This window comes from Hirundo rustica, chromosome Z (genome assembly GCF_015227805.2).
Source record: "Hirundo rustica isolate bHirRus1 chromosome Z, bHirRus1.pri.v3, whole genome shotgun sequence".
NCBI lineage: Eukaryota > Metazoa > Chordata > Aves > Passeriformes > Hirundinidae > Hirundo > Hirundo rustica.
In genome coordinates, this window is record NC_053488.1 from 76,830,761 (window position 1) to 76,902,358 (window position 71,598).

The following is a 71,598-nucleotide window of genomic DNA, read 5'->3' on the forward strand; positions in this document are numbered from 1 at the left end:
TTATATTTATACATTTTCAAATATTTGCAATAAAATTCAAGCATGTCCTGGTTGAGAAGAATGGCATGTAATCTTTGTATACTTTTATATACAAACCTTGGAGAAACATTTTTTTAAACTCCATGAAGGAACTAATTCTCAGTCACGTCAAGGTGATGCGTTCTGAGTGGAAGCATTGCCAGACACTGTGCATGGTCCACAAAACGCCTGTCAGCTCTAAAAAGAAAATTTTATGTCCTCCTCTTTAATTTTTTTAAACCAAATGGGGATATAACCAGTGTTCCTAGCTTTTTATTATTTCCTTTTACTGAGCCATATTACACATCCAGCACTGTTTCCATATGCTGTTAAATTTCAGGTAGGAATGAGGAGTAGTGGTGGATAAAGTGTGAGACCCCTGGCACAATGCTTAACACCTGCTTGAATAAAACCAACAGCGCCCCGAGATGCACATACACATTTATCAGCCACGAGATTTGGAAACTGGTCTTGATCCAGCTGGAGAGGCCTCATTTGGAAGACTGCTTGCAGTTCTTCACACTCAGCTCTGGAATAGGTCACACAGCAAAGGGGAGAATAGAGCATATGGCTGTGAGAGAGATAAAGGGACCAAGAGATAATGGATCTTAGGACAAGCAGGAGAAAGTGTAGGGCCTTGACGTCTCCTGAGAAAGTGGGACATGCAGCAGAATCTCAATGAGATGACACGAGGTGTGCAGAAGCCTGAGTGAGTGGCTGTAGAGCTGGAATGAGACAGTGCTAAATGAGGAAGCAAAGAATTCTGGCAGCATCTCCTTACAAGGTAGTGAATATAGTGTGAGAGACTAAGCTGTTAACATCAGCAGCAGAAAGACAACTCAGAAAGTCTGACAGCACTGACTGTTGGCAGGAGGGCATAGACATTAGTAAAGAAATAGAACAAAAGCAGGAAAATCAATGGGTGTGTTGTGTTTTCCCCTGCTTCACTAAAATTCCCTTACTGACAGGGCAGCATTCAGCCTCTGAGAGGGCAAGACATGTGGGATGCCACAGCAAAGCCAACTGCAGAGCCACCAAGACAATTACCAGATCCAGAATTTGAATTACAGAAGCCTTTAATACTTCAGTCTCCAGTTCAGCATCAAAGCTGCTTCCATGTAGCTCAGGACTGATATCACTCCATGGGTCAGGTGAGGAATACAGAAGCCTCTTCCTCCAGCACTGGTCCTCAGCAGTGAGAACTTTCACCCTCAGGGCATGGACACCCCTCAGTACACTCCACTGTGTGCCACAACGTGTCCCCTGGGGAGGGAAATTCTGCTGGAGCCAGGAAACAAACAAGCATATGGATGGAGGGATGGATGGAGGGAGGGATGGATGGATGGATGGATGGATGGATGGATGGATGGATGGATGGATGGATGGATGGATGGATGGATGGATGGACAGCAGTTCAGATCTGGATATGCAAAAGGGAGTTGCTAAGGGAATCCACAAAATCTCCCATCTCAGCCTTGGGATACTATTTTGTTCCCACAGCAATTCCCATGGTAATGGCTGCTGAAAAGACAATTTACTTCTGTAAACACCCTCTTTAAAATGAGAGTGTAGTGTCATGCAACGTGTCTGAAAGGGAATCAATACAGACTTTCCCTCAGACCTCCTGGATAAAAAGCATGAATCTAACAAGAGGGAGTGGTGTTAAGGATTTTATCCAAATTCTGATGCCAGCTGTTCTTTTCCTTACGCAGTTGTCTGTGCAGCCATTTTCCCATCTCCTTGTTTTTAAAAGAATGTCTTCTGACTGAAATGTCTCGTGTGGGCACCCAGCAGGATTCAGATTAAGGATTAAGCAGCTCCCTGGGTTTATGCAGAGACAGAGAAGCACTTGTTGTCTCTGCTTGGGCCCAATAAACAGATGGAATCTCATTGTCCCTGGGGGCACAGCTCCAGTTTAACACAGTGATCGCAAACAGCTTTCTGTTCCTAAAGCACTGTGCAAATAAAAGAAATCCCATCCCAGCTATGCTACAGCACAAACTGAAGTGAGGATCTTGTTTCTGCCACATGATCAGCTGGATGAAGTGGATGTGAGATCAGAATGGATTCATGGGACATAGGTAAATGATCATCAGGCAAGTGAATCTCATAGTTTGTGAGAGAAGGAACGGCTAGAAAACATTATATCATCTTCTCATATGTGATCCATCCTGTTCCTCATCTCTCCAGGAAAAGAAAATAATTTAGTCCTTGTGGTTTTGTTCAGACAGACACACAGAGACAGGATTTGCCACACTGTACCTGTCTGTCAATTACTTTTCCTGACACAGTCTGGTTAATATAAAAACATTATTATGTAAAAGGATCATTTCTTCAGTAGTGGCCCTGGATTCAGCCTTTTCTTGCACCCTAGGAGGGACTATTATGCATTATTTTTTTAAAATATTCCCTGTTAGAAAACCTGCAGTCTGAGCTGACTCAAAGTAATGACAAGGCAGAGTGGGAGAATGGTTCAGCTGCAATTCCCATTTAAAATTACCATAAATAAGTTAGTTGCAAGGTCAACTTCCTAAAACTTCCTTCTGCTTCCTTAGAAGAGTCTAATTAGGAATCAGACACAGAGTAATTTTCTCTCTGGGGGGTTTTGAGCCTCCAATACCACTTTAGCCAATTTTTCACAGGTTCTTGTTTAATAAGTGCATTTGTATGGAATGTGCTATTATCACAGCGACTCAGAAAAAAGCCAAGGTTTTCCAGTGTTGGACTGTGAGGGTTGGGGTTTTTTGGTTGTTTTTAAATACACATTTTTTTAGTAATATTTTCTCTCTATTCTATCTCCAAACCCTCCAATGAATTCTCAGCGAAATTTTTTACAGACATTGCAACATCACAGTAAAATTAGTAATGAGATTATTTGGGTATTTTTCTGAGATAGAAGGTGACTTAAAAAAAAGAAAAGTTTTATTAAGTTTTGATTTGGTTAGGTTTTTGGGTTTTGTTTTGTTTTTTGGGGTGGGGGGTTTATATATTTTTTTCCATAGTCATCATTTAATTCTTTTTCAGACAGACCTGAGTAGGGGTAGGAGGGCTCAGTTCTGTGCCCCTTCCCAGTGATGTGTTTAAAACCTTGGTCTTGGAACATTTTTTGGTATCTTCACGGAAGTTTATGGGATAGAGAAAAGAAACCTTGTGTGGACAAGCAAAATATTTTCAGGGAGAGTGTAACTGTGGAAGTTGTGAGCTGCCTTGTCACTCTTTAAAAATGGGCAAGACTGGATCCAAAGGTTGTTTTTGACTTTAGAGGTTGACTTTTGACTTTAGAGGAAAAGAGAATTTCAAATGCTCTTGGAGGCTGAGATTGTGATCTGTCCCATCACAGACCTCTTCGATCACCATCAACCTAGGGGCATCCTGTAGCTAAGGTTCAGGATGAGGAAAACATGGGGACGTGCTGATCTAGGAGTTTCCTACAGATCCTGGGGTATATCCTTCAGAATGCATCATCCTCATCCGTAGCATAGTGCTCTCTGGGTAGTTTTCTGTGTCCCTGACAACTCTTTTCAAACCTTGAACAGAAATAAAAATGCCCAGTGATGAGATCAGATATTTACTTACTTATTATTTACTATATTACTACAGTAACTAAAGCCTCTTGCAGCATGAAGTGGTGCAATAGTTGAAGTACTGATGTGAAACTAAGGCAGGGGAAAAAAAAAATGCAGCCTACATTCTTTAAATCCAGGCGCCTCTCACTTCTTTGGAGACTTGCAAAATGATCCATCAACCTCAAATTATCACCTCTTTTTCTAAATTGATTTAGTGCTATCAAGTATCTGAAAAGCACATCCATCATTGGTGTTTCTGGGAACATCTCATCCTAATTTTTTCTTAGCTTTTGCAATTAGTTAAGCAGACACATGTTATTACTTGGTTTCGGATCAGAACAATAATCAGCATGTGAGAAGGGAGAGCAGTTCCTAAACTCTCCTCCAAACATCTCTCCAACAGAGATATTGAGGTGCAATGAAGCTGACCTGAAGTGCAAACCCTGAACCCACACACCAACCCCAAATTTAGTAGCTTTTTCTCTGGTATTCATGGCAATGTCTGTATTTCATGGCAGTACCTGTCTTTTAGGCCACCTTCCAAACACAACAATAATGTGTCAGAAGCTAACACAATTATTGAATTTCGAAGGAGTCACAAAAGTTTCATCACCTAATCTCCCCAGGACTGTTTGACACCAAGGTATGAAAATTGCAGGAAGCAACCCACAGGTTATAAATCTTTGCAGTGCCCAGCACAGTCTGCAAATGGGAGCTCAGTCTCTCTGTTCATAAAATTAGACAGAGACAGCAAAGTACTTGGGTCTTATCAATCCCAGGACATGAATCAGTCTACAGTAAAGTTCCCAAAGAAATGAAACTGTTGTCACCAAAATTGTTACGTTTTTTTCCCATTTAAGAATTTGAGTGGGAGATGTAGGCCGTGAGGCACAAAGATAACTGGTTGGATAAGGGGGTTCTCTCTAAAGTCTGGTTAAAATGGTAGGTAAAATTTGAGGAAATGTTCTGTCTCTCCCATTTACCCAGTGGGCAGGGGGAGAATGGCCTACAGGGTCTACAATTCTGCATCACTAAACTCTTAATTCTCTAAATTTTTGTTGAGTTCTGGCTTAAAGACCCCTACCACTCACTGTTTCAAAATTCACCATGATTGAAAAGAAAAAAATTCTATGGGATTGCTCTATTTTTGTTAAAGTGTGGCAAGAAGAAACCAATGATGAATCAGGATGAAAAAATGGAGGAGTATTTTATCCAGAAAGTGTTAGCAGAGGTGTTTTAGGGACCACTGAAGCATCTCAAATCTGCCCTTCAAAAAGAGCAAGAAATCCAGCACAGGTTTTGCTTTGGGTCAGAGTTTGCTGGGAACTCTGAGGAGCAAGAACCCCTGGGTCCCCATCCTGGCCTCCCACTGAGGAGTAAAAAATCCTGAAGCAGAAAATTCCAATCAGTTTACACTGATACAAAGCCTGACTCTAATTTCTGTAAAGACCTGGGGAGACAGAATGATCTTTTTTTAAAAAAATCTCCCTGTGATTAAACTCTTCAAAGGATATTTGCCAGGAAACTGTAAACAGGCTCATCCAAAAGTCCCGATTTTGAAATGCTCATTGCTTTCCTACACTGATTGTGCAGAACTATGAAGAATCAAGTTTGTATAGAAGCCAACAAGGAATAATTTCAAACACTTTTCCAGTGTTTTTTTGGACTAAGAAACACTTCTTTGGTTGTTTTTACAAGGATATAATGCAGAACGTGGGAAGACGACGTAAAGAAGCAAGGTTTTATATACATGTGTCCTGTGCATGAAGGAAGTGGATAAGAGACGAGTCTTGTGTTTCCCTGGGAGTGAGCATTAATGGAACGTTTCATCTCTGCCTGACCTGCTGTCACAACATTTTGGGGAGCTGAATCCATGTAAGAGCTGGATCTTCTACCCACATCTGACTTTACAAGTTCCTGGGTCACCAGGAAGAAAAGGGACAAACACAAAAACATGAAGGGAGACCCCAAAGTGCCACAGCCCAGGCTCCTGCGCTCCTGCAGGCTGGCAGTGCACATGCCTTGGGAATTTGTATTGCTACTAATACATGAGTGCCAAAGGTCTCTGAGGAGACATGGAACAGCAACAAAGATTCACTGTCACGGTCAGTCCTTTGCATGACAAGCCCTACAAACAAACAGATCTTTTTTGCTCACTCCAAAGCTGAGTCTTTTCTGAGACAGGTTTGGGAGGCCAAGAATGTCTCCCCATGTCTCTGGCAGGAAACCCCAAACAGGAGCTGCAGGTGGGGATTCATCCTTCTTGGCAGTTCAGGGAAACCATGGAAACTGTGCCGGGCAGCTGGTAAGTTTTCAGAGGCAGCACTCTGCCTTCTGAAGGGATATAACCACACCCTTTGGTCAATTCTCCCACCTGCCACACGCATGAGACACACCAAATTTTTTGTGTACGTTTCTACAAGGACATGCAGGCAGTGCAACTGGTGTCTGGTTTTGTTTTGTGGCTGAGGTTTTTTTGTGTGTTTTGTAGGAAGACATAAATAGCTTTTAGGCTCCCTTGCTCATCTGGTTTGATATTGTCATACATGAGCATTCTGTTGTTCTGTGCTGGCAGCAGCAGAAACTTGTGGAGTTACAAAGCAGTTTTATCTCCAGTGTGTGAATCCTCCTCATCTGATCTTCATTCAGATGAAATATTTGCCTTATGTAAAAGGCAGCCAGACAGGACCAAATGGCCTCTGACAAATTTAAAACGGTTGATTTCCTGTGCGCTGCCCCCCTCCCCCCCAGTACATCTTAGCTGGTTTTCACATTGAAAATGTCATTTTGCGTGACCCAAGCAGAAAGCTAAATGCCAGCTCTGGGATTATGGGTTAGGCACTGTGGCCCCAGAGACCCATTCCTGTGGCATTAGAAACCTAAAATTTTAGGTAAGATAGAATATTGCATAAAACCAGAATATTTTTTAGAACGTTAAATATTGGTGAGTAAATGTTATTTTTCCTGTCCTGAGGCCAAATGGTGCAACCAGAGATTTGACATAGAGGAAAGGAGCCTCTGTCACAAGTTTGTCTGTTGGCTTCTCTTCCACTTGTTCATTGGCAGGAGTGTGTTTGATTTATTTTTATTTGTTTAGGGTTCTTTGTAAAATTTGTTTAGGTTTTTGTTTTTCTGTTTTTCTTGGTAATACATGAGGGATTTTCAACAAGAGCCAAGATAGCCCCAGATGTCTGTAAAAGGGCTCTGTGATTTCTTCTGCAGAGCGCAAGGAGGACCATGATGACTCTGTCATTTGCAGGGATGGGAAGGGGGATCTAAAACACACCAAAAAGACATGAAGGGGAAACCAAACCAGAGACATTTAATTCAGATATGTCTTAGTAACGGGGAGAGGAATAAAATGTGTCAGCAAGAAAATGCCCACAGACGTCTGCTCCCTGCAACTGTGGAGCTCAGCTTGGTCTACTCAGAGGAGGGATGGCTCTACCACAGCTCTTATCCATGAGAAATCCTGTGGTGTTTAGTCCATTCTGCTCCAATTATAATGATGCTTTTTCATGAATCTGCTTTATGTACCAGTCAACGGTTTTTTGAGCGATTTTTGTTTAATTTGCTCCTTCTCAATTAGCTACAGCAACCCAAAGAACAACTGAGATTTGGGTTTCTCTGACTTGGCTTCTCTCTTCTATTATTTTTTTTTTTTTTCCTTCACCTAGGTGATGTGATATTACTGAAAGCCAAGAAATTTTAGGGACAGCATTGTGGAAAACTTATATTCAGTTTTGAGATAATAACTTTGTGAGGAGGAGAGCATAAACCGTTTTAGGCAGATAGTAGCAACTTGACCTAGCTGTAGGGACATGAAAGAGCAAAGAAACAAACGTGTTTATTGTTTTTCAGAAAGAAAAAAAAATTATCTCCAGTATAAAAAGTACTCTGTCAAATATAACAATTCTCAACTTAGTTTAATTTAATTACGTTTTCCACTACAGTAAATACAGTATAATATCTTACGATAAGAGGAAGAAACAGAATTATCTTTAAAGTAAATGAATACTGTTCTAGTCTACAGTAAATTGGGGGGGTGTTATTAATTAATTGATTAATTGAGCAGGATTGTAATATTCCTACTATTTTTTATCCTGTTTGTCAGCCTGGGCAGACATAAGAACTGCCAACCACTATGTTCCAGGATGTTTGGGCAGAATTCTACTCAAGGGGACAAGAAAATAAACGAGCTTGTGAGTTTAGGATCTCTCCCATGTGGGTCTCTTTCAACAGATATTAAAGATAGATAAAAACCCAAAAAAAGCTCAGCATTTCAGCGTGAGAACACTTTGGATTACATTTACAACCCCTTAGATTAAATCTTACAACCTCAGAGAAAGTGAATTGCAGTAAGACGATAAGTGCTGACCTATTAAGCTGAGATTGACATTGTTTGGGGCTGAGTTTTGGGGGGTTTCTTTTTGGTTTGTTTTGTTTGGTTGGTTTGGTTTGTTTTCTTTTTTCAAATAAGATGTTGAAAAGTCTCTCAAGCAAACAATAAAAGTACTTGGAGAAACCATCAGCTTTGACAACACTGACTGTAAATGACCCTGTTTAAAATCCTGACTCTGTATCTAAGGAGAACCCCTTTTCCCTCTATGCTCCTTCTTCATCCAAAGCCTTCTCAGGCAAAGGAAAATTTTGCCAGATGTAATGTCATGGGCTTAGGCCTTTCATGAAGCACCAAAGTGTGTCAATATTTTTCTGGGTCTACCAGTAATTTCACAGTGATTCTTCCATGTGTAAGGACATGTGAATAAAAAAAGCAGGTGTGAGAAGGGCAAAATATTTTCCCTTGTGACAACAGAAATATGTTTAAGATTTTTTATTCCCCTCCCTTCAAAATCCAAAGCCTGGCAAAAGCCAGAGCCACTTTCACAGAGAAGAGACAGCCCAGTGTGAGTGCGGAGGAGTGAACTGGCTGCCGATGTCATTTTTGTTTGTGCTGTTGAGAAATGGGCTTTCCCGAGAAATCAGGTGGAGGGTGTTGTTTCAATACTTACCAGAACTGTTAATCCTTTTCCCTTGCTCATGACTGTGTGAGATCTGTGCTCACAGCTGATAAAGAACACACAGTCTGTGGTCAGACTTAACTCCTCTCAGCTGGTTCTCCTCCACAGAAGATCTTTCTGCACTGAGAGGAGCCATCTCCATTTCCCATCTGAGCAAGTTTGACACATTATGCTTTTGGCAAAAGCAAAATCTCCTCCCAGTACAGAAATTTCTTTTCTAGCCCTCCCCTCATGATCACTGACTTTTTTTTTCTACATGAAAACAGTTTTCTTGTTTCAAGTCTGACAGGATTTTGGAAGTTATTTTTGAGGAATTAGTCATTTGATTAGGATGCCTTTTTTTTTTTTTTTTTTTTTTTTTTTTTTTTTTTTTTTTCTTTTTCTTTTTCTTTTTTTTTTCCTTTTTTCTCTTTTTTTTTCTTTCTTTCCCTCATCCCAGTTTCTAGAGCTTTTTGCCAGAAATCCCCTTTTTGGGGGTATCTTCAGCATCCATTTCAACTCCCAGACTGAATCAGGAGGATAAGGCAAGCACAGCTTCCTCTCACCCTGGGTACTTTAGAGTTCTGGTCAGCTCAGGGGAAGTCTCCTCTAGGAAATGATGAAGTGACGGTCTCTCTTTTATCGGTCTCTTTCTGTGACAATGTGTGGACTTGAACTGTTGAATGCAGTATCTGACAGACATGAGGCTGCTGCAGCCACCTCTCTCCAGGTCCCACTAGCAGCGAGGCTGAAGGTGTACCCCCAACAATTTATTTTCTTTTCAACTTTATATATTCAAAATAATTTCTTGACTAATTCAAAACATGAAAAAAAATGATGGTGATATGTATTTGCTTGATTCCTCTGTGAATTACAAAAAGAGGAAACATAGAAAGCCAGTGTGAATTGACAATGAGAGCAGGAGAAAGATTGAGGCACAGTGAGGCTTGAAACAAAAGGTGAATACATAGAATGTGTAGTAACAAGAGTTTCCGTGGTTTCTGGGGATGTTTGTTCTGATGAAGAATTTAAAAGTATCTTCATTAACTAATGGGCTATTTCTCCAGCCTGGCTGGGCCCTTTTTCAGTCTGTGACAACTCTCCTTTCCTGCACAAGGTGTTTTTGAGGGCTGCTCACAGCAGTGTGAAAAGCAGTGCCTGCAGATTTATCCTCCCTGCCTCTGCACGGTGTGAGAGCAGTTGGTTCATTTATGCATATCTGAATGCTAAGCCAGTTTTATTAGCTACCTGATTAGGTTCTCATTAAGAACAAAGCCTGTGTTTTTATATCCAAAATGTCATGTGTTCCTCATAGCAGTTCCAGCCTATTAGCCAGGCTGCATTTCTTTCACAGGTATTTGCAGTCATTCAGCCCAGATCAATATTTCTTTTTACTTCCTCAGAGAAGCTGTAACTATTTTGGCTGCTCAGATGAAGCTGTATCAGCCATGAAAATGCCAGGGGACAGATTGCAGTTTTCTCTTTCCAAGAGCAATCTGCTTTGACCAAAATGAAAATAAAAATTTAGTGTGTTGAGGAGCTATGGGAAATCTGTGGTTTTCAAAAGCTGGCATTAAAGATTGTGCTTGTCATTTCATGCTGAATACCTTGTTTAGTGTACAGAGGCAGGGCTCATCAAAAGAAGAATTTCTGAAATGGTAAATAGTGACTTTTGGTTTTTTCCTCCAAAGAACATTATGAAAAAAACAACCTTCAGTGTATAAAGTTTCCTCATGATCAGCTGTGGTTGTGCATGTGAGAAGGTAATGCAGTTAATCAATCCTTGAGCCATGCACTTGCTAGAAATAGGCAAATTAAAAAAAGAAAAACCCTTGTGGTGAACTAAATTACTTGTTTATGGAAAAATAAAAATTAAGTATTTCTTAGGAGACATTTGGTTATTTTTTAATTAATATTAGGTTTTCTGATGTGGTCGCCGTGCGGTGTTCACAGAGTCAGAGCCAAACTCACATTACACTTTTGAAATGGCAATTTAAAAAGAGTCACATTTATGGTGTGAGGCACTCTGACTTTTAATTTGCTCTGCTCACATGTATTGATAAAAAGTATTTTTAGTGTGCAAATAACTCCAGAAGTTTTTAAAAAATAAGGAAGATTTCATTTTACAATTAGATGACAACTACACCACATTGTAGGGCAAACAAATGTATTAGACAAGCTAAAAGTGGAAGGAAATTGTGCCACGCTGAGTGGATCTTTATTTTTTCTTTATGCATTTCTAGAAGTTGTATGAAGGAAAATAACATACGGGGAGAAAAAAATATGCATGCCTGTGGTTAAAATAAACTGTTTGGAAGAGAAAAATCTTAATTGAAATTGCATCTATGTACCAAAAGCAAAATCTCTACATACTGTGAGATCTGTGAGTAAAAACACCTTGTATCTGAAAATGTATGAGCTGGGTCCTGAGTGGGACAACTGAAATCAGCAAGATTAGAAAGAAATAAACTGCTGAGGACAAACACAAACCTCTGAAGTTATGAAGTTCCTCCAAAAGCCCAGTGACCAGGAAAACGTCATTTTAAGCACTGAGAAACAAACATTTTAAGACTTGGCTGCATGAAATTCTTTTTGTATTCATGAAGACCTCATATCGTGCTTATATCATTTTAGTTTTCATTTTCACTCTTATTGGCGTGAAGATGGTAGCTGTGGCCAAAGGAATATTTTGAATGGGAGGTGAAATCTGCCCTTGTCAATTCTAGTTGTTAACAAGGGGGAAAAAAAAAAAAAAAAAAAAAAAAAAAAAAAGAGTTTTCTGCTTCAGAAAATGACATTGAAAAAAACTGGGTGTCCCCAACGAGCACCTGAGAAAGGTGCTGTTAGTGGGAGGGGAGTTTCTTAATTAAATCATGATGATGAAGAATCCCTCAAGAAAATACACAGGGCAAGCTCTATAAAGAGGTACCAAATAAATGCAATGCTTTGTTTTCACATGAAACACCATTCTTAGTGTAAATCAATTTTCTGATGTGTTCATTGAGACTGTGGTAACAATGAGGATCGAGTTATCAGACCAAGTTGATGCTCAGAGCTGTCAAAAAACGGTTCAGAAGTCACCTGGCTATGGTGTCACCCTAAACTCTTGTCTGTTCTACTTCCTCAAAGAGATACTTGAGTAACCCAGTTCTACTGGCAAAAAGAGCTGGTAGAAGAAAAAAATCAAAGTCATGAGTTCAAGTTGTCATGGAAAATCACCCTTTAAATTTTTATGCACAATTATTGTTGATGGAGGCTTAGGTGAATCCAGTCAGAGCAGAGGAAAGTGTTATGTGGATGATCTGACTGCCACAGGGTGTTGGGGGAAAAAGCTGAACATGTTCAGTGAACCCAGAGGGAAGAAACAAGTGTTTCACTACTCAGGAAAGGGCTGTGAGGGCAGTGGGTGGAGTGCCAGCTCCTCTGGGTGCAGAGGATGCTGTGACCAGCTCCAGTGGTAACTTCATTCTGCCGCGGGTGTCACGGTGACCTAGTGGAACAACTGATGCCAGCTTCAGAGTCTCCTCCACCTACACCTAAATTCAGAAAACAGAAAATATTCTCTCTAACAAAGCTTTTTCTTCCTTTCTCTCGCTTCTTTGTAATTTCATTTTCAGCCATTCATAATCTGATCTTAAAGCGCTTTCTTTTACCGTTTTATTGGATTTCCATATAAATCAGTGGCAAATTAATGCCTGCAAGACAATATTAAATGCCAGGCAACATTGATTTTGAGAGGGACAAGTCCCTCTGGTAGTGCTCAGATCTCTTGCGTCGTGGTGGTTGTGATAATTCTCAATTTTTGTCCTCTTATGCCTTTAGAGTTCCCGAAGTTCCAGTCAGATGTAAAGATCCACTATGCATGCAGCCATGAACTGAAGCATTGTTTTTTCCTCTCTTTTCTATATTTACAGGGGAGTTTGTGCTGAATTCTGACCAAATTAGCCCCAACAGCCCTCTGACATGTCCCACCACAGGTGGTTTTTCTGTAGCTTGTCCTCTTCTTCCTATGCCACTACAGTAAATAAACCTTGCCTTTGCAGACCATGAATGTACACAGTAAGAGATCAAAGATATATTCAAAATCCTTTATTTCCAGCACACACACACACACACACACACACACACACACAAACCCAAAGCAAAACAAACAAACAAACAAACAAAAAGGTAATTTGGATTTTCTTAGCTAGGGAGTTTTTATTACGTAAATGCTCGAAACGTGTGAAGCCATTTCTGAGCGCGTAAGCAGAAATACATTTGCAGATGTTGTCCTGTTAAAAGTTAAACATTTCATTTGGGCAAGCAGTAGAAAGATACAGAGAGAGAGCAACTTGACAGCTCCTGTTTTTCCATGTTCTGGAGATTTAGGACTCAGATACCTCTGCTCTGGGCATCACTCTCTGGAATAAGGCTTCATTTTTTGCCAGTGCAGCATGACACCGTATGTAATTAGTCCTCATTACTGTATGAAACGATAAAGCCCTGTAGGGGAAAAGGTGAGTCCTGGAAGTGTTTAAATTATCATTTCACATGAAGGAAATGGATGCAGAGCAGTATGGACACAGAACTTCTTCATAAATTGGCTTTGAAGTGATGCAGTGTGCCAACATCTAATTTCTCCAGTGAGAGGCACAAAATTCTGTCAAATTCATCAAATTTCACGGCAAAATTCTTACCAGTATGTCTGACAATGCAATCCCTTGGCTATCAAAATGCCAAGCGATTTGAGCGTGACGAACACCACCGCAAGGTCATATCTGGTATCACCCTTCTGTGCCTTTCCTAGGAAACGTGAACTTGTGGCACTTGCGACTAACTCATTGCTTTTGTTAATGCCTGCAAAAATTTCTCTATGGATAAAAAAAGGTTCAAACACAGACTACAAGATCCAGCTTGAAATAAAGGAGCCATGCACAGCAATAAATGGCAGATTTATAATACCCACGAGATACTTTTAACCTAACACTTGATTAATCAGTTTTATTCCTTTACTTGTTATGCAGAATTAGAATAGAATAGGATTCACGTGAAAGCATAAATCAGTCAGTTACCATGTTTTGTGTGGCAGAAAGATGAATTCTCTTCTTTGAAGGAAAATGGATATCGACACAATATCTATTTCTAAAGAGTGTTCTGTATCAACTGACAATTTTCTGTTCAAATGAAAGCAACTCACACCAATAGGTTAATTTTCCTTGGACTCAATCAGATAGGGCTATATTTGTCTTGTTGTATTTCTCATTTCTGGCTGAGAATTGTGGCTTGGCAATTCAGGGAGTGCACTCTAAAACAGATGCTTTGAAATGAAGACAAATTAAGTTGAACAGTGTTGATTTAGACTGAGACCAAAACCAGCCACAAGTCTTTATTAAATATCAATTGCTTGAAATCGGCACAAATGTGTCTTCTCAGCCTTTTTGCTAGTTGAGCAAGGGATTTGTCCTAGAAATCTCTCTCCTTTTCAGAGCTACATAGTCGCAACTTATCCTTCTGAAAGCTGCTCTAATCAAGGATTTAAACTGGAGCTCTGACTCTCATGACACCCTAGGAGAGCAGCCTGCTTGTCATCTCCAGCTTCAGAGATAGTGACAGGCTTTCCCAGCACTTCTGGAATTACTTTGTATAACATCTCCAAGTCCAGTCTCCAGTCCCAGACACACAGAACCACCAGGTCCTAAAGGTGATTTAAAACACGGGGAGCAGCCAGAGACAAACACGCTCTTCACAGAAGTAATGGTGAATGCTTGTTTATTGACAGTACACAGGGTTCTTTTATACATATATCATTCTTGTGCACAAGCTGTTCACGTGGCATTTTACTACTAACTATTGGCTAGTGTTACCTGCATAAGCATTCCTTTGCAGTTACCTGTTCACACTTTGTTGAGGGGCCAACAGATTGTTCCCAGGCTCTTCGTCCTGGTTCTCAGGCTCAATGTCCTTGACAGTGCTAAAACAACAGAACTTTCCCAGCATTGTCAGACCTCTCTGTGTCTATCTCCAAAAATCCTACTACAAGGTCCCATCACTATGGGAAACTCCTGGGGTTTGGCGTCATCATCAGAGAAGCCAAATCCCCATGTTCAGAGACCACTTTGTGATGCCAGGGGAGATGATCCACAGATTTTCCACAGAAACGTTTTTCCAACACTAATTATTGCAAAAATAACATATAGGATCTGAAGACAAAGGAACCCATTTTAGGAAGTAAGAGGAGCAAGGACTTAGGAAGGTGAATCTGCAACAGGAACTCATCCGTCACAAATTCACCAGAGTGCCAGGGGCCCTTCAGGTTTTTTTGCATTTCGCACTCATTCCCTCAAAGAGTAGCAGCAGTTTTCTCATCTACCGGGTGTGTCCCATTCTGCTCTGAGTGTTCTGATTTTGCTTTATTCTGCTCTCCTACGTTTCTGACCATACAGACACAGCACACACCGCTGCAGTAACCACGCACGCCTCAAATCTCTGCATGTCTGCCAGGGGGTCACTGCTCTGCCTCTTGACACATTTTCATCAGTGACCTTGCTCTTTCTCATGAGGAGTGTAATGTCATTAAGGCAGACTGATCAAAAATATTCCCAGAATATTCCCAGAAAAATCCCAAACAGATTTCTGAAACTAATCTTCTTCCAGAGCTGACTTTTCACATCTTACCCCAAAACCAAAGCCAGGACTTGAGAAGATTTGTTGGGAGACACCAGAGCCAATGTCTTCACCTTGACTAAGCATTTGGTATCCTCTCTGTGGGATGTCATCTGGAATAGCTAGCTTAAAATTATACATATTTTCTTTAATTTTTAATAGAGTTGCCTCCTATGATTGTCACATGGCACAGTGTCACCTCATTTGAAAAATGTATTTTTTCACACATTATGCTCAGGCTCAAAATCTCAAAGGAGATGGGGGATATTTGTTAAATAATACTCACTCCTAATGTTAACTTGTAGAAACATGGTCAGCTCCTGAACACTCTCATTAGAGAACAGTTTGAAAATTTTTTACTCTGTGCTTCACCTGTCTTGTTTTATTTTTTCTTTCCTTTTAGACATGAAATATATCTCACATATCTGGAGCTCCTGTGAGGATGGAAAACTGAAAGTGCTACTATTTTTTCCTCTCTCTATCTCTCTCTTGTACATCTTTAGCTACTATGATTACATTCAGTCTTTCTGGGACCATTTTGTTCTAAATTTTATGAAAAATACTACCCCAATTATTTAAAGAGCCTTGTATTACATCTTTATTTGCTTCCTAAACTTTTTGCTAACACTTGCAGTACTATGTTTATATGTATTTATTTATGCATACAGCACAGGTCAGCAATAAACACAGCTGTTTTAAATATTCTCATTGCAAAGCTTTCAGAAAAACTGTTTAAAAAACTGACCACAAAAGATTTGCCTCCTGAGGTTCAAAGGAAGGCAATCCTGATAGCGTAAAGGCTTTCCCCTGCACACACACAGACACACACTGCCCTGCATATTTCATGGTGCGAATTTCCATTTTCTGAAATTCACGGGTGTGCTGACTCCTGATTGTTTCTTTGGAAAAGGGTTTGCTGTAAAATACCCTGGCAGTGCTCATTTGGACATGGATGGGCAGGATCTCCAGCATTCAGACATGAAACAAATGTTGAGGGGGAGGAAGCAGTGAGAGATTGCTACACTGTGAGATGGATGTGGAATTTCAGAGAAACAGGCAGAAAAGGTTCCATAAAACTGGAAACTTTCCATATTCTGGATGTATGTAACTGTACCCTACAAATAAGCAGGTGCTTTTACACAGGGTTCTGTTAAAGCTTTTTTTTTTTTTTTTTTTTTCTCTTTTCTTTTTGGTTGGTTTTTTGGTTGGTTGGTTGGTTGGTTGGTTTGTGGGTTTGTTTCGTTAGTCAAGGGTTTTTTTCTTTTCCCCCTTCTTTCTTTGCAACATCTGTGGCAACTTAATTCAGTGACTTATGCTATTAATTTCTGGCTTTTGGCCTAGCACTTCTATTTTACAATTTTTATTGGTCTATATTCAGTCTAAATTTCACTCTGAGCTTCTGGAACCTCAGGGATAAAGTTGTGCTCCATGGCAGTGTGTAAATATATGATGGTTAAATGAGGCACAAAGCAAAAGTTGACACTTCCCCATCCTGCATGTGCACGAAGGACGTGAATTGTATCTGCTAAGGGAGTCATTACAGGGAGGTTTCAGACATTTATAGGTTTCAGCTATGAATTATCACACACAATTTGCATAGGTTTCTCAGCTAAACATATTCTAAAGTATAATTTTTTGGCCTGCTGACCTTTAAACACATTTTTCAAAGGCAGGGGAAATGTTGATACAGTCATTTTGCTCCTCTGAATGCACCAAATTTCTCACTTGCCATGACTGCACATACTGATGGGGTCTTTGAGTTCCCAGTGTGTTCATACAGCCAAACAGACACTGGGAGTGCATCAATCCGAGCCCCCTTTCCCACAAAAATTGTGGGTGTTTTCTTGAAAGCTCAGCACAAAATTTGGATATAATTTTTGGGGAAGCAAACCCAGCACACCACATCTCCCCTCTAAGTGTTGCCCAGCCTGGGTTGGCCCCTGTGGCACCCTCAGGTATCCCACACTTATCTCACACCTATGAGGAGGAATCTGCTGCCTCCTCACCCCATATCAGGGAGGGAGACTGCTACACCTCACGTGTCCCAGTGCAGATCATGCAGCATGATGGAGATGTTTAGAGGCCAATCTGGATCTTTCGTGGGGCATCAACAATAGTAAAACCTCATCTTTTGGGATTGATTTCATGCATTTCGCACGTTGTCACCAGTGCACAATAAGCTGGTCACACATATTCGATGACTTCCTCATAGTGAGAAAAATGACCTAATGTCATTTCTGTCATGGAAGGCAGAGGGCTGCTTTCACTCTGGAAAAGACGTGCAATATTTTACAGCAGTAATTTCACGCCACTGTTTTTTACAGCATCCCTCTGCTAGGGGGTGCTCTGTATATTTTACTTAAAAATGGTGGTTTGGTTAGTGGTTTCTATTTGTGCACTTTGTTGGTTGCTCATAATCAACCTATCAGGAGAAAACAGTTCTCCTCTATCTGTGCGTTCAGAAATCAGGAGAGATGACAGCGACACCAGCAATAACACAAGTTGTAGCTATTCAGAATATAGGGCATGCTTTTCACATGTCGGGCTGCCTACAAATATCCACTTGACCTGTGTTCTTGGAGATCTCATAATTTATATTTTTGGAAGGAAAAATAATGACATCACCTGGTGTTGCTTAACATCCATTCAACAGAAGGGGCTGCACCTGCAAGGACAGGTAAATTTGGGATAATACAGCATGGGAGACTTGCTCTGTCTTTAAATCCAATGGGTTCTCGTACACTACAGACCCCAGACATATTCTAAGCAAACTTTAAGAAAAAAAACGAGATAACATCTGCTGGGAAAGTAAAAGTCATGTTCAGTTCCAAGTTTCGGATAAGATGTTTCCCACATTTTGAATTAAATGTCATTCACCTGCTTGTGTTTTTATGAAAATATTTGTATTTTGCTATAGGTATGGGGGGTTTTCCCAGCAATCGAGTAGGAAATGTTATCTGTGTGCCCTGTGCTATTCCAAGCACAAGCACAACTGAGCACAAGACCAAATGTGCTCAGTTTAACACAAAATTAAACTTCAAAAGTACCTTCACTGTGCAATGGTTTTTCCAGGAGTCACAGATGTTTTCCCCACCATAGAGATCTCCAATTTCTGCCTCTCCTTGGCCCTTTCTCCTCCTGGCTCCCAGCAGAGCTTTCCCACCTGCCCACAGACCCCAGACAAACCTCCCAGCTCAGGTGTCTCCATGGCTGTGGATGATTGCTTTGCAGTTTTGAAATCCTGTGTTCTGACTAGCTGATTTAGGTCAGGTTTTTTGTTTCAAAACTGCTGGAAAGCAGCACTTCAATAAGTAAAAAATCCCAAACACAAGTTCACCGCAGTTTTAATTTCAGAGCAGTTAAATTCCTGCAAACTTTTACTGTTATTACTTGCAATGTATGCTTGATCAGTTAAAGACAGATTGCCCTGTGCTGCTCCCAAATTGGAAATTTTGCCTCTCTTGGAACTGTTGTAAAATAAATAAAATATTACATGTCAGTAATGGACACCCCCCTGTTGTAATGCATTAACTGGGTTTATATTTCATTGGATTTGTAATGTTTTTTCTATATAGCTGTCCTTGCCCAGCAGTGCCCATCCCCCACACTGAAATGTAACCTAACTCTGTTCCCTTCCCACTTCTCCCTTACTGGGTGGTGCCTCTGGGCCCTGCCCCCTGGGGAAAAAGCCCCGCCTGGGGAGGGGCCAGGGCTCTCTGGCATCTGCGAGTCATCGGGAAAGTTCTCCAGCAAAGCAGGCAGGACTTGAGAATAAAAGCTGTAAAATCCCACCTGGTGCCAGAGAGCAGACTCTTTTACTTTTGCCATCGGCGGTCATCTAGTCTCATGGGGAAATACTACACCCCCCACCCCGACATGTTTCCATCTAAATATTTTTCTGGTATACTTTTTTTTTTTTCATTGAGACTACCTATTTTTACACATTTTGATAGAAAAAGATAAACAACAAACACTTTAAAAAATATTTCCTATATGAGTAAAATCCACCACACATGGCTGGAAAGGCTCTAGGATCTGAATAGAAAACTTTGCTTCTCCAGTATTTAGCCATTTTTGCTGTTATAAGAAGGGTGTATGAAATCTGCTATTTATTTATAATTGCAGATATGATGCAAAAAACATCAGAGCAGTACATTTATTAGATGGCTTTCCATAAATTATGTAATTATTGGTTCTCTTTACTGAAATACTGAAAATTACAAAGTATCTGCTTTCCTAGCACACTCATTACACATAAAAAGGGGTATATCAAGGGAGTCAAGGACCTCAAGCTTACTAAACATAATAATGAATGAAAAGTCCTGAAAATATAATTTTTATTCAATTTCTCCAAGAGATTCAACATCTCAATTCGTAACAACTGTGTAAGCCAGTCCTTCTCCATGTTGAATTTTGCAAACTTTTCAATTTCTCCTGTCAATGGATGCTTCAGATACCCCAGGAATAAAGACAAAAACATTGTCTTTTTTTTGCAATTTTCTAACAGATGTCTGACCTGGAGACCTTGGCTGGTGGCAGGTGCACCTGCACAAGGTGGGGACAGCTCAATCCTGCCAAAGACAGGTTTTGATTTCTCCAGCTGCAGGCAATATTTGCATAGCAAACTGTTTTAGCAGGGAGAAGGACTCAATACAACTAAAATTTTCAGCATTGCTCTTGGATGATGAAGGATGAGAGCAAGAAAAATATTGACACCAAGTTTAGGAGAACTGCACAGCAAAATATGAAAAATGTCATGGCCAACTATATCCATGAGGTTCCTTATAAATATTGTTTGAAGGGGCTTTTCCACTGCAGCACTAAGACGCCTATTTCCAGGTATTTTTCAACCATTTATCACTCTGATTTATATGCTCAAATTATTTATGTCCTGCATGAGAATAAGGCCTCAATTGCATCCTCGGTGCTCATGTCCTTCTTAGGCTCCTGACCTCCTGGGCTTGGGATAAAATTTGCCCCTCACAGGTTTTCCTGCCCCATGGCCAGTCTGTGAGGTTTACACATCTTGCACTCAAGCTGTGATATGAATAATTTCCCCAGATTGTCAGAATCTGAGCCTGTGGATGCAATGAAAGTCTGGTCTGTAACAAGTAGATATCTAGGAGATTTGGTGTGTAAAAGTACCAGCTGCGTGACTTGAACCCTGGTGGACAAGCTGTCCCAGATGCTCACCGGGCCACAGAGCTCAGCCTGCACTGCCTCCTGCTTTCACAAAAAAATAACTCATAAGCCCTGCTCTAGAAAGGGAATTATAGAGACCCCAGTTGCTTAATCTTATGCATAAAGTTTTTCTATATTTCTTTCTGTTTTCTTTATGCTTAATAAAGAAGTGTGATACATCACTGGCATATAACCTGTATTGCAGAGACTACACGGGATCACAGCCGCTCCTTTCAGCATGTGCCAGCTCCAAGTGAAAGATTAGCAGATTCTGTAAACGTTTTAGTTAAAGCGGTGCTGTTAGGTGGCTTTGAAATGTTTGATGCTGGATTTGCTGTGGCGCAGGATTTTACCAGCTGCCTGAGTGTGACGGTCTGGTGGTACTCCAAGGTTCCTGGTCCAAGTCACAATGAAAATTGCAGATAATTCAAAGAGAGAGGAGAATTGTTGGTAACACAGGATGAGGACAATGGCTTGACTTTCATGATGCATGTGTTTAAAAAAATGGTCATTTCCCTCCGCAGGGTCAAAAGAGCAGTTTAAAGAAATATGTGGTTTGCTTCGCTGGAGAGGCTGGATGTTCATCAACCTGTCCAGACATGGCCACGGACTCAAACCCAGTCCTTCTGAGCCATGGGAGCTACGCCTGTGTCTCTAGCTTAGGGCAAATATGAGGCGATTTGGCTTAGGTTGCTCCTCTTTTGATCGCTTCTCTATGACATGTGCCATCCTGTGCAAAATCCCAGAGGCTAATCCAGCCCACTTTCTCATCACACCTCAACAATTCCTGGCCTCTTTCCCCCTTCCATTTCCACTCTTCACAAGGCTGCACCACCTGCAATAGGAGCGAGCCATTAACATCTGCTCTGCGTCACTGTGTCTGGGCTAGGGTTTTGTATCATTCCAACAGGTGTGCCATAAAAATCTGAGGCATTGGAGCACACATGGAATTTCAGAGTCCGTGAATGCATGAGAAAAATTCCTTTTGTCCTGCTCGAGGGACACTGCTCTTCTGCTAGCACTGAGGCAGGTGTTCCTGGGCATGTGGTGGGAAGAGACCAGAGCAGCCCTTTCATCTCTGCCTGGCTCGTGCCTTGGTTTTCCTCCTGAAGCACCTGATTTAGCCCTCAGAAAGGGCTTAGGTTTTATAATCATGCTAGAATGATTCTTTTGTGGGAGAAACATTTGAGTATTCTAATGAGGTGTAATGGACTCTTGCTTGAACTCCCCCAATGCTGTGATTTTATTTGTTGCTTCACTCTTCTTGTGTAAAGAACGAAACCTACATCAGCTGATCACTGATGTTGCATACACTTTCCTTTATCAGTGTGTGTTTGCTGCTGTGGTTTGTTGGACTACATGGTTTCACTGAGGAATTCTGTGGCTTTTCATTTGGTGGCTTCTCTTCTTTTCTCCACTGCCTGAAGTGGGACTCCGTGTTTCACACCTCAGAAGAAAGGTAGTTTTTTCCTTAACAGAATTAACGCTAATTTATTTTTAGCAGGCCAGGTAGGCATTAAGCACTAAGCAGCCCCCTGAAGCATTTCTGCAGGGATTTACAGGACCGTGATTCATTTTCTGCATCTTCTGAAGCTGTCAGCAGCAGGGTCACCTGTACTTTTGCATTGACTTGTCCTTCCATGGCACTTCTAATCTCATTAGGTGGGATAAAATATTAATATAATTTGCCATATGGATTTACCATGAATATCACTCTTTCTGAATTAAAACAAAAACAAAAACAAAACCAAGGCAAGCATTTTCTTGACCCTTTTCAGATGATTTTACCTTTCTGTTTTCATTAACTGTACCCTTTCTGGGAGAATGAAGCACTTTTTTTTTTTTTTGGTTGGTTGGTTGGTTAGTTGGTTTTTGGGGGGTGGTTTTGTTGGGTTTTTTTTGGGGGGGGGGGTTGGGTTTGTGGTTTGGGGGTTTTTTTGTGTGTGTGTGTGTGCAGGTTTTTGTTTGTTTGTTTGTTTGTTTTGGTTTGGGGTTTTTTTTGTTAATTTCCTTCTCAATCATACTAAGACTTTTCTTAATCATTTTCTGATATGAAGGAAGACTTATATGTCCATAAGCTCATTTATTTCCTTACACAACCATCAGAGTCATAGTGCTGCTTGGGCAGAGAAAAGTGGCTGAGAGATCACAATGCAAAGTTTGTTACTTGAAAGCTTCTGCATAAGTATTCTGATTCATATGACACAATAATCTCTCTGGGTTTTAATTAAATATACTGAGCAGGGTTGCTCTGCAAAAAAGGTACCTTTTAACTGTGTGTATTCTCCTTTGAGGTTAGCTGTGCAGAGCTGTAGTGTCTTTCATCAGCCAATTTTTTAATTATACCCAGTTTTAATTATATTGGCTTTACAGCTATATGGCCTCGTGTTTCTGTTGTAACAGGTGTGTGAATTACACTCTGCATCAGGCAGACAGAGAGATCCTTGTTTCCTTTATCTTGAAGAAGCAGTAAAACATGAACTGGCACAAAAACACAATTCCTCCTCCCACTTCCCTTTGATTCCTGACAAATGGACGAAGCACAGGTCAATGCTCTGAGAAATAATTGTAAACAAGCAAATTAAAAGTATCTGTACACATTTCTTTAGCTATACTGTGGGAGGAGAGAGAGACAGGTGAGGTCATTGCTTATCCCAACACTCCTTAATTGAAGGTTTATCTCCACAGGTTTTGGATTTGTGACTGAATCAAGTCCTATATGAGTTGCTGTGGATTCAGGACTGCCAAAATTACTCCACGAGTGGTTCAGAATCAATTGGTAGGAAAATAAGTTTATATCATTTTCTTCTCTTGATGATTCATAACTCCTGGCCTCTGAGAAAAAAGGAGAAGTAGAGAAGAGACACTACTGTGCCTGGCAAAGGAAGATATTTACAAATTATCAGTGATCATTACCTTTTTCCCCAGGCCCTTCCAGAGGGATACAGCCTGTGATATCTCTATAAACCTCCTTGCTGCAGCCAAAACACACCAGAGCAAAGAAACTGGGCATTTAAACCAGCCCTAGATGGGTCCCTGTGGCCTTGGTGACAGCAGAGGCACAAGATGCTGCTGTGCACAAAACACACCAAGAGGGGTTTCCAAGACAGAACATCAGAACGCTGATTTAGAAGCTACAGGGGACATCTTCCCTGCAAGGAAAGGCAAGCTAAAATATGGCCTATTCTTGTTTTGAGAGATAGTCTCACTTCTCTCACCCCTCCTTTCTTCACTGCATTTAGGGATGAAGAAGCTGAAGCTCATCTTCAGGGGCCTGAGACAAGCTCTCCTAGTGCTTTGCTCTTACGTTCCAGCAGTTCTCCACACCTTTCCTCCTCTGTATTCTATGTCTTTTTTCTATCTTCCTCCACACAATTCATCAGTGGAAAAGGACACTTTTGGGGTTGTTTTGGTGTTTCTTTTTTTTTTTTTTTTTTAATGAAGAGGCATATCTCCCTCCTTGCACAGCACATGTGCCCACCAGCTCCACTCCTGTTTCACCAGCAAGGCAGTCATTGAACTTTTTATGTATTTACTGCATTGCCTGCAACTGGTGCTGTATTTATACTTCGTAGCTCTGCTGTCTGAGGGCATCATGGAACAACTTCAACAAAGAGCCTGAAAGTGCTGCCCAAAACCGTGTGAGACTTTGTAAAACACAATAGGAGTATAACTTCAGCCTCACTCACTGCCTTGCCGAGTCTCTGCCATGCCAGCGCTGGAGGCAGAGGCAGAAGGAGAAGGTTTGCTGGCAAACAGCAGGGAGGATGCAGTTGTGGAAAGCAGGTGTTTTTTGGCAAGTGATCAGCTTACTGACACAGAACACCCTTGCATCACAGTTTCACTGGAGTAAAAGCTTCTCCCTTTTCTGGTTCAGCTGGCATAAAAGCCTGCTCTCAGTTCTTGTCATTATTTGCAATATTAGGACTGGGCAAGGCACCACTATCAGAATGTTATGTCAGCTCTGACAGGGTTGAGCTTAGCAGCGCCAAATCACTAATGGGGCAATTTCATAAATGGGGTGAGCCATTTATGGGCCAGTACTATCATTTCCTCCTTCTCACTGGTTTGGCCTTGTATTTTTCCATCCAGCTCAGCTACATCTTTACACCTGCTTCTTTTTCCCAGAGCTGGATCAATATTATGAACAATATCATGTAACAATACAGGGAGAGGTGATACAAATTTGCAGCAATTTATTACAATTGGGTTTTTTTCTAAATTAGGTTCTTCTGACAAGTAGGTAGACAAAAAGATTGGTGACATTATAGATCCTCGGGGGGGGGGGGGGGGGGGGGGGGGGGGGGAAGTGAGATTCACAGCTCTTGCTTTATATTTCTGTGCTTTATTATCAAAGCTGCACTTCTACTTTCCCACAGGGTTTTCAGTAGAAGCTGAAGGTTGCATTTTTGATTTACTCAAAATTGGAATGAGGGGCTGCAATTTAGGATTAAATTAAATTGTGGCCTCACAGCCAAAGCTGGTGCATGATCTTAAATATGGGAATTAAAATGTTGGTGCTTGCAAGCAAAAGAAAATAAAAGCAAAAAAACAAAGGGAGCCTTTTTTGTCTGTTTAAATTGGAGCCATTTCCTCAGATTGCTGATTTTGAGGCAGAAACTAACTGCATTTTGTCTTTGATGTAGAAACAACTGGCTGTACTTTTGAGTTAGAGAGCTTTTTCTCCTGGAAAACTACTGCAGGATATTTGGCTTGAACAGGTGGCAAAACACCACATGGACTGTGCATGCTCTGCCTGGTCTTATTTAAAGGGAATCTTCTCTTTTTTTAAAATTTTAAATAAGGATTTTAGTTTATTCTCCTAATGCTTTTAAAGCAAAAGAGACTTGGGCATCTTTTGTGACTGTGTTATAAAAATACTTGAAACAGAATAAATTATCAAATAAGAATCATTTAAGACTTAACATCAACCCCTGTGTGCCAGTGAAGTTTTTCTCCATTAAAACACAAAGAAAAGTTAAATGCATTTGTCTCTGAAGAAAAGACAAGATATTGATCAAGTTTTGATTTATTGCAATTGATCTTTTACCATACAAAACCCTAAAAAAGCTTCTGAGGCATCCCCCACACTCTAGGTGTTCCAGGACTCAAAACCCACCATAAATAGGTGACTGAAAATCCTTTAAGAGTCGAAAAAAAATTAAGGAAAAAGAAAAACAAAGAGAAAAAGAGAAAGAAAAAGGAAAAGAAAAAGAAAAAGGAAAAGAAAAAGAAAAAGAAAAAGAAAATGAAAAAGAAAAAGAAAAAGAAAAAGAAAAAGAAAAAGAAAAAGAAAAAGAAAAAGAAGAAGAAAAAGAAAAAGAAAAAGAAAAAGAAAAAGAAATGAAAAAGAAATGAGAAAAAAACCACTAGCATGTTTCCAAAATAAAAATTCCTTTCACATGATGAGATCATGGTGAAGGTGACAAGAACTCTCATTTCAAAATAGGACTGTGTTCATTCTTGACTCAGAAGCCAATTAAAAACCCCTTTTAAAGTTGTTGTATCATAGAAAAATCAAACAAAAAACACAACTGCAATAATAATGGTTGAAGATTGATTGATTGATTGATTGATTGATTGATTGAATTTGAGTAACATAATATTTGAAATGTACTAGCTGACTTTTGTCTCCCAGTGCTCTCAGGGCTTCCAGTGCCCAGCAGTGCTGCTGGCCCCTCATCTAAACCTCCTCCCCCCGCTTGGGGGACCCCAAAAACCCTAGATACACCTGGAGTACACCAACACCCCAATCCCAAACCCCTCTCCCAACTCCTCACCTCCCCAAGACCATCCACCCTGGGTCACACCAAAAAAACTCAAACTCTTCCCACCACCTTGGGGCACCCCACACCCACAGACAAGCCCCAGTTCCACTACACCCTCCTTGAAAATTACTTGCACACCAACTTTTCCCCCTTTAAGAATAAAATAATACATCCACTACCCAAAAAATGTCAGATTTTGAAGAGAAAAAATGGCAAAAAATGGTTAAAAATCTTGATGCTTATGTTTGTTGCTTTTATTTCAGAAGAATTCCAAGGACTTTTTGCTGGCCCCAAGTTGTTGTGAAAATACCTGGGAATTCTGCCAGGTCCTCTCTTATTTCTGGGAATTTTGTATCCCACTGCCAAGGTTTTGTTGTTATTTTTGGGGTGAGAACTCAGAGATTTGGGGACTTCCCAAGGCAGGGTGGGACACACCGGATGTCCTGCTCTCACAGAGGTAAATGTGAAAGAACGGGGAGTCCCCACCCCACAGTCTGGGTGGTCAAGAATCCAAGTGAGAATGGGGCAGAAACAGAGTAAAAGAAGTGGGGAGGGAGAGAGGGGCAATTCAGCGTGGAGGGGGGAGACTGGGGAGAAAGGGGCTCAGTGTGGGGCACAGTGCCCTAAACACTGGGGTCACAATGCCCTGAAACTTGGAGTCACAACACCTCAAAACCGGGGGTAATATTGTCCCACACTTTTGGATCTCATTGTCCCAAGTGGTGGGGTCACATTGCCCCCCATTTTGGGGTCAAAATGTCCCAAAGTTGGGGGCCAAAATGCACCACACTTAGGGCTCATGACATCCTACACTTTGGGGTTGTAGTTCCCCCCACATGGGGGTCGAGAGTCCCATATTTATGGGTAGCAACACCCCACATTTGTTGTCACATCATCCCACATTTTGGAGTCACAATGCCTCACACTTTGGAGTCAAAATGCCCTACACTTGGGTGTCGCAATGCCACACTCTTATGGGCTACAATGTCTCACACTTTAGGCGCAGAACACCACATATTTTGGGGTCAGAATACCCCGTACTTCAGGGTCACAGTGTCCTATGCTTGGGTTAACAGTGCCCCACTTTCAGGGGTTGCAGTGCCACACACTCTTGGGTCACACTGTCCCACGCTCTGCTGTCAAGACACCTCACACTTGGCAGAGTCACAGTGTGCCAGGATTTGGGGTCACAGTGACTCACACACAGAGGTCTCAGTATCTCAGACCTGGAGGTCACAGGGCCCCGTGTTTTAGTGTCACAATGCCCGCACTTTGGCGTAAAAAGACTTCACTCTTGGGGGTAACATGGTCGCACACTTGGGTGTCACGGTGTTTTACTCTTTGGGGTCACAACGATCTACACATAGGCATCACTTTGCCCCGGACTTGTGGGTCATAGTACCCCACATTTTGGACACACCACATGATGATTTAGGGTCAAATTGCCCCACAATTTGGGGTCATAGTGCCCCACTCTTTGAAGTGACATTGCACCACACTTTGGGGGCATACATACCACACTTAGGGATCACAGTGAGTTTTAGGTCACATGGCGCCACAATTTGCAGTCAAAACGCCCCCACGCTTGGGGTTGTGTTGGGGGCCATGGTGCTACAAATTTCGGGGTCACAGTGTCCTGGAATTTGGGGTCAGAATGCCACATACTTTGGGCCAGTGCCCCACACTTGGGGGTCACATTGACCCACAATTAGAGGTAAAATATCCCTGCTCATTGGGAGGATGACGCACCCAGTTTTACAATTTAGTAAATAAACCTCAAATTCACACTCCAAAAAAGCCTTTAGAAGCATTTATTGACTGTTGTACCCAAACCAGCCCTTGGCAATATCATTTTTATATGGGACAAAAGACTGGAATTTGGGTCTTTTTGACCTGAATTTGATATATAACTGGGATTGAGGGGGTGGATGGGACATCAGGGCATTAGGATCCACACAGAGATAATCTATTTGAGAAAAATCCAGGAAAATTTCATGGATTTGAGGCAAAATCCAGAATTTTCCCAAATTTAGGGGATTTGAGGTGATCCATCTATGGGATGGGATAGATAGGAGCATCAACTTCCTGACGGGTCTGGTGGGAAATGTGGCTGGAAGAGAAAGAAATACATCATTTTGGGCAGAAATGGGTCAGTTTGGGCAAAAATGAGGAAGAAGTATGCAAAATGGATTATTAATTTGCAAATAATGGGTCTTTTCATGCAGAAGTGGGTCAGCATTATGTGTAATGGCCTGATTTGGGGGGAATTGGCTAATTTTGGGGGGAAATGGTATTTACTACGCAAAATGGCTCATTAGGAAAAAGATTGCATTATTGGGCAAAAAAAGGCCCCTTCTAATGCAAGATGGCTCATTTCTTGGCAAAGCAGTTGCTTACCCGGATTGTTCCCACAGGATCCTGCCTCAGTCGCTGCGGATGAAACCAAAGAAACTGGAAAAGTCCTTCCAGGATCTGCCCAGCCCCTCCCCCACTGACATTATTGCCAAATTTCTGAGTGGGAAAACATAATTTTCTTGGCTTTTGGGGTAAATAAATTAGGAATTGCTCACCATCCAGCAAAATCCCGGGATTTCCACATGTCCACCACTTCTCCAACACTTTGGGCATCACGTCCATCTGGAAGCTTCAGATCATCTCTGGGGTTTCCATTGAAATTCCCACAGGGCGCACAGAGACGGGAGGCCAGGCCTGAGGTCACAGTGATGGTCGCCTTCCCATCCTGGGTGATGGTGATGGACATCCCAGAGCTGTGGGTGATGGTGACATTCTCAGGGGACGACACCACAAAGATGGAGTCAGAGATGGTGGTGGGGGGCCGGGTGAAGAGGCCATTGACCTGGGAAAGTATCAGAAAGTTATGAAAAACATGACAGAAAATTGGTTTGTTCTTGGGCAAAGGGGTCTAGCTTGGCTAGAACCAAAATCCATCTTCTCATTTTGCAAAACTGGCTCATTATTGGGCAAAATCACTCCGCATCAGACAAAGTAGCTCACTACCTGGCAAAATTTAGAGGTTTTTGACCCAGATCTCTCTAGATTAACCCAAACCACCCAAACCTCCCTTATCTACTCCACTCACCCACACCTCCAAGTTGCCATTGACGCTTACAACGCCCTCGCGGACAAAGACGATGGCGGCCGTGGCTGCGGGGACATTCAGGTCACGACAGTCGCTGACCTCCATCACTACCTTGAACCAGTCTGGTGCCTCTTCATCGCAGAGGGCTGATACCTTGTAGGTGCCGCTGGCCAACAGGGGCCCAGCAACACCATCGAAGGTGGTCAAGGTGGCTCCAGGCATGACATGGCAGTGGCCTTCCCTCCTGGCACACACCTGTGCCCCGTCACGGGTGATGCACACCTGGTCCCGGGAACACTGTGTGTCCCGGCACACCAGTCCCCGTGATGGGTGACAGTGGCATTCCTTGGAGCAGTTGTTGAAGGTGACAATCTCACCTGCCTGGAACAGGAAATCTCAAAGGTTAAGCACCATCTCCCAAATTTTGGAGGAATTTCACAAATTCCAAGAGGAGAAGTCCTATAGAGTGAGAAATTCAGGTGGATTTGGGGGACTTTGGGCAGCTCAACTAGTTAATGATGACTTTTTCCCTACTAATCACAAATTTTTGGTGTCCTTTTTTCGCCATTAATTGTTCCTTTTTTCCCATGAATTATGAATTCATTTTTCCTGGCTACTCCCTTGCTAATTGGCCTTTATTTTCCTCCACCAATTGTCCTTTTTGCTGTCAAGTGTCCTTTTTTTCCCCCCATACCCTCTGGAACTTTCTAGATAGGGCAGCTCAACCCCCAACCTGATTCCCAGAAAACCAACCTCACCAGTCCCCAGCCTTGGGTGTCACCTGCACTGTCACCTGACCTTGAGGTAGCGTCCTCTGTGGAGGCAGCCGCAGCGCTCAGGTGACACACAGGAGTCCCCATCAAAGACGAACCCCTCATCACACTGACACCCCTCAAAGCACCCCCAGGTGCAGGGGGTGGGGCCCACAAGGGCAGCACAGGTGAGGTCACAGGTGCGGGTGCAGAGCTCGTAGTGGCTGTTTGGGGGGCAGGACAGGGCTAGGGGAAAAGGGAAAAAACACCATTGTTCAAAAATTGTGCGGGGAAAAAAAGTTAAGTTTTTTAATTTGATGGAGTCTTTTTCAAAATGGGACTTTTTTTCCTAATTTAGTAGTTTCCATCAAAAACAGAGCATTTTTTCTCATCAAAATTTGGGTTGTTTTTTTCAATTTGAAGGCATCATTCCAAACTTATTATTCCTCCAGACTGGAGTGTTTTCAGTAAAATGTTATTCATTTTACCTAAATGGGCAGTTTCTTTAAAAATTGACGGGGTTTTCTTCAGGAAATTTGAGCTTTTCTCCAAAATTGGAAGGGTTTTAGCAAAATTCAAAGGTTTTCTGCAATTTTTTTTTTTTTTTTTCCAATCTGAAAGGGTTTTTTCAAAATTAGAGGAAGGAAGTTCAAAACTGGAGGGAATTTTTCAAAATTTTATTATTTTTATAAATGGAGAGTAATTTTTTTTCAGATTTTGAGGCCTTTTTCACAACTGGAAGGTTTTAGTCAAAATTAAGAGAGAACTTCCAAATTTTAATGGAATTTTTGGATGGGTATTTTTTTTTTTTTCCAAGAAAGAAGCGAATTTTTCTAAAATCTCAATGAATTCTTTCAAAAATAGAAGGCTTTTGTGAAAATCGATTTTTTTCACTTTTTTAGGGTTCTTTAAATATTGGAGGATATTTTCTAAAACTTGAAGGAATTTTTGCAAAATGTGAAAATGCTTTCAAAATGCAGGGAAAAATTTTCAAAATTTGAGGCAGCATTTTCCAAAAAGAGGAAGATTTTCCCCAGCCGGGAGTAATTTTTTCCATATCTATTTTTCCAAAAGTTGAGGGATCTTTTTCCCTCTTTTTTTTTTTTTCTCCCCCAGGAGAAAATGTAGCTTTTGAGGGAAAGAGGACCTGGAGTGGCAAAATTCTTCCTGACTTACGGCAGAACTCCTTTGTCCTCCATGCTCTGATGGTAGCGCCAGCAGCTTGGCAAGCGGTGGCGTATGCTTGCAGTGCGTGGCACAAGGTGGCGTGGTCCCCGCGGGCAGCACAAACATCATGGACACAGTGGGTGAAGTACTCCATGGGGCTGACGCGTGGGTGGCACGCCCAGAATGGCCCTTCTGCATCACGGATGATCCCGCAGGATCCGTTCCTGCCATATGTTGCCTCATTGGCGACATCACACTTGCTGCACACACCATCATTGCAGCCATCGCTGCATGCTCTGTCCGTCTCTGGAACCTTCCAGGAGGTGACAAATTCCTGGGTGGTTCTCGCCAGTGCCCCGCTGGGCAGCCGGAAGTCATCGCTGGGATCCCCGTCATAGTCACCGCCCAAGCCACACAGCCGGCCACGGTAGACATCGGGGACAGTGATGAGGAGGAAGGTGGCTGTGTTGTAGAGGATGCGGACTCCCGCAGCAGTGTGGAGGACAATGTTACTCCCCTCTTGGCCAATACGGAGGTTCTTGTCCTCTGTCACTAGTGGGAGGGTGTAGTGCTCTAGGTCCACCTGAAATGGGGATAAGTTGGAACGTGTGACACTTGGAATAGAGTCACTAGATCCAGCTCCACAAGTGACAGTGTAGCTGTGGAGGGAAACACCCTCCTTTTAATCATGTCATCACCGTGGGAATCACTGGATCCTCTCCACATTTAACATTGTACCCGTGGATGGACACCACCACCCTCTTGGTCATCACCACATCACTATGGGGGTCTACAGACTTACCGTCACTTCCCACCTCCGTCCCCGCTCCATGGTGACAGTGTACCCATGGATGGATACCATCACCCTCTTCATCAGCACTGGGTCACTGTGACTGCCTGCCTCATGCTCCACCACCACTGTGAAGTTGACCAACCGCCGTGCTGGCTCACACACCCGTGCTAGGATGTAAGTGCAGGATCCCGGGATATTGAAGGTGCGTCCGTCAAAGGTGACATAGTGGGGGTCTCCTGACACAACCAACCGGCCATAACCCGTGGGGTGACATCCCAACACCCCATCTTCCACCCGGCACTCCTCATGGGCTCCGCAGAATGCCTCCTGGCAGGTCACTGTGCCATTGGTGCTGCAGCGGCAGCGTTCCCGGCATGAGGGGTAAAACTCGGTGTCCTTCTGGTAGTAGCGGCCAAGGTACTCACAGCCACACTCAGAGTGGAGGACACAGTCGGAACCACTGAGGACATAACCGGTGTCGCAGAAACAGCCCTCGGAGCAAGGAGTTATGGGACAGGAGCTGGGGATGGAGGAGGAGTGGCAGGTGGGCTGGCAGGGGCTCCCACAGAGCTCATAGTGGGAGTGAGGGGGACAGGAAAGAGCTGGGGGGAAAAAAAGAAGGAAATAGGGAGTGAGGGGAATATCCAAAGGGAAGGAGGGCCCCCCAAGGGAGGGTCCCATTTGCCCCCATCCCACCCACACTCACCGCAGAACTCCGCCGTCCTCCACGTCTCCACAACCACCCCGTGACTCTGGCACGCGGTGACATAGGCAGAGATACCCTGACACACAGTGTCACGGTGTCCCTTGTAGTGACAGGCATCGAAAGCACAGTCCTGCAGGAATGGCTCCGGGCTGACGACACGGTGACACTCTCCGAAGGGTCCCCCTGCTTGGGCGATCACCCCACAGTACCTGTCCCCACGGTATGGCTGCACCTTCACCGCATCACATACTGGGCACTCTGAGCCGCAGCCAGCTGAGCACCCGGGGACGTCCCCCACTTTCCAGCTGTCACCCAGCTGGGTCTCGTCAGAGGCACGGTGGCCACCAGGGGTGACAAAGTCATCATCAGGGTCACCATTGGCATTGCCACAGAGGCCACAGACAGCACCAGAGTAGGTGGTGGGGAGGATGACACGGGCATAGCTGTACCAGTCAAAGGTGACAGTGACACCGAAATCGGTGGTGACAAAGCCATGGACGCCACGGTAGAACACGGAAAAGTGGGGGTGGGTGAAGGGAAGAGACACAAAGGCACCATCCACCTGTGGGAAGGAGAGGGAGACAAAGGGTGGAGACAGGAGGGAAGAGGTTTGAAATGATAGTTTAGTCATTTTATTTTGTTATTGTATTTTTATTTATATTATTATTTTATTTTATCTTATATTTTCATTCTTTTTTCTTTTTACATTTATTTCTTCTTATTGACTTTTTATTTGCTTTCATTTGTATCTTTATGCTTCTTATTAACTTTTTTGTATTTTTATTTTAATTTGTTTCATATTTTATTTCAGTTTTAATATAGTATATATTTAATATAATTTGGAGAAAATATGAGGAAAAATAAGAATTTGGCAGAAAAAGAGAATTTGCAGACAAAGAGAGGCATTTTAGAAGAGAAAATGAAATTTTTTGATGAAAGAGGGATTTTGTAGGAAAAAAGAAAAATTTTGAGGGCAAATTGGGGATTTTTTTGGGAAAGGGGGAATTTGGGAGGAAACGAGGGCAGTTTGAGAGAAAAGGTGCGAGTCCAGGGGTAAAAGGGGATACTTAGTGAAAAAAAGGTATTTGGGGAGATAAAGGAGATTTGAGGGATAAAAAGGGGATTTGGGTGGGAAAAAAGGGAGAATCTGGGGGAAAATGGAGAATTTGGCATAAAAAGGGTACTTTGGGGAAAAAAGGAAGAGTTTGGGGGGATAAAGTTAATTAGAATGAAAAAAAAGGGAATATGAGGGAATTTGGGGATGAAAATAAATTTTTGAGGGAATTTGGGGCTGAAAGGGATTCCTTGAAGGATTGCCCACCTTGACCTTGCGTGGGTGCTCCTGGCTCATGCTGATGACACTCCCATAGACCTCCAGGTTGACAGTCTTGGTGAAGGACACAGCACGGCTGCCGCGGTGGTTGTTTTCCACAGTGACATTGAAGGGGACCAGAGTGGGCTTGGGGGTGCAGAGGGCAGCAAACTGGTAGATGCAGGAGCCTTGGAAGTCAAACCTCAGCCCATCAAAGGTGGTGTAGTGCGGGTCACCGGTCCCAATGCAAGTGTAGTGCTTGTTGGGTGTACACCTGGCAATGCCATTAACCGTGACACACTTCTCATGGGATCTACATCCACCCGGCTTACAAGCCACCGCCCCTGAACCCTCACACCGGCACCATTTCCGGCAGCTTCCATCTTCCCAAAATTCCTCATGGAGCTTGTAGGAACGATTGTTGTGGAAACAAGCAGAGGCAGTGGTGCTGATGTTGTTGGTTGCCTTAATGCCTACAAGGGATTTAAGAGTCCGTGAGACATCATACAGAGATGGTCCTCAGGAAAGCCCCAGTGGAATTCCATGTCTTGTGGACACCTGAAGTCAAATCAGGAGGACTTAGGAGTATTTTAGGGAGAACCAACCAATACAAGTCATCCCTGTAATGGAGGTGTTGGTTACATTAACACCTAAACCAAACTAGAGTTCAAGATACACCCCAGAGGGACAACCCTCAGGAAAAATCTCAGCACAGTTCTTTGGGTTTTGCGCAGTTGGAGTGAGATCAGGTAGATTTGGGGGTCATTTCTTCCTCACTGGTTTTGTTGATGCCTACAAGGGTTGTGGACTCCCTGAGAGATCAAGCAGAGTTGGCCCTCTAGAAAATGCTGGTATAATTCCATGCATTATGGACACCTGGGGTCAGGTTAGGTGGATGGGTGGATTTTGGGATGTTTTGGAGTGAAAAGACGCATTGATCGTGTTGATGCCTACAACCAGTTGTTCTAGGCTAACACAGCTAAGTTCTCACATGGATCCTCTTCTCCCTTCCCCAAGATCCTCACAGACCCCCATATGAACTCACCACACCCCTCCATGCCCTGTGCAATCTCCTGGTCTCCACAGTCTTCTTGACAGGAGGGATCTCTCCAGCTTTCTGCCCAATCCTCACCACCTTCACCAGGAATACCATTGGGAACCATGGCTTCATCATCTGCATCCTCATTGAAGTTGCCACAGAGGCCACAGCTGGCCCCAAAATAGCTGCTGGGCACTGCCACCATGATAACCTGGTCCTCATCATAGGTCACCTGCAGCCCAAAGTCCGTCTGGAGGATAATCCGGCCCTCATTTTGGAAAATATGGACTTTTCCCTCTTCCAGGGTGGCTGGAAAGTTGGTGGGTTTGTTGTTAACCTTGTGGGGCAGAAAGATGAGGAGGAGGGTTAAACTTCAGCAGGTGGTTCCCAATCCCACAAAAAGCTACAAACAGGGAGAAATTATTTTATGAATAATCAATTGTCATTATCATTCAGAATTCTTGCCCTTCTTCCTGGAGGTTCACACCAAGAAAAGCACAAACCCCCAGTCTGAGCCATTTTCTACATCTTCTGAGCTAATTTTGTTTGTATGGAGACCAGGATTGGAAAAAAACCCCCACATTTCACCTGGAAAATTGATTAGAAATGGAAAATAAAACCCAAATTCCACAGGTGTGGTGGTTCTACTTATTTTTTAAGGTCAACATCAACATTGCAATGATTTATCCTCTTACAATTTTTTTGATGTTTTTCCTTGGTTTTTGAAGGTCAAACTCACCCAGAAATTTTAATCCACTTGGTACCAATAGTTTTGTTGGGAATGATGGATCTGACACCCGGAGAAACTAACCTGGAGGGCCTTGTCCTCACCCGCACTGATGGAGACATTGTAGGTGTAGACGTAGACATTGGCCAATGGCTTCTCAGAATGATCCCGGCTCCGCTGCTCTTCCACGGTGAAGGGCTCCAGGGTGTGGTCAGCCCCGCAGTACTTGGCCAGGGTGTACCTGCAGCCACCACGGGAGGACACGGAGGCCCCATCAAAGGTGTGGTACTGCAGGGATGGAGATCCTGTGCAGGTGCCCAGGTAATCGTGGTGGCAGGCGGGCCTGCCCTTGTCCAGGCGACAGCTCTCCTTAGGGCGGCACTGCACCTGCCGGCAGGGGTCTGCGGGTTTATTAGTGACAGAGAATTAAATTCTGTAATTGATTCTCTCATTGATACATCTAAGTGTATATTTATTTATCTATTTTGCATGGCTTTATGTCTGATTTGTAATTACACGTAAGTTTTTTCTACATTATTTATAAATATCTATATATTATCTCTATGTTTGTTTAGATATTATTTATCTGCATAGTGCTTAAGTATTTCCATCATACAGAATTATTAGAAATATAATAAATGTATATGATTGTAAATAATGTATAAATTTATCGCAGATGTTATCTCATCTGTGTATTATATTTGTCTCCTATACTTAGATATTTACCATGTATTATATGTTTATATTCACAGACAGTGATTTTAATGTATTATTTATGTATTTCTCCATTGATTCATATTCATTTATTTAGCCTATTACGTTTAGGGTTTTTTACCATTATTCCTATATATTTGTAGATTAGTATTTTTAAAATGTTACTATTATAATAATATGTTATCATATAATGTTATATATTATTATAATGCAATAATATTATTGTGTAATGGTATTCTTTCTGTTTAATTGATTTTTGTCATTTGCATGATTACATACAATTAAATATAATTAGTATAAATATAATTAGCATAAATATCTGTTATTTATAACTGTATAATTCTAGATCATTTATTGGTATCAAAGGCCACCTCCACTCACCACTGTCACAAGCTCCTTCTGCCCCATAGCGCTTTCCCTGTCCCATCCCAACGTTCCACACCCCAAATGCTGCTGTCTCATGCTCCACACGATGAATTCCAAATCTGCTTCCCAAACTTATGCCAACCCATGAATATTCTGTTCCAGAGATTGCCTCCCATGCCACGCTCCCTAATGGCCTCTGGTTCAGTAGTATTCCAGAAGTTTCTGACGTCTTGGCCACCAGCAGGATGCGGTTGTCATATCCCTCCAGAGCAACAACACTGTAAGAGTTGCAGTAACCAGTTATGTCTGGGATGCTGACAAAAAATGGCTCAAAGGTCACTGCACCACTGTTCTCGCCACTGCCCAACAGAAAAACCTGGACACCAGCTTCAGAAGTGAGGAACAAGCCCTGTGGGGATTGGGTGCCATAGAGCAGCGAGTGATTGGGTTGTACTTCTCGCATGGTCTTAGTGACTTCACCATGACCCGTGACACGTGTTGGTTGGGCAGCGGTAATGTGGATGAGGTTGGACTGTCCCTGGAAAGGCACTGGCGGCACAAGGAAGGATTTTCCCCACTGGGCAATAGGGTGGAGCTGTTCCACCACATGATCGCAGCGGCTCAACCTGCCCACACAGGTGTGACCGCTGAAGACGGCCACTGGTCTCTGTGCCACCACACGTGTTCCGGAAAGATCGGCCACGCTCTGGATCTGTGCTGCTTGGAACGGCTCCAGTGGGATGGTAAGGGTGGAGCCACGTCGGTGCAGCCGTCCACGGAAGGTGATGTCAGTGTTGAGGTGAACGTTGACTGTGGTGGGTTGATCCCAAGCAGCCACCACAAATTGGGCATTGTGAGTGGGGCTGGGGTTGGGGGTGACCACATGGTATTCTGTCCCCCACCTGTGGACCGGAATAATGACAGCAGAGTCAGCCGCCATGGGTTTGTCGTTGACCATCACTGCGGTGACAGCGGCAGTGGTCTTTACCACCACAGCGTTTTCAAAAATTTGGCTTCCCACCATCTCGGCTTGGGGTGGGATCTTTACCAGGACTGGCTGGTTGGCAGCTGCCTGCACCGTCATCCGTAATCCAGGTCTCCTCATGGAGATAGTGGCGGTGGTGGATGGAGAGGGGCCACTGAGGAGGAGGAGGCGGAAGTCGCTGCGAAGAGTGCGCTGGTCACCATTCTGCAGGAAGGCCACCAGGAATTCATCACCCAGGTGAGGTGGTGACATCTCAGAGGCAATGCTGGGGGCATGGAGGAAAGCTGGGAGGAGGAAGAAGAGGGCTGGGTAATTTGATGGATTATTGATTTGATGGATAATTGGTTTGATGAACAGTTGATTTCATGGATCACTGCTGGATTATTGATTTGGTGGACACTGATTTGATAACTTGATCAATTTAGTGCATTATTGATTAATAGATTATTAATTTAATGGGTTAAGGATAAGAAAAATTATTGGCCTGATAGGCTTTCAGTCTGATAGACCTTTGGTTTCATTTGCTAGCCCATTCATCTGATGAATCATTGCTTCAATGGATTGAATAGATTATTGAGCCAATGGACGTTAGAGTCAATGGATTAATAAATTGATGGATCTTTTATTGGGCAGACTGTTGAATTGATGAAGTGTTAATTTCATGGCTCATTGATTTTGACTTGACAGTTTATTGAGTTTATGGAATATGTATTTTATAGGATAATATTTTGGAGAAAAAAATAAATTAATATTGATCTGATGGATTATTGCAGTAATGGATTACAGATTTGATGGAAAAATTAATACATTAATTTTATGAACTTTTAATTTGTTAGGTCACTGATTTGATGAAGTATTAACTTGATCTCACTAATATGATGGAGTATTCACTTGATCATTGATTTGATTAATTTTTCATACACTCATTCTGCAGTTGGGAGAGTAAACTCCAGCTGGGAGAATAAACTCTGAACAAATATTTAATGAATTATATTAATCTGTTGGATCATCATTCACAGGAACAAACCATTTGAACAATCGTGATGAAATCCCTATTAATTCTCTGGGCAAAAGATAGAGCTTTTGGGCTGGGAATTCCTTCTTCTGGGCTAGAAAACCCTTATTTTGAGGAAATTCATGATTTCATGGGAATTTTACAGCTTCTGAGGCATTTCCCCACCCTATTTCCACTTACCCCAGAGCATAACAATCCAGAACCATCTCAGCACATCTGCCTTTCCCAAGCGGCCATCCATGATGTTCTCGGTGCAGAAGGTAAAAAATCAGTCAAATTCTCATATTTTTTCAAATCTCACTAGAATTTTCCCAAAATTCTCCATTTCTTAACATAAAACTCACACAGATCCCAAAAATCTATGTGTTTCAGCCTTCCAAAAATCAGTGTTGCACTAAAATTGTCCCCAGAATTTGTTTTTCTCATTCAAGCTATCCTCAAATTCACTATTTTAATTGCATTTACTGAAAAATGTGAATTTTATTGCACCTGGTGCCAAAATTAGCTTTTGGGGGCTGCATTTCCACATGACTTCCCCCACCATCCCCGGTACCTTTGAATCTCCTTTCCCTTTTCCTCTTTTTTTCTTTCCCCTTTTCTTCCATTTTCCTTTTTCCTCTTCCTAATTTCTTTTCTTTTTTGTAATTTCCTCTTTTCCCCTTATTTTCCCCACTCTTTCTTTCACTTCATTTTTCCATTTTCTCTTCTTTTCCCCAAATCCCATTTTTCCATCCACATCCCCTTTTGGCTTTTCATTTCTTCAGGTTTTTTTCTCCTTTTATATCCCTTTCCCCCCTTTTTACTCCTTCCCTGCACTTTTTTCATTTCCTTACCCTTTTATCCTTTCTTTATCCTTTTATCATTTCCTCCCCCCTTTCCCTTTTTTCCCTCCATTTCCTTAATTTTTCTTTTCTTCTTCCTGCCTGGTTCTTTTTTTCTATCCCTTTTCTCCCTTGCCTCACTCTTTTCCCTTTTTTTTCTGCTTTTTCCCCATCCCCACATTTTTCCCTACTTTTCTCCCTTCTTTCCCTAGTTTTCCTTCACCTTTTCCTTTTTTCTCCCTTTTTTCCCTTTTTCCCCATATCCCACTATTTTCCCTTTTTTTTTTTTTTCTTCTTTTCCTCTCTTCTTTCCCCAATTGCCCTTTCCTTCCCCTTTTTCCTTTCTTCTTTTTCCCTTTTTTTCTATTTTCTTGCTTTCCTTCCTCCCCCCCCCCCCCCTTGTTTCCTTTTATCCCTCTATCCTGCCCTTTTCTCCCCCCAAACCCTATCACAAACGTTCCAATCCCACTGCTCCTAGGACCAGACCCAGAGCTGCGGTGGCAGGGGGAGGGAAGGGGGGAGCTTGAGGAGTTTTCAGGTGGATTTTCCCACTTTAGGGTCTTTCCTGCAAAAAATTATCAGTTATGAGATCTACATTTGCCCTTACCTGCCTTCAGCTCCGTTTGATTCCCAGCTTAGCTTCGTATCCCCAAAGAGCTCTGTTTTATCCCTAAACCTGTGAAGAAAACACTATCCCAGGACAGCAAATCTGGCTCCTCCCTCAATTATTTTTTAATTTTGGCTGCAAAAGAGGAAAGAAAATTACTAATCCAGACAGCCCAGGGGACCACCCCACCCAATGGCGTGAGATAATTTTTGGCCAGAAAAGGTGAAAACATAGCAAAACAAAGGGTTTTTGTTAAAAATCATGTCAAAAATGTGCATTACTGGATATCAAGGGGTTTTTGCCCAATGTGGTTTAAATTTTTCCACAGTAACAAGAAGCTGAGGGAGCAAGAATAGCATATATTTTGAGAAACAGAGGGTGTGATTGGGGTAAAAAAAGAGGGAAAAGGAAAAAATGGGAAGGGGAGGGAGGGATTTAAAAAAAAAAAAAAAAAAAGCATTCTCTAGGTTGAGGAATTGATGGGTTCAATAGGCCCAGGCCAATGGCATGAGGTGCACCAAGGGGAAGTGCAGGTCCTGCCCTTGGGTCACAACCACTTCTGCAGCTCCAGGCTGGGGCACAGTGGTTGGGAAGCTGCTCATTATAAAAGGCCCTGGGGATGCTCATGAGAGCAGCAAAACCTGAGCCAGGTGCTCCAGGTGGCCAGAAAAGCCAATGGCCCCTGGGGTGCCCCAGCCATGGTGTGGCAGCAGGAGCAGGGCAGTGACCATCCCTGTGCTGGCACCGCTGAGGCCACACCTTGAATCCTGGGGGAAGTTTTGGCTCCCTCATGGCAAGAAAGACATTGAGGGGCTGGAGTATGTCCAGAGAAAGGAACAGAGCTGACAAAGGGTCTGGAGAACCAGCACTGAGCTTGGGGGGGGGGGGGGGGGAGGGTGGGCCTCAGCCTGTGGAAAAGGATAATTAGGGTTGACTTGATCACTTTCTACAATTACCCGGAAAAGAGGTTGTTGCCAGGTGGGAGTGAGTCTTTTCTCCCAGACAACCAGTAGTAGGACAAGAGGAAATGGTCTTAAGCTGTTCCAGGGAAGGTTCAGGCTGGACATCAGGAGGAATTTCTTCACAGAAAGGGTAACTGGGCATTGGAACGGTCTGCTCAGGGAGGTGGTGTAATCACCATCCCCAGAGTGTTCAAGAAACATCTGGACATGGCACTCAGTGCTGTGGTCTGCTTGACATGGACTGTTCAGTCAAAGGTTGGATTTGAGGATCCTGGAGTTCTCTTCCAGCCCTGATGATCCTGTGATTCTGTGAGTAGGAGTCAAGGGTGGGGAGGGGTAAAGTTGTGTCTTGTATGTTTTGTGTGTCTTGTGATGTCCAAGTGTGTTGTAGGTGCAGCGTTCTGGGGGTGTGTGCTAAGCCATCCGTTGTGGGTTGTGTCTCTTCTGCACATGGCTGCCAAGTGACTTCCTATTGCACCAGACCCCAGAAATTAACACCCAAAAAGGTGAAATTGGATGATTTCTGTCACATTTCACACCCAAACCCCTCAGATCCCCTGCAGCTGTGGAACAGCAAAGGTGACAGTGATGTAAGTGTGATGACATCACCATGGATGCCATGACAATGACCAGTACACGGACACTGCAATGTCTTAGCTGCAATTTTATTGCTCTGATAGAGGTTGGCATTATCTTGACCTGCACAGTGACTTCATTGGTGATAACAGTGGCAGTTGATGTTCCTCCAGCCCACTCCCCTCAATTCACCTAGAGGAGACATCAGCAGCCCGAGAGCAAGAGCCACTTTCCACCCAAATCCCCAATAACCCCCCAAAATCCCGATATTCCCCTCAGAAATCCAAATTTTCCTTGCAAATTATCCCATAAAATCCCCACCTTTCCCCAAATGCCCAATTTTCTCCAGTTCCTAATTTGCCCCTAAATTCTCAATATTCCAACCAAGATTCCTGCTGTTCCCCCCAGATTCCTAATTTTCCCCAACAAATCCTGTCTTCCCCTAAATTCACAGTGGCCTTCTCACAAATTATTGCTCCAAATTCCCACTTTTCCCGTCTCACTCCTGAATTTATCCCCCAAATTCCCACTTACAACCAGCAGTCGTTGTTCAGCCGGGGAGGATCCACACCTGTCACCTGGAAGTCATCCACCCGAAAGACCCAGCGTCCCGGGACCTTGACATTGGAGGTGCTGGTGATGTTGATGATGGCATCAGTTTGGGATCCAGGAACGTTGTAGAAGTTGGTGTCATCACCGCTATTGAATCCCGCCTGGAAAATTGGGGGGGAGGAATCTAGAAGGGCTGACCACACCCAAAGCGGTAGTGGGCCTCCAGAATTAATTTAGGATGCAAACATATTTGGTATCACACAGAAATTATATGGAACAATCCATGACCATCACTATCATGATCATCTCCAGAAGAAGGGTGGTCAACCTTCTGTCTTCTTCATCATCATCCTCATCATCATCGTCATCATCATCATCTCCAATAGCTGGGAGGGGCCAACCTGTGACCTTCATCATTATCATCTCCAGAAGCTGGGACAAGACAACTTGACCTCCCCAAAAATGTTGTGGGCCAATCTTGGACCTTCACCATGATCATGATCGCCATCATCCCCGAGAAATGGGATGGGCCAACCCCTGACCTTCATCATCATCATCCTCAAAACACAGAGTGGGACAACCTCCCCCTCCTCCTCCACCCTACCCACATACGTGTGCTGGGGTCCCCCCGAGTCCCGTTTCAGCATCCCCGTCACTCGCTGCCCCTGTGGTCCACTGGATGTCCCAATAGTTGAAGATGATGTAGAACATCTTGGAGTCAGTAGTCAGCACAGCCTGGAAGGTGTTGCCCTATGGAGAAAGGTTATAGAGATCAAGGATGAATGATGAAGGTCATATAGGTTGGTCAACAAGGCAACCAAGTGGGTCACCAAGAGCCACTGAGTGACTTCATGCCCTATGGACCACGGACCTCACCTTTTCAGAGGTGGAACCATAGTAGGCCACATGGTCCCAGGTGGCCACCAAGGCCCAGGTGGCAGTGAAGGGGTTTTTGGGGAAGTACTGGGTGATGTCCTGGCTGATGTCCTCCAGCAGCACCGGGTCAGTGGTCTGGCGGTAGAAGATGTCCCCACCCAGCACATTGTCCACATCTGCCCAGTATGGAGCCACAAAAGGGTGCCCGTCCACCAGAGGGAAGGGGTCAGGGGTGTATTGTCTGACGGGTTCGTTGAAGGAGATCACCCCATTGTTGTTCACCTGGACGTGACACCAGGAGCCAGTGGGTGCAACACCTTTGACTTGGGTTGTGGGTCCTCGAGACGGACCCTACAAGCATGCCAAAAACCACCACCCATAGGGACCCCCCAACACTTATCAACACCCCAAGATCCACTGCCCACAGGGCTCCCCTAAAACCAACCAACCATAGGAACCCTCATCCACAGGACCCCCCAACACCCAAAGAAGCCCTCAAGATCCATCAGCCTCCCAAGACACACCACCCACAGGACTTCCCAAACATCAGGTCCATAGAACCCCCAACAGCAACCACCTCCAGGACCCTTCCAAGACCCACCACCAATAGGACCCCAAAACACCCACCAATCCCCCTGAGAGCCACCCCTCAAAGACCCTTAAAAAAATCCACCACCCATGTGATCACACAATGCCCACCAACACACCCCAAGATCCACCCCACATGAGACTACCCCAAACTAACCAACTGCCCCAAGACCCACCAGCCATACGACCACAAAGGACCACATCATCACTCACCATTCCCAGAACCCACCAAGCCCTTCCAACCCCCCCAATACCACTAGCCCCCTCAAGATCCCCCACCCATCTGAAGATGTTTCCGTGTCCAAGGATAAAACCACTGAATTCAAGAAGGGTTGATTCTGAGGACACACACACACACTCACCCACACACTAGTGAAAAATTAAGTAGAAATGGAGGGAAAGTTTAGAAAAATGGAGGAAATTCTAAAAATTATGGAGTTTGGGGTGACCTACAAACACAGTTTGGTAGGGTTTGCCATAGAAGGTGAAGGGAATGGAGAGAGCGATCGCCTCGGATGTCCCATCATCGTGTTTGGGGTTGGTTTCATCTCCCTGATGTGGTCCATAGGGATAAAGCAGGGATCCTGAGGGAAAATCAGGATTTGGGAACTGCCTCCAAATTCCCACCCAAGTACATGGATTTTGGGGTGTAACCCACCAAATTTGGGGTTCCCATGGTCTTGGTTACCTAAAAATTGATATGTCTTCTCCTGGGTTTTCATGGTGAAACTGGGGTGAAAGGGAATGACCCCAGTGGAATTACATGGGGATTACACATGGGTTTTGGGAGAACAGTAGGAAAATGGTATGATGTGGGCAGGAGAAAGTTTTGTTTAGGTGGAAATACAGGGGTTTTAGGGCAAAGCCTCCAAAACTCACCTTTTTCAGATGAGGCTTTGGTGTCAACCATGGAACTTATTTCTTCATGGAGAAGAAATAAGAGGGAAAATGAGTTGATCAATCATTTTTCCAACAGGGATGAAAATGACAACACATTTTCAGAAACAAACATTTACCTAAAATCAGCAGGAAGAAAACACTAAACGGTGACATCCTTGATCCTAAAATAACTGTAAAAAAACAGGAAAACTTGGGAAAAAGCTATAAATGCATCCAAACAAGCAAACCAAAAACCCTCCCCAAAAGAGATGATGCAGTAAAATGAAGTTCCAGAGGCAAATAAAATTCACATTAAAACACTAAACACACACTTTTTTCAGGAATTTTTTGTGGAGGGTTGTGTGTGTATGTCCTATTTTAAGCATTTTTTAAAAAGAATTAAAGTATGTGAAAAGTTGGCTGTTTAATTTAATTATAGCACATTTTAAAGTGTTAATATAATTTAATTCAGGAAATTTAAAAATTTGGTTTATTTTTTCATTTTTAATTTATTATGACATTTTTAATCAAAAATTTTATTTAAGTGGACATTATCTAATTTCAGTTCAATTTTTAATTCTACATGTATTACCTTTTTATTTAATAGCATTTTTAGATGATTGCTATTTTTATTTATCTTCCAAATTTATTTGGAATTTTGTTTAATTTTTGTTTAATTAAATCTTCAGGTTTTGCAATTTATGAGAATGTATTGAAGAAAATTTCCCCTTCTATACTCAAATTCAGGATTTTTAAAATAAAATTAGTATTAGTTACATTTTTTCATGCATTTTTAACTCAGTTAGAAAGCATAAATCTTCCTTAAATGCACAAAAAATCAGGATTTTAAAGAGACAGTATTCCAAGGAATGATTAAAATCCCACCAGAATAAAAATCCTCTCACCTGGATTTCAATGAAGTAACGAACTGCAGCCTGAAAATGAGCTCAAACACCCTCAAATGCTGGCTTTTGCCTCGTCAACCTCTTTTTTTAATCAAAACAAAAACTACGGAAACATGTAATTTGCCAACTTTCCACCCATCCAATCTCTCTGAGCTCTCCCAGGATTCTTTAGAAAGGGAAATTTAATCACATGTTGGGAATTTTGGGCTCCTCCAGATGTATTTTTTTTTTAAGCACACTGAAGACTTTTTTGAATAATTTTGGGGTTCTGGAGACACCTCTGGATCTCTTCTCATCCTGTGTGGGGGTTTTGCCCCTTTCCAAGCTTTCAACTTTCATCCCCTGATTTAATTTAAAAAAAAAAAAAAAAAAAAAAAAAAGTCCTTTAAAAATTATTTTTAATGCTAGATCCCTTATCTGCCTTTTTACTATCAGGAAGAAAATAGACTATCCCTGTTTATTTGGGATTTTGAGGACTTGTTTTTGATATTGTGAAGCTAAGAAAAACCTTTACCATGTACTTTGGCCTTTTTTCCGGGGGTGGGGGGGGAACCAAAAAAGTCCTTATACACTGGAATGCTACTTTTTGGAGGAAAAAATAACCCTTTAAACCACCATAATTTTTAGTGTGGTTTCTTTTTTCTTCTAAATAGATGTTAATCTCTCTGGGTTTAGAGATTCTTTTAAGGGAAAAAACTTTTATTTTCTTTATTTTAAGGAAAAATTCTTGTTCCTTATTTACCTGGCATTTTACAAATATTTTTTTGCAGGAAAAAATATCCTTTTTTCTTCTTATTTTTCTAAAGGAAAACACTTCATTTGCTTGCTTTTGAAGAAACCTCATTTTTCACAGTTCCAGATGGGTTTTTTTAATGCTCCTTAAAGTTGTTGCTTTTGCTTTTTGTTTGATTATTTGTTTTTGTTTGGTGGGGTTGTTTTTTTTTTTGTTTGTTTTTTTGGTTTGTTTGTTTGTTTTGTTTTGTGGGGTGGGGTTTTTAAGTTTGTGGGGGTTTTTTTTGCATGGGTTGTTGTTCTTGTTGTGTTTGTTTTCTGGTGTTGTGTTGGTGGGTTTTTTTGTGGGGGGGGGGGGGGGTTTGTGGTTTTTTGTTTTGTTTGGGTTTTTTGTTTGTTTTTTTTTGTCCAGGAGCTGGGCTTGGACTTCCCCAGTATCCTTAGCTGGGACTTCTCTCATTAATTTTGGGAAGAAAACAGACAGATTTGGGGTTGGCTCCTTCGAGACAGTGGACAGGGGTTGAGGGAGGAGCAAGGATGCTGAGGAATTCACTGGATTTTTGGAGGGGCCCCCTGAAAGAGAGTCAGCTGGGATGCCCCTGTGCATTCCCCTCACCCATGTCCCACCCATTCCCCTCATCTCTTGTGGGATCCTATCAGTGGCAAGATCCACCTGCCCACTCCCAAATTCTCCAGAACTCTGGGGTCAGTTTCTCCACCCACTCCCCTCCAGCCGAGTGTGATGAATGATCAGAGTTTAATGCTTGTCCCAACTCCCTTGCCCTATAAACATCTCCAGGACATTCCTGCAAGGAATAAAATTCAGTGTGATTTTGTTGGAGAGAGCAAACATTGGTAAAACTCTGCCAGGGCCTTGCAGGGAGAGTCAGTAGCACTCCAAAGAAAGGTTAATGCTGGCAGTGACTTGGTGTCACTGCTTTCAGATGGCGTGAAATTTCTTGCTCTTTGTAACTTAGGAGTGAATCATGCAGAGGTTTGTTTGGTTAGAGGATAGTTTGTTTTGTTTTCCTCCCTGATTTCAGACTTTATCACAATGCATGGCTTTTATCTGTGCTGCTAATGATGGGATGAGCTGCAAAATTATGCTTGCTAGAAATCTTGCTATATGATGGTTTTAAAGCTTATTTGCATTAGTATCTTCTTCTCTGGGGATATGAATAGTGAATGGATCATACCCATTCTGACTGGTGCTAAATACTAGTTTTCCTTTTCTCTAGATTGGACCAAACTTTCAGTTCAGGTAAGAGATTTACATATGTTGTTTCAATTAAAATAACAATTTTCTTCTGAAATTAATTTGCTTCTTTCTACCCACTGTGAGAGACCACCCTGCTGGCCTCCTAGCCACAGGTACCTGGAAAGGCACCATCTGGAGAGTCATGTCTGTCAAAGCTACCCAGAATTCTCTTTGCTGAGTATCCAAATGTTAGCTCCTGAATAAGGCTCAGTCAAATGGCACAAATTCTGTATGCTTGGAAAACTGGCTGTTTAAACACCAAAAAGCAGGAGTTTGGATTCTCACTAGTTTTAAACCTTGGCCTTAAAACAAGGTGCTGTGAAGTTTTGTTGTGGCATTTTACCTCATGAGGATGTTGTTATTGTTGTAATTTCATACAACTGGAACCAGCAAGAGTTACTACAGAGAAAGAGAGCACCCTTCCCTGCCTCTTCTCTCTGGTACAGGTCACAGAACAGATTTAAGCCTCACTCCCTTCCGCCTAAGCAGCTGTGACCCTAAACACAATACATTCTTTATTTTTCTGGTTGGAGTGGGGGGTTGACACGCCAGCCACATTTTCCTTCTGGAACCTTCACTCCACTGCATTCCAAAAGGGTGGCCTCTGTCACCTTCCCCCAAAGCCTCTGGAAAAGGCTCGGAGGGAAGGTGCGCAAGGCTGTAGCGAAACACTGGTCTAATGCAGGACATAGTGAAACACTGATCTGATCTGATCTGATCTGATTTGATCTGATCTGATGAGGCAAGCTCCTGTGTCTCCTGTCATACTAATGAACTCAGCACGAAGCTGGAAAAAGTGCTTCCTGAAGGATCGTCTGTCCTGCCCAAGGGGCAGCCTCAGTCTGGAGAGGAAAGCAGGCTTTAATCAGGCTCCTCAGAGTGTGGCAAGGACAGCCTGACCCCGTTATGGGTCACGATGCCATCAGTCACTGCTGCAGACATCTGCCTGCTGCCAAGGCTCCTGGCTGGTGCACTGAGCCAGATCACCTGGCTGGTCTCTGGATGCTGCTTCTCTCTGTTTGACTCCTTCAGGAAACCCGCTGGGGATACCAGCAGGCTTTCTAGAAACACTCGGAGAGCCCCAGTGCTGCAGCACTGCTGCAGCGAGCTCCCACTCGCTGCTTCACAGCAACAGGAGGTCAGTGATGGTTTAGTGTTGCACAGAGTTTATTGCATTAATATCTATCAGTGCAGGTTTGTAGTGAAAGTTCCTGTATCTGCTCTCTACTGGTGTCACTGTTTGTTTATAAATCCCTGTGCTCAAATTTCTTGTGCCCCCTAATTAGCATAGAGAGAGACACTGGGAACACCTCACTGGTTGACTTGGGTTTTATTTATCATTAGTTGCATTAAGTCTTTTTGCAATGAGCTTTTGGAAAGAGAAGGAAATGCAAGGAGACACACAAAGCTCATTTACAGCTTTTCAATAAAAATCTGAGCACACATTATTAAATTTGTAATTCAACTGCCTTGTCATACTTCAGAAAATGAAAAACAAGGAATAATCTGTTTTAAATGGGCTTGTGTGTGACTGCTCCAACAAAATTAGCATTTGTTTTTGGTACCAAAGCCTCACTAAAAACAAAACAAAACAAAAACAAAAACAAACAAACAAACAAAAAACACAACCAAAAAACACCATACAATGAGAAAGAGTGCATCTTTACTGCTAAAAATTTGCTACAACTATAACTCAGATTTTAAAAAGAACACAAAATTTCAAAAATTCCACTTTCATTCCCTTACTTATTTTAAGAAATAACAATTTCCAATGCCTAAAGAGGTTAAAAAAGTAAAGTAATATATTTTTATTTTTTAAACTGAAATTGATATAATTTAGAATGACTTGGTTTATTTTAACATTTATTTGATTTCAAAGCTTTCAGATTTTAAACTACAGCTTTCTTGGCAAAAAATCCAACTCTGAATTAGCAAAGGGTTTTAAAAGGTGCAAAAACATCTTCATCAGAACTCAGTTCTACGTTCCTGTAACAGATAGAAGGCTTTGAGCACATCTTGATATTGACAGTAGCTCCACTTTCCCGTGTGTGTGGCTTTACATGCAGCCATTTCAGTCCTGGCTCTGAATCACATGTGCAAACCAGTAACGAAATAAAGCTGCTCTATCAACAGAACATAACAGTTCAGGATAAAATTTCAAGTGTTTACCAGGCATTTATCTGTGACTGAATTATATTTGTCTTAGGATGCATCTGTGCATCATGGTGTGAATTAAAAATCTGCCAAGACGACAGCTGTGTCATGCCCTGCAAAGTGGACCAACACTGCATTAGAAAGGAATTTTATTTGTTGCCAGCAGTTTCCAGCTAGAGACAAGACTAAAAAGTTCAAATAACATAGCTAATTTATTCCAAGAAGATATTTATTTTGATCAGACTGTAGCTTCCTTTTGCGATGACATTGAACGCAATGCACTCAGGCTTTCTACAACTCAGGAAAGCCTAAGAACAGCCAGGTGAAGAAGACTTTATCAAAAAATCATGTTGACCATTGACCATTTAAGATTCACAATGGTTAGAAATAACATTTTCAGAAGAACTAACTTTTTTTTTTTTTTCCCCTCTAAGTATTGATGAGATCTGGTTGAAAAAAGCTTTGCATTGGAAAATTTTGTGGGAGAGAACTTCAGTATACTCCATAAAACAGATGGGGAAGGTAATGGATGTTGTACATCCTCTTTCCTCCTTTTCGTTTCTTCCTGCCAGGCAATCAGATCTGCTTAAGTGTGACCCACACAACCCTCTTGTTGCTGCTTTATGCACTATGTGCGCTACTGGTTTACTCCTGTCATGGGTTGCAATATGCAACCAAAAGGGTGTATTTGCCATCTCTTGAAAACAGTTAGGGAGGTGTACAATTAAGAGAGACAAGTAGATTCACCCTTTTTTTAATGACAGAGGGGCTCTACCTGGCTGCCATGTTGTCTGGCAACAACTAAAATCTCCAATTAAATCAAACATGATACTCAGTAACTCAGGATTTAGAAAGCCAGATTTCACAAGTTTCGTGCAGATATTTTACAGGATTTAGAAGAGTAGATCTTGTGCAAGTTCTTGTGTAGTTTTGGCCTTGAACTTCTTTTCTGACTGCTTAGCCCTAACACAAATGCTCTAATTCTCTTGTGGAGAAATGTCTCTGTTCTCTGTATGCAGCTCATGAAAATGAGGAGAAGGGAAAAAAGACTTAAAACTTTGTACTGTCTCAAGTGACAAGAACACTTATGACAATGATTAAGTGCCACCTTAAGGGATGTTCCTTGTCAGAACCAGACTCTGCCTGTCTTGCAATGTCAGGAATTTGGTTACAAAAGCATGCATGTCTTTGTCCTCCATGAAATGTTAAAGACTAGCTCTAATTTTAACATCAACATGACAGATAATCTCATGTATCTTTTATAATAAGTCCTTTTACATCTGGTGTCTTCCTTTACTCTTACTCACAGATTCCAGCGTTCAACACACCGTTCAGCTTTGACTCATGACATGGTAAAATGCTTCCAGAAGGGCGCTGCTGTCTTCTACCCTCAAAATAGCCTCTGCCTTCCCCAGGTGATTACTGTCACCTTGTTTTGAATTTTCTTGAAAGCTCAAGTGCCCAGAAACTCTTGGGGTGAGTTGATTCTCAGAGTGACTTCCCATACTGACAGGTGCAGTCTGTCCGCATATGGCGGAGCCAAAGGGAGCAAAGGTGAGTCAAAGGTGCAGAGGGAGATCCCTCTGAGGCATTACAGCTCTGAGAAAAAATTTAAAAACACATGGTTCAGAACATGTACGCCATCCATGATTGTTAAATAAAACAAAAAGTAATGTTCCTGCACTGCACTGGGCTGAGGTGGAGACTTCTTTCTGACAACACATATGGGGCTGTGTTTTGGATCTGGGACCAAAAGAGCATGGACAACACACGGGTGATTTATTATTGCTGAACACTGTTTGCACAGAATCTACACCTCCTACGCTGCTCTGTGCTCTCTCAGGGAGCAGGTGGGGTTTGGAAAAGTGATGGGACTTGGCACAGCTGGGACTCAAAGTGACTCAAAGCAATATTCTGTATCATCCAGGACCATGCTCAGCGGTAAAACTTCAGGAGGTAGAGAGGAACGCTTCCCAAAGTAGCCAGTTCTTGAAGACTGTCTGTCTCCCAGTTTGCTGCTGGAAGGTGGGTGGGTGACTGACTTAGCATCATTTTTTCTTTTTATTTTTTTCCCTCTTTTCATTTATTAGATGGTCTTTATCTGAACCCATGAGATTCTCATGCTTTTGCCCTATTGATTCTCTTCCCCACCCTGCTGGCAGAGACAGAGCAAGCAAATGACTGTTTAGCCTACAAGAGACTTACCCAAATGAAACAGAACAAAGACCTTCTTCCATTAAAAATGCTGGGAGAAATAAAAAGCCTATAGAAGAATACTGGTGTGAGTACAAAACACTCCTCAGCTGTGTTTGCTGTTGGTAGCTCCGCCAAAAACTTTTGGAATTGGCCTTCTGTAGTTTTGGGCAACAGAATTTTGGCCTTATTGTAACACCACTATTCCAAACTTGACAAGCAATATAACCAGGCATTTATCTGTAATTGTTGACTTTCTATAGGCAGTGTGATACTCTCCAATAATCTCCGTTTTGGGAAATTATGGATATGGCTTAAGTCAAGCCAAGATTATGCTGAGCAGAAATAACACAAGGGTGTACATTAGCATGCACTTTAGAGCAAAAGGAGCAGACCTGCACAAGATACTCAGGGCTGACATTCACATCACACAGATTCAGGGTGTTCTATTTAGATTAACCCTAGGCTGGTCCTGTGGCCTGAAAGGCTGCAGGAGGTGAAGCATTTTAGGAGTCTGGATGTCAGGGTTTGGTTAAGCCTTTTCCAGAAAAAAGCCCATCATCATGGTCTGAAAAGGCTCCATGAAATTAATGAGTGTGTCATATATGGACATAACTGGGAAATTCACTCTTGAGCCCAGCTGAAGGGGTAATACCGCTGTGTTATCCATAGATAGGCAGTTCTAAAAAAATAAGTTACTTTCTTCTGAAGCCACAAGTAGTACTGATTCCTTTCACTAAAATTTTAACTAAGGCCCACAGAATGTAAGCCATAACGTATTGCAATCAATTTTAAGAATTCATGAGGATCTACAGTAACAGGCAGCAACTTTTTTGTCTGGGATGAGACCTGTGGTCTTTGCACACTCCTGCCTTCCTGCCCCCTGACATTTGGGAGACATTACATTCAAGGGGTCTAAAAAGGCTGGCCAGGTTTACCAAACTCATCTGCGTTCCTCTGCCGTTATGTTTTTGTTGTGCTCCTGTTGAGGGAAGGGCTGTTGGAAAGCAGTGAAGTGATCCTGCATCCAGGCGAGGGTGCTGCAGGGCAGAAGACAGCAGTTCTAACCATGGTTTCCAGGGTGACTGCTGGAAGTGATTTCTAGGTGATCCAGCTGCACAGTGTTTTCCTAAGCAAACAGTAGGAGTCAGCTGGGAACATTCAGCCTAAAGTCACTGAGCCATACTTCAGTGAGATGAAATGTTTGTGGTCACTGAGAACTGCTAGCAGAACACATCTGGGATTAGTAGCTTGAAAAAACAGAAAGTGCACAGGAATTCTTACTCTTATTCTTATTCTTATTCTTATTCTTATTCTTATTCTTATTCTTATTCTTATTCTTATTCTTATTCTTATTCTTATTCTTATTCTTATTCTTATTCTTATTCTTTTCATTTACTTGTGTAGAATGTTGGAGAAGGAATTTACATAAAGAACTTGTGCTGATGTCTCCTTGGCTTTTTCTCTGTTAAGTCTATTTCCAGGTGCTGGGGGATGTGAAGCAGTGCCAGAGCAGGGCCTTGTCCCAGAGCTCTCTAGCTGTAACAAGTAAGGGAATTCAGTCATCAAGTTCCTCTTACAGTGCCATCAATGATGAAAACAGACCTTTTGGTCAGTAAAGTAACATTTTTGATAGAGTTTAGGCCAAAATAAAATTTCTTTTTTCAGATCTCTGCAAGAAGAGGCAGGCTTTGACCATCAGTTTGTTGCCCAACGAAGAGAAACACAAACCACAAAGTAGTTTATGCGGTGCTTTATTCGGGCCCGGGGACCCGGGGACTAGCGTCCCAAATCAGAATCCCACCAACCCTCATTTTCTTACAGGTTTTATACTATTTCTTACAGATTACATCATCAACGTACGTGCTATACATGACATTTCAGTTTAACATTAATCTTCTAATTTCTATAGGCTATACTTCTCCTTATCCCGTTCCCACAACACCTGCTTCCCTATCTTTATTTACACAAAAGGCTCCCACCATAAATTCTATTCTTCTTTGACCACCGTGATCACCTAACCGCGACGTCTTGGTCCGTTCCTCATGCTTCGTTTGTCAGCACATTCTTTCCTTGTACTTCTCCTAGCAACATGGTTAATTTCCAACAAGTTTACAACATGACAAAGCAACCAGAGATAACCTCAGAGTCTCTGGAAGTAGCACCAGACTGTAAATGTGAGCGGTCAGCTACAGCTGGCAGATACCCCTGGGGACACTACAGAGACTCCAGCCCTAAAACGTGCAGCTTCTGCAGGGTGGGATATCCCACCTTCCTATGAAGGCAGCAGGGTCTCGCACAGTCAGACTTAGCCTCAGCACCTACTGATGTCCACCCATTTTCAGTGTCACTCCTCTAATAGGTATTAATTATTTTTGTGTACAGCTCTTTCAGTAGTTACCACAGAGTTACTCCATTTTACACATGGCAAAGAAGGTTAATGACCTCCTTCGGAATCTCACAAGCACTGTATCATAATGATGTCAGTCATTAAACCTCTAATGGTACGTTTGAAATATGGAGAGGCAAAAGCTCGTCTCGCTGTTCTCTTATGCTTCAAGCTGTCTTGTACATTTTCATATTTGCTGAACTCAGGAGAAGTCAAGGATGTTAAACTCCATATAGAAATAAGCCTGGCAGATCAGTGGTGTGTTTCATTTAATCTCTCGACTCTGAAACTACCTTGTGGTGGTTTCAGGCAGATTTTGAGAGAAACCCTCCCACGGGCCCCCCCTCCCCTCCTCCAACCGGTTCGGGAAAAAAGATTTCCTCAGAGAGAAGTGGAAAAAACCTGTTTATTAAACAGGCAAAGCACTCCCAGCACAACACCCGATGACAAGAGCTTCGTGCCGCTTATGGAGGGATAACAAACTTAAAGAGAGAAAGTCTCCTCTTGAGGGTCGTCACTGTGCTCCACCTCTCCGTCTCCGCTGACGTTGGGAGAAAAGGAGATGTGCAGGGCTGGTCTTGGTGGGGTGGGTCCCCTGTGGAGGCCCCTGGTGCTTCCCCAGGTCCTTAGTCCGGAGAGGTTGGAACAGTTCCGAGGAGAGGGCAAAAAAAGCAAAAAGGAAGGAAAAAAGGACAAAAAAAGAAAAAGAAAAAAAAGGCAAAAAGCTTCAGCTATTCTACAGCGTCTAACTACGCTAGCACTAAACTAACTAACTGCCGGGGAAAAAACAACAGAGCTTCTTTCGTCTTGCCGTGTTCCAGCTCCCCCGCTTAAAGGTCACTCCGATGAGCAGAGTTTTCCTGGGGAAAAACAAACCGCGCTTGCCCTCCCCCCCTGCACCCAACAGACAATTGGGGATACACAGTCACCCCAGGACATACCTACATTTGTAGGGAAAATTATTGTGATGTCTAAAGAGTTGCCCGGCTGGCGAGGAAGGACGTGCTGGCTCCATTCTCCCCGGACAGTGGCTGGTTTCACACTTGTGGATGTGCCACTTTAGACTTTTGTGTCTTTATTTCTTCTGCCACGTACCTTCCTTAATGACTGCAGTTGAATGAATTTCAGCAGAGAGCTGCAGGATCAGGACAACGAGCTCCTGGTTTGCCGCTCTTGTACCAAAATTCCTTGCAGAGCCAGAGAGGCCATGAGTTAATGACCACTTGGAGTGTTTCAGGTACTGCAAATGTGTTGTGGTGTGGGCACCTGGATATATCCCTCATTTTGGCTTCCTTTTAACACTACTAAATACATAGGTAAGTTTTCCCTAAATTTTATGTCCAGTGGCAGTTCAAATTATTGCCTCAGCCACAGAAATTCAAAGCTGCTGAGGAATCAGCCCGGTGGGTTTCACACTTCTGTCAGCCTGCTAAAGGTTTTGGGCTTATTGCAGGTTTAAATTTTGAAATATTAAGAAAACCAAAATATAGATAACATACATTTTCACTGGAATATTTCCTTTCAGCTTTTAAATTTCAGAATCATAAAGAGGAAAATCTTAAGAACACATCCTATTTGTCACCGTATGTGATGATATTTAAGTGGAAAAGTATTGTGATCTGATATTCAAAGTGAACCAGATTTGTTCATTTATTTTTCACATTCTGTGGTTTATTTCTTTTTAATTAAGTTTTAAATAAAAATTGTGTATCCTCAGTAGCTTTCAATTTCTGTGGTTGACAAAGGTAAACTATATTTTTGTAAATTAAAAACCCAAATTTTTTTTTAACAGTAATGATTAAATCCATTCTTCTAAATTAACAGATTACACTAAAAAGAGTGTTTTATTTATTATAAATATTATTTGTGCTATTATTTTAATAAATATTCAATTAATAAATTATTTTAAGCACACATTTCTTTGATCAGTTGGCATACTTGACCTTTTCCCTCAAACAATTCAAAAATCATTCTTGTAAGTACACAAAAACACCCTTATTGTCCTGAATAGCTTTATTATTAACAATTGTTAGTTTGAAGTTTAAATTGATCACAAGTTTCTGAAAATTTGGGGATAAAGCCTCAAAATTCACTTATTTAAAGGGGGAGAAAGAAAAAAGGTGGGTTGAGGGGTTTGTGGGGTTTAGGGTTTTTTTTTGGTTGGTTTTTTTGGGTTTTGTTTGTTTGTTTTTGTTTTTGTTTTTGTTTTGTTTTTGCTTGCTAACAAGACCACTCCCAATACACAAATATGTTTTAAATGGCTTTTTGGTATTCCCTTTAGTTGTATATATCATTAGGAAAATTTTAAAAAGCCACAAATAAGGAAAATTTTTTCAAACAGTTTTTTGGGGGGGCTTTGTTGGGGTTTTTGCAAATGCCATTGATTTATGTTTTCAAATAATTTTTTTTCTTTCATATCATAATTTTTTAAAATGCTATATCACAGGCTAGCAGCTGGTTTTCTTAGGAAAACATTAATTTTTAAAACAACATAATAATAATTAAAAACAACAATAAAAGCTCAAAACTGTCAGAAAAACTTGGTAACTTACCTGCTTTTCCCATTGTGATGATTCCTTTCCCAAATAAATACATACTTTGTGGTTTTGTGATGATGATTTGAAAAGAAAAAAAAAAAAAAATATAGAAGCTTGGAGAAAATTTCTTTAACACGCTTCATCTTCATCACCATTATTCATTAGATTTTACAAAGAGTTCCATAACCGAATCTCTGTGCACTCAAATGTTGGGTTGAAAAACTCTGCTGGTATTAACAAAAACTAAAACCAAAACCAAAACAAAACAAACAAAAAAGGAGCACTTGCTGTTTTGGGGTTTGTTGTCAGGTATTGTTAATATTTCACTATTTTAATCTGGAAGTTATGTGGAAAGGGCATTATGGTGGTACGACGAGACCAGATAAATACACTGAGTAATACTTGAATAATCCTCTGACACATTCGATGATGTTCGGGGCTGGTTAGGTTTTGGGTGCTTTTTCTGTTTTTACATAAACTATTTAGGAAATCCCATTAAGAAGAAAAGTAGAATGATCTGCTCTGAAACATCAATTTTTCTTTGGTGAAAAGCCTGTCTTGGGGGTCAAAAATGTACTCCAGCATGTTTCACATGCCTTAGGACTCCTGTAGAATTATCAAATATTCCTTTCCATTTTCCCTTAGTAATCAATCATAGCAAACATGTGCCACTGCATTGGTGTTGGTATTTATGCCGCATCTAAATCTGCAAAAACACAGTGGTAAATCACATTTTCATTATGTGTGTAACAGTGATGTAATCTTGCTACTTAAATTTCACTTGATTGAAACATCCCTGCCTTGGGTTGTTCCCTGAGCAGTGTAATCAGCAAAGTGGGGCCTTCTGTAAAGTAACTGATTAATTGATACAGTCAGAAATCTGCACCTTTCATAATGAACTGATAATTCCTTGAATGGGATGTGCCCTGTGCTTGTGAAATTTCCTGCAAGCATTTAACCAATACTGTGAGAATGAGTGGTGTGCTGTGTTGCTATTCTTCCTAATTCTTATATTTTTATTATCGATACATTTTTCAGCTACACCTGATGGTGCAGGAATGAAGCCAAAAGCTGGGGTTTTGTCAGCTTTTATTTTCCTTCCTTTCCACAACTTCTCTACTGCTAGCCAGTCTTCTAAGGTAGTTTTATCTGTGTTTTTCTTCTCCTCTGCTTTTGTAGGCATAATGCTGAACCAATCTTATACTGGAACGAAAATGTGGGGTTTTTCCACAAATTACCAGAGTGCTCAGGATTTTTGAGTACTTTCCTGATTAATAATGTAGCTGATTTGACAGCAAAACTCGAACTACAGCATCCCTTGATCAGAAAGCAAAAAAAGTAAGCTCTTCAAGAAATATTACAGTGTGTTTCTTCCCCAAGGTTTTGTATTTTTTGCAGAGCTATGAGCTGGCTTTATTTTACAAGAGGGAAGTAACCCTGGAATTTCTAACAAAAATTTCTTACAAGTTCATTTTTTTGTGAATAGCTTGAGTGTTTCAGACCCAGCAGAGGAAAATCTGCTCTTTCTCTCTGAAGAAGAATGAATTCTTCTCTTGGGGTGTGAAACTAAGAATTCAGCTACTTGAGGACATTGGTCTGCAATTTGCAATTAATAACTTTTTGGTGAGTCATCATGGGTTTCATTTTATTCTTATAAAAATATGTGAGCTTTCAAAGATATTTTAATCTTCATTTGCCTTTTGGTGTATGGCTGTGTCTGAAGTTTATTGGTAAAGCTGTAACTGTAAATATTTGGCAACTGGCAATTTGCATTGCATAAGTTAATTACTTTCACTGTGTTATTTACACTCAGTAATGAGATACTTTCTAAAACTAATTAGAGATCCTTGCTTAGTTGCAAGAATCTTTTTAAAGGCATTTATAATTCAATGTTCACTGCTTCTTCTATGTCATCCAGTATCAAAGAGGAGCCAAATCACCTCTTTCTGTCTCCTTTAGTTGAAACAGAACAATTTCCACTTTCTGTTCAGGGACTGGCTGCGTTACCCAGCTTCAAGCACATTGTTTAATCTTCACTTTCATTTGGTGACTATAAAGAGGTTTCAGCTAAAGAAAATTGTAGAAAGAAAAGCACATTCAATTGTTTTTCTTCATTGAACAATGTAATAAATCAACAAGCCAAATTCAGTAAATCAAAATTTAGAATTTTATTTTGAGACTTCAATTTAGTCTCCCACAGCCACAATTAAAAGGAACAGTGTCGAACCCCGGGGTTTCGGCGCTGGGTGAACGCGGTAAGACTCTGTCAGTCTGTCACCCTCTCTGTTCATAAATTGGGTCTAATACCGCTGGTTTTTATACAGTCTTTCGCTGAGAGTGGACCGAGACTGTAGGACTCTCCCTCCGTGGTTCATTAGGTATTCATGTTCAGGTCCAGGGTCTGTTGAATGGATTCTCAAAGTGGAACAATGCCATGATTGCCGTGTCCGGAGGAGGTTTGGAAATGTTAAATTGGGCCGGAACAGATAAGATACCAATCTTTTCTAAATCGTTTGATTGTTAGCACACCCATCTCTGGGTGTTGGCTGTCTTGAGGCTTTTCCTGGCAGAAATTCTTTTGTTCCCCAACCCCCCGTGTCCCTTTCATGCAGTTTTAGTCTCAGTTAACCCTAAACACGCTTTAGGTTTACAGATCTTAAATCAGACTGAACGCAGATCAATTTTATATTGCATGTCACTACATTTCATCGTGAATTAATTACATATTGCATTTCTTAACACGAATTAACTTTAGGTCATATATCACAAACACCACCATGGAAGACACAACTCCTGTACACAGGGGTCAGTTTGCAAATGCAGCTCAGTCTGGTTTCAGAGAGCAGAAGACCTCTAGCGCACCGTGTAATTACCCTAATTTACTTCCATTCCTTAATTAAGCCGGTGTCATTTCTCATAGCTTTTGCCATGTGGAAAGACATTTTTCTGCACAATCTCATCAGAGGAAGAGTAATTCCCTTTCTGTACGCATTTTGATGACCTGTACACTCTACATATTGGGATTTCTTCTTAGACTTGATAACTTCACATGCTTTTGATGTGAGTCATTCTGTTGGATGTTTAATTAGAGGACATCAAAGAGGGTTATTTACATTTAATTCTGTAGTTAGTGTTTGGCCTTCTCAGTTTTATGCCAGACTTACAATACAACATCCATGCTGTCTGGTATTAATTTAACTTTTAGATAATTTATGTAATTAATTTACTTTATAAGCCTCCCCGTCTCATTTTACGACTTTGTTCTCAACCAAGCAGGTGAAATCTAGCTGCACTTGTAATGGGCTCAGCAAAAATAAAATACTTTGGAAGCTGTATCAGTGCTCCGAGGTGGGTGCGACAGGTGACACATCTTGTCTGATGCTACTTAAGCTTAACTGCTTGCAAAGGAAGTGTTAACCATCAGTACAAAAATGACTTCTAGGTTCGAATAATTACTGTTCCTTGAAAAAGCTTAGGGGATGTATCCTAGACCTACTGACACTTGGACCTGAGCTGGCATGGTCAGTCCTGTGTTGCCACATTCCCTGGGCCTCCCAAAGTCTTACAGCTCTGGTCTAAAGAGAAATAGTGTCAGGACCATCATGGGCTGCTCCACCAGGCAACAGAAAGTCAGACACAGTCAAGAGGAAGTCCAGGGAAATAGCTCATCCAATATTATGGCAAAAAAATTACCAACTCTATACCTTTTTGTCTTTTTCTCGTTATTCAATTAGTGACATCCACGAGAACTTGTTGGTCTGTCTGTCCTTTCTTTCATAGAAAGGCTGGTGAGTTTGTTTATCGGGTACAGCTTTTAAAATCACTGTTGTGACAAAGTCTCTTTTCCCTTTGCTCATTTGGTGCAGGGCAGCATCCAGACTTTGAGAGGACTGCGAAAGGGAATTTTTGGATAAAATTCTGAGGGCAGGTTCTGCCTTTTCATAGCAAACCTTCCTGTCTCACTCTTGCTTCCAACTCTCTGGTAGCTCATCCCACTGAAAATGTATTTTGGGCTTCATTGTCCAGTGCAAAGGACAGGTTTTGTGCAGAATGGGTGCACGGGATGATGGAGATGGTAACAGCTCTTGTTTCACAGGGATTTCCAAGTATTTTCTGTAGGTGAGGTACTTACGAACTCAGAGTATGTATCCTGCTGGAAGAACTCCAAACTGGTAAATCCTGGGTCTCTACTCCAGCAGACTCCCCAGCCAGTCCCAACATTGGCTTCCATGGTGGATGAGTCCAGCTGCAGAGCATCAGTCCTTTAGCAGAAAGGCTCAATGGAAACCAACACCTCAAACTCCCCTGTCTGATGGTCAGCCTCCCTCTTGAAACCCTCTGCAGACTTTGTCTGTGAATGTCAGAAGGAGAGCAAGGGAGGGAGGAAACCTGGCCAGGAGGCTCCAGTAATCAGCAATGTTTTCACATTGCTGCAAAGGGAACTCTCACCACAATATCCACACAAGCCATTTTCAGTAAAAAACTGCCTGATTTTATGGCTAGCAAGCAGCGTGGTACATGTGTTGCCCAACGAAGAGAAACACAAACCACAAAGTAGTTTATGCGGTGCTTTATTCGGGCCCGGGGACCCGGGGACTAGCGTCCCAAATCAGAATCCCACCGACCCTCATTTTCTTACAGGTTTTATACTATTTCTTACAGATTACATCATCAACGTACGTGCTATACATGACATTTCAGTTTAACATTAATCTTCTAATTTCTATAGACTATATCCCGTTCCCACAACACCTGCTTCCCTATCTCTATTTACACAAAGGCTCCCACCATAAATTCTATTCTTCTTTGACCACCGTGAGCACCTAACCGCGACGTCTTGGTCCGTTCCTCATGCTTCGTTTGTCAGCACATTCTTTCCTTGTACTTCTCCTAGCAACATGGCTAATTTCCAACAAGTCCCCCCTCTTGAGCATTCTTCAATTCCGTTGCAAGGATGCTCAATTTCTTAGGTTTGAGTCTCAGCTACACGAGGTTGTATCACTTCTCTTCCGGTAACTGCTTGTATTACCCTTTTGGTGTGAGCCCCTTCTTTCAGAATCATTCCTAAAAGACATCTATATACAATGATCACTACAATTATCCCGATTACAAACATTATTACATATTGTATTATAGATGATACCCAACCGGAAACCTGGATCCCTAAGGAGCTCAACAGGGCTCCTACCCAATTATGCTCAGCATCTTTTTGTATTTCTTTTGTTTTGGATTCTATTTGTTCTAATTGATCTATATCTTTTTCTATTTCCTCCGTCACGTTTGGGATGTGCACGCAGCAATGGTCTACTCTGTTTCTTAAGTATCCACAAACCCCATGTTCCTTAAGTAGCAGTAAATCTAATGCCATTCTATTTTGTAATGTCATTCTAGTAGTCGCTTGCAGCTGAAGATTCAAGTCTCTAAAACCTTTTTTAGTTGTAGCTGCAAGCCTCTCCGTCTGTCCTAATAATCGGTACAACATCTCCCTGTTTCTATAAGATGATATAGGGGCAAACAGTGATTCTAACATCCATCTTACTTTTACTCCATCATCAGGTTCATGCCAATCTTCCTGAATCGAAGCATCATTTTCTATCTCCCTTTTCTTTCTGCTTACCAATTCCTTTTCTTGCAGCTTAGAAGTTTTCCAGAATGGGCATAAGGTAGGAACCCCTAATGTAATTTGTGTAACTGCACCATCTACGGGCATGTGTGTAGTCCATAATCCGTGTCCCATAACCCAAACTAAATTTCCTGGGCTCCTAACCGTGGTCGTCTTGCAATCCCAGGGCTCCTTTTCTTTCTTTGCAAGGGTGTGATTATATCCTCTACATTCACATCCCCACTGCAACAGCACTCGCACTGGTTCAAGTCCAATCTGCACTGGTGGAGTGTCACAGGTTAGTACCTGTGTACAATTCCATAACTCCATCATCTCCACCTTTTTCCTATATTGTTCTTTGAATAATGACTTCTGCCCAAAATCTTGATTCTTCTTCCCTTCTCACATTATGCACCAATTCACTTTCCCTAGGTAACTATAAGTTTCTAACAGACTAGGTCCCCAGATAGTTTTCCACTCCTCCATTGTCATTGTCTCAGTGGTATTCTGACATACTTCTTCTATCTTCTTTCTCTTATTCCGAACTCGGATCTTATCGCATGGCTCGGATACTTCTCCAATCACCAAACAATTTCCCTTAAGCTTGGATCCTCTATCCATCTATAATATCCTGGTATCTGCTGACAATTTTGAATCTTCTATCCATCTATAATATCCTGGTATTTGCTGACAATTTTGCTTACTAATCTTTCTTCGTAACATACAAACCTCTACCCAGTCTAAAATCTCCTTAGACACTATTTCACAGTTCCAGGTCACATTCGCGGTGGCACTTGGCATCTCCCTTATGGGTATAATTCCCCACGGGATCGGGTCTCCAGCCGCTTGAGGAAGAGGCAGGCAGGCTGTTATTGAAGTTGTATTTTGCATTCTTCCGAAGTCTCGAATTAGTCCTACTATTAAATTTTCCTGTCCTTCTCTTATTTTTAGGGTTTGATTTCTCTCTGGGACCTGTCTGGTAACTCGTATGTCCCTTACTCTTAACGTTACCTGACTGTGACTCCACCAATTATCTCGGGCTATCCAACACTAATATTCTCCTTCGTCATTCCCTTTCTGTACATTAGTAATCTGCAATGCTATTTCCTTTTTCCCTGCTGTGATTTTATACTTTGATCTCGGCCTAATCCTTGTTTCATGCCACCACCCATACTCAGTGTAATTTTGGGATATTGTACAATTTAAAGCAATATTTTCTCTTTCTACTGCTAAGATTGTTCTTTCAGTTGCTCTTATTCCCTGATCCGGGTTTGTTCTAGCGACCACTTCCCGAAGTCCAAATCCTCCATCTAATCCACACTTAACTATACACAGATAATTCCCTGCCATAGTTGTTGAAGCAAAAGATGTGATATTATACCACCCGACCCCTTTAGACTCTTTCTTCCACTCACTACTTCCTTCCTTCAATTGATCCCATTCCATCTCTCTCTCTTTCCACCAGCTAATCTTTATTCTTCTTTTGCAATTATTCTTCAAGGTGTATTGACAACTAATTCTCAATGGCGGGCCCAACCAAATATCCTGGCTTGTTTTCAAGGGTGCTACTGTTACCGAACCTGCACTGGTATAGTTGTCATTTATAATTTCCAACTCAAAATCCCCATAATCAAAACTACTTTTTATCCATACTACACAGGTGTATCTACCTTCTCCAGAAGTTGAGATTTTAGGAATCCTTAAGGTAGTGTTTCCTGATTGCTGATGGTCATCCCAAAGTGTCATTATTCCTTTACTTACGATGTCAAGGCCTTTTCTCCATCTCACATTAATTTCATGGGATCCAGCTTTCTGGTTGTCAGAAAACAAACAGGTTAATTCAACATTTCCACTTTCCGGTACTAAGACTAAAGGGTCTGGTACATGAATTATAACTGCTGAGGCTACTAACTGACAAACAATCAGTATCAAGATGATCAGGGCTTTGTTCGGAATACCATCCGGGTGTCCGTTATGGGCTGCACCTCCCATCTCGTCGGTACCTTCTTCACCCTGGTGTAGTGTATCCAGTTATCAATCCCAGCGACCTTGACGGCGGTGTACGTGGTCATCAGCACTTGGTAGGGACCATTCCATGACTCCTTCAGAGGCTCTACGCTCCAATTTTTCACGTACACATGGTCTCCCGGCGAGATGTCATGAACTGGGTTCTCTAGTGGTAGCGGGCGGTTCCACTGCAAGGCTCCCCGTACAGCTGCAAGAGTCTTATTCAAAGATAACACATAATTTAATAATACCTGGTCTCCTGTCAAATGGGGGTCCCCCTGATAGGTTGCAGCATGATAAGCTTTACCATACAATACTTCATACGGACTGACTCCTATCCTCTCCCTGGGTTTTATTCGGATGCGCAATAATGCTATTGGCAGAGCTTGGGGCCACTGAACTTTGGCTTCCTGGCAAATCTTTTTCAACTGATTTTTCAATGTTTGATTCATCCTTTCTACCTGGCCACTAGACTGCGGTCTCCATGGAGTGTGTAAATCCCATCTAATCCCTAACGCCTTGGCTACACCTTGAATGATTCCTGCCACAAAATGCGGTCCCCTATCTGATGACATTCCTAACGGGATTCCAAACCGGGGGATTATCTCTTTCAAAAGGGTTTTAACCACTTCCTTTGCCTGATTCGTGCGACAGGGAAACGCCTCCGGCCATCTTGAAAAGGTACATACATACACTAAAAGGTATTTATTACCTTGCGCTTTAGGCAGCTCCGAAAAGTCTATTTGCCAGTAGTCTCCGGGCTGTGGGCCTACCTTTAACCCTCCCATCTGAACCTGTTTTCGCACTAGGGGATTATTTTTCACACAAGTGGGACAGGTTGCATTAACCCGCTTTGCCATTGTTAACATCTGATTAGAGATTACCTCATTCTTTAAAAATTTTACCAAGGCCTCCGCTCCCCAGTGGCACTTGTAATGTTCAGTCTCCAAGATTGCTCGCATTATCTTCGCAGGTACTACTACCTGCCCGGTTGCTGTTACATACCACCCTTTGTCATTCTTCTGAGCTTTCACCAGGTGGGCCAACTTCACGTCATCTGGTAGGTATGGAGGCTCATCTTTCATGTAGGAATCCGCCGGATTTCCCTTAGCTGGAATAAGAGCTGATTGAATCTTTATTTCCTTCGCCACTCTTTTAGCCGTTTTATCTGCCAATCGATTACCTTGGTATATCTTTCCATCTTCTTTTCGGTGTCCTGGCACATGCATTACTGCTACTGCCTCGGGTTCTCTTACAGCCTCTAACAGGAGTAGGATCTCGTCCCTATGTTTTATTGTTGACCCTTGAGACGTTAACAATCCCCGCTCTTTCCACAGAGCTCCCTGTACATGCACCACCCCAAAGGCATATTTTGAATCAGTCCAAACATTGACCCTCTTTCCTTTGCTCAGTTCGAGGGCTCGAGTTAAGGCTCTAATTTCTGCTTTTTGAGCCGAGGTTCCAGGGGGAAGAGCCTTTGCTTCTATTACTTGAAGAGTTGTGACTACCGCATAACCCGCATACCTGGTGCCGTTCTCGACAAAGCTGGACCCGTCGGTGAACAACTCCCAGTCTGGGCTATCGATCGGTGCATCCTTCAAATCTTCTCTGCTTGCATAAACCTGCTCAATTATCTCCACACAGTCATGGACGAGTTCCCCTTCCTCTCGGTCTGACCTGAGGAATTCTGCTGGGTTTAAATGGGGTGTTATTTTCAGTTCTATATCATCTTGTTCCCGCAGCAACGCCTGATATTGCAACAGACGGCTGGATGAGAGCCAGTGACCTCCTTTTTGCTCTAAGACTGCAATTACCATATGGGGCACATATACTTCCAGCTTCCTTCCCAAAGTTAGCTTCCTTGCTTCTTGTATTAGCAGCACCGTTGCCGCTACCGCTCGCAGGCATCCTGGCCAGCCGGAGCTAACTGTGTCTAATTGTTTAGAGAAATACCCCACAGGCCGCTTCCATGGCCCTATTTTCTGTGTTAGTACCCCTAATGCCAACCTGTGTCTTTCAGTAACATACAGCTGGAAATCTTTGCTCAAATCTGGCAATCCCAGCGCAGGGGCTTCCTTTAAGGCCTGCTTTAGTTCTAGGAAGGCTTTTTCCTGTGCACGTCCCCAAGTCCAGTGCGCTTCTTTGAGGGCCTCATATAGGGGCCGTGCCAGCAGTCCAAAGTTCAGAATCCACAGCCGACACCACCCCACCATTCCAAGAAAGGATCGGAGTTCCTGATGGTTTCGGGGGACGGGTATGGCGCAGATAGCCGCTATGCGGTTAGTCCCCAATTTCCGCACCCCCTTAGAGATTTCACACCCCAAATAGACAACCTCTGTTCTTACCAGCTGTGCTTTGTCTCGCGAAACTCGATATCCTCCTTGTCCCAGCATGTTCAGAAGGCTTATGGTTAATTGGGAGCAGATGTCTCGTTCCGTAGCTGCTAGGAAAATATCATCCACATATTGGAGAACCACATAGAACATGCTTGGTACTGTTACCTGGGTTGTCTTCCACTCTTCTAGTTCCCGAGCTAGTTGGTTTCCAAAAATGGTAGGGGAGTTCTTGAATCCCTGTGGTAGTCGGCTCCAAGTCAGCTGCCTTTTTCGTCCTGTGTCCGGATTTTCCCATTCGAATGCAAAATATTTCCTACTTCCAAGTGCCAGTGGGATGCAGAAAAAGGCATCTTTTAAATCAATCACGGTAAACCATTCAAATTTCTCTGATACAGATGTCAACAAGGTATAAGGATTAGCAACTACGGGATGAATATCTTTGGTTATCTCATTTATTGCTCTTAAATCCTGCACTAACCTATACTTTCCATTAGGCTTTTTAACTGGAAAAATAGGAGTATTATATTCAGACTCACACTCCTGCAAAATGCCTAAATTTAGGTATTGATCAATAATTGGGGCTACCTCTCGCCTGACTTCAGGTTTGATTGCATACTGCTTCAGTCGTACCGGTTCTTTCCCCTCTTTTAGTTCTACTACTACTGGCTGTGCTGCTTTTGACTTTCCGGGGGTCCCAGTTTCCCATACCCAGGGAACTACAGCTTGCTCAATTTCTTCTGTAATGGGTTGGGGCTCTACCTCCTTAATAATGAACATTTTACCAATATTTTCTTCCGGAATTTCTAACTTGACCCTACCTCCTTCAAAAATAATTCTGGCCTGTAACATCGACAATAAGTCTCGTCCTATCAATGATTCAGGGCTATTTGGCATGTACAAAAATTGATGATCAAATTCCTTTCCCCCAAACTTTATATCTACTGGCCGAAGAAATGCCCTTTCTTCAATTTTTCCAGTAACCCCTACTACTTGTATCTTTGTGTCACTTAATGACCCTACCTGTGTATTAATTGCAGAATATGTGGCACCTGTATCTATTCTAAATTCTAACGGTTCTCCCTCTACTTCCATGATAACCTTGAGATCTCGGTCTAGTCAGCTCTGATTCTGATATTCCCCCATTACCAGCGCCTGGGCGACCTCTGCTGACGAATTCCCAAACTGCCTCGGAATTCCAATCCCACTATTCAACGGGCACTCATTTTTCCAATGTCCTTTATTTTTACAAAGGGCGCATTGGTCATATCCCAATCTCACCTGGCCCCCGCCACGACCCCTACCAAATCCTCCTCTGCCTCGAGCACGCCCCCTCCCATTACCTCTCCCCACGGCTTGCTGGAGTACTGCCAACATGCTAGCTTGTTGCTTCCTGACCGATTCCTTTTCCCGATTGTTATAGACCTTCCAGGCAACTTCCAACAATTTTTCTAAATTACGGGTATCCTCACCTTCCAGCTTCTGCAATTTCTTTCTAATATCCTCCTGGGACTGCCCCATAAAGATTAATGCCAATTGTAACCTTCCCGCCTCCCCCTCTACTTCCAGACTAGTATACCGTCTCGCAGTTTCCTTCAATCGTTCTAAGAAAGCAGAAGGGGATTCATTCTTTTCTTGTTTCACTGAATAAAGTTTGGACCAATTTACTGTCTTTGGAATGCCTGTTCTAACTCCTTCAATTAACAATTCCTGGTATTCCTTCAATGCTTGGTGTCCCCGTGCTGTATTGGGGTCCCATTCAGGGTCTTCCCTTGGTACTAATTCATTCAGAGTTCCATCCGCCACCCGCAACCTTATCATTTCTCTCGCCTTTTCCGTCATAGCCCGCAACACCATTTCCTTTTCAGTAGAGTCCATCAAGGTATCTAATAAAACCTATAAATCATTCCAATCAGGGTTCTGAGTTTTTATTACTATTTTTACTACCCTGGCAGTACGGTCGGGATCCTCCCTATAAGATCCTGCAGATTGCTTCCAAATCATCAGGTCATTCGGGGAAAACGGAACTTTCACCATTACTCGATCTCCCTGGGGTCCCACCGCCTCTCTCAGCGGGGCCATTACGTGTGTTCCCCCCTCCCGGCCCCCTTTCTTAGAGACTAGGTGACCCCTTGTTCGTTTAGATATCGGGGTATGCCGTTTACTCTTGCCATCCCCTTTTTCCTTTGTTTCCCCACCCTCTGCTCCCTCTTCTTCCGAAGCGGTTTCAGGTGGGGGAGCACTAGGGGAGACCAGTAGGGACACATCTTCCTCAGGGTCCTTATATTTAACTAGATAGTCCGCCTTTTGATCCCGATTCTCGCAACCCCGACACTTCTCATTTGCCACAGTTAGAACCATTATTCCACATTCCTTCTGCCAATCAGTTCTCCGTCCCAAGTAATAAAACAGATCCAAATATGGTATTTCTTCCCATTTACCATTATCCTGTAAATAATGCATCATTGGAGTAATAATATCATGATTCAGCGTCCCATTCCTAGGCCACTGCATTCCCGCGGTGTCATATTGCGGCCAAACATGATTACAAAAATCAATCAACTTATCTTTAGCTAATTCTTGACCAAAATTCCCTTCTTTCCATTTCCTTATTAAACAACCTAGTGGTGAGTCCTCCGGGATTTCAATCCCTGCCGAGGATGTTTTAAACCCTTTAAATGGCTTTTTTTTTTTTTTTTACCCTTCTTTTAAGGCCTTTACCACTTTATATCCTTTACCACCTTATATCCTGCTAGCAGGTATTGATCCTACTCAACTTTCGTGGAGATTTACGGTCAATTTTTTTTTCCACCAACCTGGGACGTCCAAGCCCAACCGTGCGGATCGTAGGTCCGTCTTAATCGGCAGGCGTCTAAAATCCTTTAAGAATAAAGCACCTTTTGGGCTTACCTCGTAGTTGTCCGACAGGCGCGGGGTCGGGCACGGGTTGATGTCTCCCCAGAAATCACCTGGTGCCGGCGTGGAGTAGATCACCTCGCGAACCGCCCCAGCAACCTTCGGAGTCCTGCCGCGGTCGCCAGAAAACTGTTGCCCAACGAAGAGAAACACAAACCACAAAGTAGTTTATGCGGTGCTTTATTCAGGCCCGGGGACCCGGGGACTAGCGTCCCAAATCAGAATCCCACCGACCCTCATTTTCTTACAGGTTTTATACTATTTCTTACAGATTACATCATCAACGTACGTGCTATACATGACATTTCAGTTTAACATTAATCTTCTAATTTCTATAGACTATATCCCGTTCCCACAACACCTGCTTCCCTATCTCTATTTACACAAAGGCTCCCACCATAAATTCTATTCTTCTTTGACCACCGTGAGCACCTAACCGCGACGTCTTGGTCCGTTCCTCATGCTTCGTTTGTCAGCACATTCTTTCCTTGTACTTCTCCTAGCAACATGGCTAATTTCCAACACATGGAACTCTGAACAACAGAGGTAAATAGTAAAAATAATAATCACTTACCCAGACAGAAAACAGCAAGTTGGTTGAGTTGCCAAGCGATTGAGGTGTTTGTGTTGAGAGGAAATAGTGAGTTTTACGTCCCCCAGCCGATGCAGAATACAATTGTAGAATACGGCAGAATTAGGTCAGACGCTGTGGGATGGATGGAGTTACAACTGCTGCTTTTCAGTAACTTTACTGAGAACATTGTCTAAAGTCTTGGTTCCATGGAGTTCAAATGCTGAGCTAGGTAAATTAATTTAATATATTGCATAAATATTATGCATTGACTTAGGGAAAGAGGAAATTGACTGACCTCATATTCTAAAAATTAAACCACTGGAGTTGTATAGAAAAGAGTGTGCTCCTGATCCTTGATTCACAGGTTTATTATTTCTTCATTATTTTAGTGAAGCAATGGCTTGTGGTGTAAAACACATAAAACAGAGTCCCGTGATGAGACAATAGAGCAAGGTGGTGAAGTCCCATCAGGACTGATGACATCAAGGGGCCCCACACAATCCAAGCAGCAGGACTGCCCTGGGCAGGCAAACTCCTGGAAATGCCTTTGGGTGGGAGTCAGAGAAAGCCCCTCTGCCACTGGCCCTCATGAACAAACACCCGAAGAGAGACAATGACTTTGAAGGTCTGATTCTTACAGCAGGCTTCCACAGCACTGACCTCTGGTGTTCCATAGTAGAGACCTGGCTAACTGCCTGCCTGGAAAAGCAGCAGGCCCTGCAAACCGAGAAGCTGGAAGGATGATACAAACTGAATTTCCTGAGAGGTTTCTAGGTGCCATCCAGCAAAGACCAACAAGATCCTCTGTGAGAGAGACTGAACAGCAAAGCAAGGGACTAAGGAGCTGCTGTTGGAAGATCCTTTTGTGAGGGATGAACTTCTGCCTCCTGCAAATGAGAAGTGTAACTTCTGATGATAAAAAGGCGAGTCCAAAGTGGAAGGTTGCCAGGTGAATAAGGGATTTTGACAAAGCAGAAGTGGAGTATTTCAGCTCAAGTAATGATCAACTACTGCAAGTGTTTCCTGAGTTGGATTTTCAGTACGTTTAGATCCAGAACACTGTCACTGTCTCAGGCAAGGGCTTTTACTGCTCCCAGCATGTTGCTGCAAGGACTCTGTTTCTCTCTTGAGGAAAGAAAATGGACAGGCAGGAATGCAGTATTTCTGACAAACTCTTGTTGCATAATCAAAGAATTTCAAAAAGACTGGTTTTTCAATTGAAAGATATGGTGGTATTTTCTAAGCAAAATATAGATTTAAAGTAAATATATGTTTCTGAATCT

General features: G+C 42.4%; 2 protein-coding genes across 3 annotated transcripts; both read right to left on the reverse strand.

Annotated features, from left to right (window-relative positions):
* Window positions 1-27,927: 27,927 nt before the first annotated feature.
* On the reverse strand, window positions 27,928-40,348 carry LOC120765455 (IgGFc-binding protein-like). 2 transcript variants are annotated; one of them, XM_040090342.1, is made up of 14 exons: window positions 40,283-40,348; window positions 39,035-39,101; window positions 36,870-38,123; window positions 35,859-36,175; window positions 35,054-35,384; window positions 34,018-34,481; window positions 32,697-33,258; window positions 32,000-32,592; window positions 31,207-31,780; window positions 30,077-30,276; window positions 29,279-29,659; window positions 28,749-29,035; window positions 28,576-28,608; window positions 27,928-28,288 (listed from the first exon to the last, which is right to left on the reverse strand). In XM_040090342.1, the coding sequence occupies exons 2-13, from the start codon at window positions 39,093-39,095 to the stop codon at window positions 28,602-28,604; spliced, it is 5,031 nt and encodes a 1,676-aa protein (XP_039946276.1). In that variant the 5' UTR covers window positions 39,096-39,101; window positions 40,283-40,348; the 3' UTR covers window positions 27,928-28,288; window positions 28,576-28,601. The 2 variants fall into 2 exon arrangements, with proteins under 2 accessions (XP_039946276.1, XP_039946274.1); XM_040090340.1 differs by lacking the exon at window positions 28,576-28,608.
* A 1,548-nt stretch (window positions 40,349-41,896) lies between these two features.
* LOC120765456 (sushi, nidogen and EGF-like domain-containing protein 1) lies at window positions 41,897-45,711 on the reverse strand. Its single transcript, XM_040090343.1, has 8 exons — window positions 45,621-45,711; window positions 44,853-44,906; window positions 44,716-44,757; window positions 44,290-44,420; window positions 43,249-43,530; window positions 42,985-43,122; window positions 42,355-42,533; window positions 41,897-42,012 (listed from the first exon to the last, which is right to left on the reverse strand). Exons 2-8 carry the CDS (start codon window positions 44,887-44,889, stop codon window positions 42,009-42,011), a joined length of 813 nt encoding a protein of 270 aa, XP_039946277.1. The 5' UTR covers window positions 44,890-44,906; window positions 45,621-45,711; the 3' UTR covers window positions 41,897-42,008.
* Window positions 45,712-71,598: the final 25,887 nt, after the last annotated feature.

Coding starts and splice junctions, on each gene's coding strand:
- LOC120765455 (XM_040090340.1), bottom strand. CDS start 39,095: ATGGATGGCCGCTTGGGAAAGGCAGATGTGCTGAGATGGTTCTGGATT. Junction 29,660..30,076: donor ACAGAGGACGCTACCTCAAG/GTCAGGTGACAG, acceptor TTCCTGTTCCAG/GCAGGTGAGATTGTCACCTT. Junction 28,289..28,748: donor TCCCGGGATTTTGCTGGATG/GTGAGCAATTCC, acceptor TTTCTCTTCCAG/CCACATTTCCCACCAGACCC.
- LOC120765456 (XM_040090343.1), bottom strand. CDS start 44,889: ATGTCACCGTTTAGTGTTTTCTTCCTGCTGATTTTAG. Junction 43,123..43,248: donor ATGGTTCCACCTCTGAAAAG/GTGAGGTCCGTG, acceptor CTTTCTCCATAG/GGCAACACCTTCCAGGCTGT. Junction 42,534..42,984: donor TCGGGGGGACCCCAGCACAC/GTATGTGGGTAG, acceptor CCAATTTTCCAG/GCGGGATTCAATAGCGGTGA.